Here is a 64,106-nt window from a genome sequence, read left to right on the forward strand (position 1 = left end):
CACACACACTCCACTGAGACACACACACACACTCCACTGAGACACACACACACACTCCACTGAGACACACACACACACTCCACTGAGACACACACACCACTGAGACACACACACCACTGAGACACACACACACACAGCACTGAGACACACAGCACTGAGACACACAGCACTGAGACACACACACATATACGTAGAATGTATGCACACATGACTGTAAGTCGCTTTGGATAAAAGCGTCTGCTAAATGGCATATATTATTATTATTATTATTAGATTTAGTTAGCAGCACCCTTGTCTTCTAAGAGTGTATTTTTAAGTGTGTTCTCAGAAGGAGAGTGACCTACAGCAAAAGGAACAGCACTCGTTTTAAGTAAACAACTCTAACATTCCTTTCTTTGTATTGTACACGTTCTTCTGGCCTACTTAAAGTCTTGTATCATCTTTACTTACAGATACTTGGTCTACGTCTGAAATGACATACTGTGGCCTATTTAGTGCATGGCGCAAAATACAATGGACTTAGAGTTACTGTTATGAAAGATAATCAAACTCATACCAGGAGGCATCTTGAACCCCCCCCCCCATTGCTTATTATGTCCCCTGCTGTTTTCATGTCTGCTCTAGTCTGCCAAATTAGAAGCCCCTTTCCTCTCATTTCCAGAGTAGTGTTGGGGGTTGGGGGTGCTGTTGATAGGAGGGAGGGGAGGGGGTTGGGGGTGCTGTTGATAGGAGGGAGGGGAGGGGTTTGGGTTTGGGTTTGAGGGGAGGGGTTTGGGGTGCTGTTGATAGGAGGGAGGGGAGGGGTGGAGGGTGCTGTTGATAGGAGGGAAGGGAGGGGTTGGGGGTGCTGTTGATAGGAGGAAGGGGAGGGGTTGGGGGTGCTGTTGATAGGAGGGAGGGGAGGGGTGGAGGGTGCTGTTGATAGGAGGGAGGGGAGGGGTGGAGGGTGCTGTTGATAGGAGGGAGGGGAGGGGTGGAGGGTGCTGTTGATAGGAGAGAGGGGAGGGTGGAGGGAGCTGTTGATAGGAGGGAGGGGAGGGGTGGAGGGTGCTGTTGATGGGAGGGGTGGTGGGTGCTGTTGATGGGAGGGGAGGGGGGTTGGGGGTGCTGTTGATGGGAGGGGGTTGGGGGTGCTGTTGATAGGAGGGAGGGGAGGGTTTGGGGGTGCTGTTGATAGGAGGGAGGGGAAGGGTGGAGGGTGCTGTTGATAGGAGGGAGGGGAGGGATGGAGGGTGCTGTTGATAGGAGGGAGGGGTGGAGGGTGCTGTTGATAGGAAGAGGGGAGGGATGGAGGGTGCTGTTGATAGGAGGGAGGGGAGGGATGGAGGGTGCTGTTGATAGGAGGGAGGGGTGGAGGGTGCTGTTGATAGGAAAGAGGGGAGGGATGGAGGGTGCTGTTGATAGGAGGGAGGGGAGGGGTGGAGGGTGCTGTTGATAGGGAGAGAGGGAGGGGGGTGGAGGGTGCTGTTGATAGGAGGGAGGGGAGGGGTGGAGGGTGCTGTTGATAGGAGAGAGGGGGGAGGGTGGAGGGAGCTGTTGATAGGAGGGAGGGGAGGGGTGGAGGGTGCTGTTGATAGGAGGGAGGGGAGGGGTGGTGGGTGCTGTTGATGGGAGGGGTTGGGGGTGCTGTTGATAGGAGGGAGTGGAGGGGTTGGGGGTGCTGTTGATAGGAGGGAGGGTGCTGGGGAGGGGTGGAGGGTGCTGTTGATAGGAGGGAGGGGAGGGGTGGAGGGTGCTGTTGATAGGAGAGAGGGGAGGGTGGAGGGAGCTGTTGATAGGAGGGAGGGGAGGGGTGGAGGGTGCTGTTGATAGGAGGGAGGGGAGGGGTGGTGGGTGCTGTTGATGGGAGGGGTTGGGGGTGCTGTTGATAGGAGGGAGGGGAGGGTTTGGGGGTGCTGTTGATAGGAGGGAGGGAAGGGTGGAGGGTGCTGTTGATAGGAGGGAGGAGGAGGGATGGAGGGTGCTGTTGATAGGAAAGAGGGGAGGGATGGAGGGTGCTGTTGATAGGAGGGAGGGGAGGGGTGGAGGGTGCTGTTGATAGGAGAGAGGGGAGGGGTGGAGGGTGCTGTTGATAGGAGGGAGGGGGGAGGGGTGGAGGGTGCTGTTGATAGGAGAGAGGGGAGGGTGGAGGGAGCTGTTGATAGGAGGGAGGGGAGGGGTGGAGGGTGCTGTTGATAGGAGGGAGGGGAGGGGTGGTGGGTGCTGTTGATGGGAGGGGTTGGGGGTGCTGTTGATAGGAGGGAGGGGAGGGTTTGGGGGTGCTGTTGATAGGAGGGAGAGGGTGGAGGGTGCTGTTGATAGGAGGGAGGGGAGGGATGGAGGGTGCTGTTGATAGGAGGGAGGAGTGGAGGGTGCTGTTGATAGGAAAGAGGGGAGGGATGGAGGGTGCTGTTGATAGGAGGGAGGGGAGGGGTGGAGGGTGCTGTTGATAGGAGAGAGGGGAGGGGTGGAGGGTGCTGTTGATGGGAGGGGTGGAGGGTGAGAGGAGTATTATCCAGAAATACAGGAGTAATGAAGTCCTAGTCCACTCCAATGTTTTATTTATTTAGCCCCCTCAGCACCCCTACTTCCCACAGCTATGTGTATATTAATTAGCCTTCTTACAGATGGATGAGAAACACAGGGGGAGATGGCTTAAGAGGGAGTAAAGAGCTCACATGGGGATTTAACCCTGGTCTCTAGGGTTGCAGGAATGCATAGAGCCAGGAAGGATCTGCACAGCATTTAGATTTTTTATGATATATGATGATGTAGTTGTTGTCAGTCATTGTTTGCAGACAACCATTTCAATCAAATAGATCCCCCAACCCATGAGTCAGTGACACATACATGGCCTAAGCCTGCCTCTCCTCTGTGTTGTTCTCTGACAGGAGAATGTTTAGAGGGGAAAAAGAGAAAAAAGACCTAAGGCTATAAAATGTTCTCCACGCAAACAATTCAAACCATCTGTTCTGTTCTCAGCTACTTGGCTTTACTAAAGATGTCTGTCACTGACCTACTCCCCAGTAGTTACACACACAGACACACAAACACACAACCAGCAATGACCAGTGCACTTCCACCTACATATTTCCAGTGTCACACACACCAATAACACGCACGCACGCACGCACGCACACACACACACACACACACACACACACACACACACACACACACACACACACACACACGTGAAGTCTCATCTTGTTCAACTTGCTGACGCAGGTTTATGTGGTGTATATTCTGTAAAGTACAGTAGGCTGTTCTTATACTGGATATTACTTGCAGTGATACATAGGAATAAAGAATCCTTGGGTAAACCCTAAGCACCATGGGTAAATAGATGGCTAAAACCTAATGCAAAAACACATCTATTGTAATAGACGGGTCAACCCTGTTACGACCTGGCTCTGTTATGCACTTGAGTGAGGACCCAAAAGCGGTTTAACAAAAACAGAGTCCTTTAATGTAAACACAGGGAAGACATAGATCCTCTTCAGATGTAGATAATGGAAAAATAGACAACCCGCAGAGAGGGCGACAAATGAAACAAAAAGTCCTTCTGATAATTACAAAAGAGCCCCCTTCTTAGCAGCAGAGGAGAATAGCTGGGTTAGCGGCGACAGGCTGCAGGTCTCTCTGGGTAGGCGCGGGTCGTAGAGGAACAGTGGTACCTGATCTCACGTAGCATCAGATGAACTGGACACAGTACAAACGATAAGACAGTTAGCTGAGTACAGGATGCACTTGCCAGGCAGATTCCAACAGGACGGGACAAGGATGAAGCAAACGAGACGATAGTTTGTTTCTGGCATGAGAAACTCAAACGAGAATCTGACAAAGAAAGAAGCAGGAACAGGGAGAGAAATAGAGACCTAATCAGAGGGAAAAAGGGAACAGGTGGGAAAAGGGTGAACGAGGTAGTTAGAGGAGATGAGGAACAGCTGGAGGAGGAGAGAAAGAGAAGGTAACCTAATACGACCAGCAGAGGGAGACAGAGTGAAGAGAAAGAACAGGAACAAGACATGACAGGCTCATTGTTCCTAACAACAAAGGGAGACCATGCATGACTTACATGTAAAAAGGAACACGTTTATTAAACTAAATATTAACAAATACAAAAATGTAACATAAACTGTGGACGTATGTAGGATCATTAGTGTACGCTGTGTGTGGATGAGTGGAGAGAGTGTTGTATGGTGAAAACAGACCAAAAAACCAAAAGATGGTGGAAGCCAGCCTGCCAGTCAGGGGAGAGAGAGAGTGTTGGCTGATGTGGCCACCCTTTATAGCTTGCAGGCCAAGCCTGCCCAGGTGCACCACATCAGCTGACGATCCTCCCAGCTCAGCCCACTGGTCTACAGCAACAAGCAGACCACCAAACAGGAGATCCCAGCAGACAAAGTGGGAGGGACGTCACAACCCTAATCATAGAATAAAAAGGAGGGTAAAAGTGACCTAAGTTCCCCCTCCTTCCACTATAGTGGTCATACTTGCAGTGGTGGTGACCACGTGGACGTTCACCTACTATACATACGCTACATGGCCGAAAGTATGTGGACACCCTTCAAATGAGTGGATTCGGCAATTTCAGCTGCACCCATTGCTGACAGGTGTGAAATCAAGCACACAGCCATGCAATCTCTATTGTCAAACAATAGCATTAGAATGGCCAGTACTGAAGAGCTCAGTGACTTTCAACGTGGCACTGTCATAGGATGCCACCTTTCCAATAAGTCAGTTTGTCAAATGTCCGCCCTACTAGAGCTCCCCCGGTCAATTGTAAGTGATGTTATTTTTAAGTGGAAACGTCTAGGAGCAACAACGGATCAGCCGTGAAGTGGTAGGCCACACAAGCTCATAGAACGGGACCACTGAGTGCTGAAGCGTGTAACACATGCAAATCGTCTGTCCTCGGTTGCAACACTCCCTACCGAGTACCGAGCAACGTCAGCACTATAACTATTTATCGGGAGCTTCTAGAATGGGTTTCCATGGCCGTGCAGCCGCACACAAGCCTAAGATCACCATGCACAATACCAAGCATCAGCTGGAGTGGTGTAAAGCTCACCGCCATTGGACTCTGGAGCAGTGGAACGTGTTATCTGGAGTGATAAATCATACTTCACCATCTGTTAGTCCGACTGACGAATCTGGGTTTGGTGGATGCCAGGAGAATGCTACCTTCCCCAATGCATAGTGCCAACTGTAAAGTTTGGTGGATGAATAATGGTCTGGGGCTGTTTTTCATGGTTCGGTTAGGCCCCTAAGTTTCAGTGAAGGGAAATCTTAATTCTATAGCATACAATGACATTCTAGACGATTCTGTGCTTCCAACTTTGTGGCAACAGTTTGGGGAAGGCCCTTTCCTGTTTCAGCATGACAATGCCTTGTGCACAAAGTGAGGTCCATACAGAAATGGTTTGTCAAGATAAGTGTGGAAGAACTTGGCTGGTCTGCACAGAGCCCTGACCTCAACCCCATCAAACAATTTTCGGATTAATTGGATTGCCGACTGCGAGCCAGGCCTAATCGCCCAACGTCAGTGCCCAACCTCACTAATGCTCTTGTGGCTGAATGGAAGTAAGTCCCTGCAGCAATGTTCCAACATATAGTGGAAAGCCTTCCCAGAAGTGTGGTGGCTGTTACAGCAGCAAAGGTAGGACCAACTCCATACTAATGCCCATGATTTTGGAATGAGATGTTCGACCAGCAAATGTCCACATACTTTTGGTCATGTAGTATACATAATCTATCTATCTGTCCAGTGACATAAAAACACCACTATATGACACAGCTCACACAGAGACAGGCGTGAAGGCAATTTCAACACACTGACACACATTTTTTTATGGCGTACATTCTGTAACAGACTGCCCCACTTATTATCATTGGCTTGCATGAGACATGGGCTGACTGAGCCATGGGCTGACTGAGACATGGGCTGACTGGCTTATATTTGCTGATTTACTGTATATTGCTGATTTACTGTATATTTCTGCTTTTTGGCATTGCAGTGTGGTGCTGTGTCTCTGTGTCTCCTTATGGTAAGAAAGTTATACTGTAAAAGGGGTGAAAGATCAAATGGTTATTACCATCATGAGTTGGCTATATACTGTATTTGATGTAGTTACTTTAGGTATTCACTGTGAGGTTATTACAGTTTTATGTAGAGGAGACCCGGACTTCAACCCTGGATTTTGAATCTTGGAAAAGTACCTGGAAAGCTCAACTGTATCACAAAGTTCAGTACCGAAGCACACACGGCTATATTTCTTAAGCTATTGTGGCACCTTGTGGCCAAAGTGATTATGCTTAAAGTACCATGTTAGTGCGTTGTTAACGCAGGGATTGATCCTTATGGACATGGTCCATTTGAAAGTAATAAACACATTGAAAAACATTATTTTCTATTTTTAAAGAGGAAAATAAGGATTATCCACATAGTCCCCAAACTCTCTCTCTTCTCTCTCTCTCTTCTCTTCTCTCTCTCTCCTCTCCCCTCTCTCTCTCTCTCTCTCTCTCTCTCTCTCTCTCTCTCTCTCTCTCTCTCTCTCTCTCTCTCTCTCTCTCTCTCTCTCTCTCTCTCTCTCTCTCTCTCTCTCTCTCTCTCTCTCTCTCTCTCTCTCTCTCTCTCTCTCTCTCTCTCTCTCTCTCTCTCTCTCTCTCTCACTCTCGTCTCTCTCTCTCTCTCTCTATCATTTACGTCTCTCTCTCTATCACTCTTGTCTCTCTCTCTATCACTCTTGTCTCTCTACTCTATCTCTCTTGTCACTCTTGTCTCTCTCTCTATCTCTCTTGTCTCTCTTCTCTCTCTCTCTCTCTCTCTATCTCTGTCTCTGTCTCAGGGTATTGATATCAGTGTCAAGGCTGCACAGGGAGTAATGCCCCTACTGGACAGAAGGTGTGCTCTACAGTGCTGCAGTGCTGCTGAGTCTCACTGCAGTGTGCAGTGGCGTGTGTGTGTTTACAAGATATGTGTGTCACCTCCGCGGCTGCTGCTGCCACTCTGTCGCGGGAAAGGGAGGGGAGAGGGAGAAAGGGAAAAGAAGAAAGAAAGAGGAGAGGGAAGGGGAAAGAGAAGGAGAGGAGAGGAGGGAGAGAGAGAGAGGGAAGGGGAAAGAGAAGGAGAGGAGAGGAGGGAGAGAGAGAGAGGGAAGGGGAAAGAGCAAGAGAGTCCGGGGCCACGCCAAATAAAGCCATGTGGGCCTGGGCTGGGACGGCATCCCATACACTATAAATACGCTGCGCTCCTGGAGGTTCGGGTTTGGTGGCTGGGGCTTGAGACCTACGAAGACCACAGCAACCTGGTGCCTCGGAAGAGCCTCCTCTGTGATCCTCCGTAACTCAGCCTCCGTTGTAGCAACCTCAGCAACTATGCCCCGCGTAGATGCAGACCTCAAACTGGACTTTAAGGATGTCCTATTCAGACCCAAGAGGAGCAGTCTGAAGAGCAGGTCAGAGGTAGGCCTGGAGGGGGCTGGGGAAGGTGGGACTGGGTGTAGGGGACTGTGGGTAGGGTACTGTGGGTAGGGTACTGTGGGTAGGGGACTGGAGGTAGGGGACTGGATGTATGGGACTGGGGGTAAGGGACTGGTAGGGGACTGGAGGTATGGGACTGGGGGTAGGGGACTGAATGTATAGAACTGGGGGTAGGGGACTGGGGGCTGGACTGGAGGTATGGGACTGGAGGTAGGGGACTGGAGGTAGGGGACTGGAGGTAGGGGGCTGGAGGTATGGAACTGGGGGTAGGGGACTGGAGGTAGGGGACTGGGGGTTGGTAGGGGACTGGAAGTAGGGGACTGGAGGTAGGGAACTGGAGGTAGGGAACTGGAGGTAGGGGACTGGAGGTAGGGGACTGGAGGTAGGGGACTAGGGGACTGGAGGTAGGGGACTGGGGGTTGGTAGGGGACTGGAAGTAGGGGACTGGAGGTAGGGAACTGGAGGTAGGGGACTGGAGGTAGGGGACTGGAGGTAGGGGACTGGAGGTATGGGACTGGAAGTATGGGACTGGAAGTAGGGGACTGGAGGTAGGGGACTGTGGGTAGGGGACTGGAGGTAGGGGACTGGGGGTAGGGGACTGGGGGTAAGGGGACTGTGGGTAGGGGACTAGGGGTGGGTAGGGGACTGGAGGTAGGGGACTGGCGGTAGGGGACAGGAGGTAGGGGAATTGGGAATGGGGATAAGGGACTGGGGATAAGGGACTGGGGGTAAGGGGATGGGGAATTGTAAGTTGTGTTCCTCTGGGTTTGCTGTGTGTTGTTTATGTCCTTGGCAGTATTACAGGGAACATCTTATTACCTATTTGTAGTGGCTGGTGTTGATGTTATTGATCTGTAACCACAATTCGTTACTGTATCTGAATAAGGAGGACATGTCAGACTACTTGATTAATTTGAGAGTAATTTAGATCAAGGGTACTCAGTATAAATATATGTATGAGTTGTGTATGTGTGCATGATAGAAATTCTGAACAAGAAGAGGGAGGGACTTAGGGGAGTCGGTGACCTTCTCTTGGGTGACAGAGACAATGGTTTGTTTTAGGCCTGCTGTGTAGAAGCATACAGTCATGTCAAGACATGAGCCAGAAGCCCAGTCTAGGCCTATGGCATGTCAGCTCTTACCTTGCTCTTGGATCTTAAACTAAACCCAGACACTAAACCATGTAGTTTCGCATCAGGGTTTACTGTGTGTCAATGTAGGGGGCAACATGAGACAGGAGGACGCTTCTTGGAAAATCTGTTTAAAAATAGTCCTGCAGAGCTCTATGTGCTAACTGTCAATGAGAGCATTTTCCACATGCAGAGGGCCTACTGGAATAACACAAAGAGATAAAACACACACACACACAGTCTTGTACAGCTAACCTTGTGGGGACACAATTCAGTCTCATTCAAAATCCTATTTCCCTAACCAGTACTCTAACCCTAACCTTAACCCAAAAAACCTATCCTTAACCTTAACCTTTACCCTAAACCTAACCCTAGCTTCTAACCCTAACACTAATTCTAACCTTAACATTAAACCCCCTAAAAATAACATTTGACATTGTGGGTACCAACACAATGTCCCCAGTTGGTCAAATGTTTGTTTGTTTACTATTCTTATGGGGACTTCTGGTCCCCGCAAGAATAGTTTAACACTTCCAGACACACACACACCATTTAATACACACATCCAAGGGTCAACAGGACACATGCATATCTGCTGTAGAGTACTAGACACACTGGAGTGTAACATGGGAGTACCCATTTTTTCCGCACATCTGTTCAGTGTTCATTCATTCAGTGCCTGCGGCCAGGCAGCTCTTCTATTCTCTGCTGAAGTATTCCACTGTCTCTCTGGACAGCCACCGGGTGAAACAGTTTCTACCGTATAACACATGGTTTACTCCTGAGATCCACAACACATCACATCTACAGTATTTTACATCATTATGCATAATAGCTTCCAATTTAACACTGAGACTTCAGTATTGAATGTATGATTGGACATATCATGTACATGTCATGATATGCAGCTAATCAGCCACGCCCTAGTACTATTGATTGGATAGCCTGCAGCGGAAGAGGAAGCGAAAAGACTGCAGTAGCAGTTGGGATCCATATTTAGATGTGAATGGAGATGGTAGCTATATCACGCAGCATGGTATAAGAGATGCTGAAGTGCAGACTCCCTCCCTACCTCTCTTTCCTTCTCTCTTTCCCTCTCTCCCTGAGCTTCACTGCAGCATGATGTCAGGGGGTGTGTGGGGACAACCTGACCTGAAAGACATAACATAGTAAACATAAATCTGTGACACTCAAAATAGTATGATGTTACGTTTGGTACGGTTACATAAGACAGAAACCTTAACCTCTAACATTTACCCCTAACCTTAACCCTAACCTTAATCCCTAGCTCCTAGCCGAGCTAATGTTAACCACCTAGCTAACGTTGGCTACAACACATTTAAATTCGTAACATATCATCCGAAAAGTAATTAGTAACATATCACACGAAATGGATGATGGACATCCACAAATTAATACATACCATACAAAACGTAACATATCATACTAAATGGAGGGAGACAGATTTACATTTAATATGTCACATCTACCCCTGAGTCCAGGTTGGTGTGCAGTGGGGAGGCCGGAGTTCCCCCGCTTTGTCAGGCTATTATTTAATGGGCCTGCAGTGATGGACTGACCTGCATTCCCAGCATCCCTGCTCCAACCCCTGCCCTCTAGCTCCCAGCTCCCATTTTCCAAGCCCCTCAGTCCTCCAGCCCAGCTCCCTGCCTCCCAGCCCTCCAGCCCATCTCCCTGCCTCCCAGCCCTCCAGCCCAGCTCCCTGCCTCCCAGCCCTCCAGCCCAGCTCCCTGCCTCCCAGCCCTCCAGCCCAGCTCCCTGCCTCCCAGCCCTCCAGCCCAGCTCCCTGCCTCCCAGCCCTCCAGCCCAGCTCCCTGCCTCCCAGCCCTCCAGCCCAGCTCCCTGCCTCCCAGCTCTCCAGCCCAGCTCCCTGCCTCCCAGCCCCCCAGCCCAGCTCCCTGCCTCCCAGCCCTCCAGCCCAGCTCCCTGCCTCCCAGCCCTCCAGCCCAGCTCCCTGCCTCCCAGCCCTCCAGCCCAGCCTCCAAGCACCCCGCCCTCCATCCCAGCCTCCAAGCCCCCCAGCCCTCCAGCCCAGCCTTCAAGCCCCCCAGCCCAGCTCCCAGCCTCCATGCCCCCAGCCCAGCTCCAAGCCTCCAAGCCCCCCAGCCCAGCTCCCAGCCTCCAAGCCCTCCAGCCCAGCTCCCTGCCTTCCAGCCCACAGCCTCCAAGCCCCCAGCCTAGCTCCCTGCCTCCAAGCCCCCAGCCCAGCTCCCAGCCTCCAAGCCCCCAGCCCAGCTCCCAGTCTCCAAGCCCCCCAGCCCAGCTCCCAGTCTCCAAGCCCCCCAGCCCAGCTCCCAGCCTCCAAGCCCTCCAGCCCAGCTCCCAGCCTCCAAGCCCCCAGCCCAGCTCCCAGCCTCCAAGCCCCCAGCCCAGCTCCCAGTCTCCAAGCCCCCAGCCCAGCTCCCAGTCTCCAAGCCCCCAGCCCAGCTCCCAGTCTCCAAGCCCCCAGCCCAGCTCCCAATCTCCAAGCCCCCAGCCCAGCTCCCAGTCTCCAAGCCCCCAGCCCAGCTCCCAGCCTCCCAGCCCCCAGCCCAGCTCCCTGCCTCCAAGCCCCGAGCCCAGCTCCCAGCCTCCAAGCCCCCCAGCCCAGCTCCCTGCCTCCAAGCCCCCAGCCCAGCTCCCAGCCTCCAAGCCCCCCAGCCCAGCTCCCTGCCTCCAAGCCCCAGCCCAGCTCTCTGCCTCCCAGCCCCCCAGCCCAGCTCCCTGCCTCCCAGCCCTCCAGCCCAGCTCCCTGCCTCCCAGCCCTCCAGCCCAGCTCCCTGCCTCCCAGCCCTCCAGCCCAGCCTCCAAGCACCCCGCCCTCCATCCCAGCCTCCAAGCCCCCCAGCCCTCCAGCCCAGCCTTCAAGCCCCCCAGCCCAGCTCCCAGCCTCCATGCCCCCCAGCCCAGCTCCAAGCCTCCAAGCCCCCAGCCCAGCTCCCAGCCTCCAAGCCCTCCAGCCCAGCTCCCTGCCTTCCAGCCCACAGCCTCCAAGCCCCCAGCCTAGCTCCCTGCCTCCAAGCCCCCCAGCCCAGCTCCCAGCCTCCAAGCCCCCAGCCCAGCTCCCAGTCTCCAAGCCCCCCAGCCCAGCTCCCAGTCTCCAAGCCCCCCAGCCCAGCTCCCAGCCTCCAAGCCCTCCAGCCCAGCTCCCAGCCTCCAAGCCCCCCAGCCCAGCTCCCAGCCTCCAAGCCCCCCAGCCCAGCTCCCAGTCTCCCCCCAGCCCAGCTCCCAGTCTCCAAGCCCCCAGCCCAGCTCCCAGTCTCCAAGCCCCCAGCCCAGCTCCCAGTCTCCAAGCCCCCAGCCCAGCTCCCAGTCTCCAAGCCCCCAGCCCAGCTCCCAGCCTCCCAGCCCCCAGCCCAGCTCCCTGCCTCCAAGCCCCCAGCCCAGCTCCCAGCCTCCCAAGCCCCCAGCCCAGCTCCCTGCCTCCAAGCCCCCAGCCCAGCTCCCAGCCTCCAAGCCCCCAGCCCAGCTCCCTGCCTCCAAGCCCCAGCCCAGCTCTCTGCCTCCCAGCCCCCCAGCCCAGATCCCAGCATCCCTGCTACAACCTCAACCCCCAGCCCCACTGCCTCCCAGCCCCCCAGCCCCCTGTCTCTCAACCCCTCTGCCTCCCAGCCCCACTGACTCCCAGCCTTCCAGCCCCCCTGCCTCCCAACCACTCTGCCACCCAGCATCCCTTCCTCCCAGCCCCCCTGCTTTCTAGCTTTAGTCCAGGTGATCTACAGCCATAGTCACTCCAGGGCTGAGACCACAGTGGGGCCAGCCACCTACCATTACTCCTCTCTCAGGGCTATCGATCTAGGAGAGGGAGAGGGAGAGGGAGAAGAAGAGGGAGAGAGAGAGAGAAGCGAAGGAGACACAGGCCACTGAAACCCCATTAAACAGAGAGACTCGTGGACGACCAGTCGCAGGTGGAGTTCACGGGAAACGCTCTGTGACTTATCGAGTTCCTGTTGGGAGGAATTCACAGCAACAGAGCAGAGGCAGAGGGAGTTTTTTGCTCTAACCGGAACATTGGTAATTCACACTCTCACCTCAGACAAACTGAATTGGTCCACTCACACTGACAGTGTCGTGAAGAAGGCGCAGCAGCGCCTATTCAACCTCAGGAGGCTGAAGAAATTCGGCTTGTCACCAAAAGCACTCACAAACTTCTACAGATGCACAATCGAGAGCATCCTGGCGGGCTGTATCACCGCCTGGTACGGCAACTGCTCCGTCCTCAACCATAAGGCTCTCCAGAGGGTAGTGAGGACTGCACAACGCATCACCGGGGGCAAACTACCTGCCCTCCAGGACACCTACACCACCCGTTTTTACAGGAAGGCCATAAAGATCATCAAGGACATCAACCACCCGAACCACTGCCTGTTCACCCCGCTATCATCCAGAAGGCGAGGTCAGTACAGGTGCATCAAAGCTGGGACCAAGAGACTGAAAAACAGCTTCTATCTCAAGGCCATCAGACTGTTAAACAGCCACCACTAACATTGAGTGGCTGCTGCCAACACACTGTCATTGACACTGACCCAACTCCAGCCATTTTAATAATGGGAATTGATGGGAAATTATGTAAATATATCACTAGCCACTTTAAACAATGCTACCTTATATAATGTTACTTACCCTACATTATTCATCTCATATGCATATGTATATACTGTACTCTACATCATCGACTGCATCCTTATGTAATACATGTATCACTAGCCACTTTAACTATGCCACTTTGTTTACTTTGTCTACACACTCATCTCATATGTATATACTGTACTCGATACCATCTACTGTATGCTGCTCTGTACCATCACTCATTCATATATCCTTATGTACATGTTCTTTATCCCCTTACACTGTGTATAAGACAGTAGTTTTGGAATTGTTAGTTAGATTACTTGTTGGTTATCACTGCATTGTCGGAACTAGAAGCACAAGCATTTCGCTACACTCGCATTTAACATCTGCTAACCATGTGTATGTGACAAATAAAATTTGATTTGATTTCATTTCATTTGTCCAGCCCCATGTCTCCTTGACTGGTCATGTAATACTGGCATAATGAAATGTGGGGCTATAGAATGTTGCTCCCCTCAAGGGAGTCATTTAATATGGAGATGAAACAGTAAGTGCTATCTGTGAAATGAACAGGAGGCGGGCAATTTCAGCAGAAATTATATTCACTTTTGGTGGGAGTTAAATAAATATTAGCTATTGATCAGCAAACACTTATTGGTGTGAAGCTATGAGTGATGTCCTTTTTAATGAGCCATGTTTAAACCAGTCAGTCACTCTCCAGCCAACTGAGCTCCTAGATAAGAACCAACCAAACAACCTGCCGCTGAGTAGACAGAGCTTTGAGCTGTGCAATACCTGATACCCTTGGCCTCTCTCTCTCTCTCTCTCTCTCTCTCTCTCTCTCTCTCTCTCTCTCTCTCTCTCTCTCTCTCTCTCTCTCTCTCTCTCTCTGTGTCTCTCTCTGTGTCTCTCTCTGAGATCACTAGGGGTCCGGTTACAGGCTGCCAGAGCTAATCTAAATGATTCAGCACATCCCCTTCAACACAGTGAAGTGTTTTCTGTCTCAGCAGCACAAACACATATTGTGAGTTGGATAAAGCCTGAAGCTTCACCCTCACGCTGGTGTACAGTATGTAACCCATCCTACTGTGTGTTTATCAAAGGCCTTGGCCTGTACTTTGGGTCAGGGAGATTAAGGTACAGTCGATTGGTATTAGGTGGAATCAGGGAGCTTTTACCTTTCAGCAAGTAATACGGATGTTTTAATAACTTGTGTTTTTTGCCTGCATGATGTGCTGTACTTAGACTTCCTCTAAAAATAGGTTATCCAGGCTGCGGTCAAAGATCCTTAATCATGAAGAACCCTGTGGAGGAGGTCCCCATTTAATCAGGTCCATCATTGTATTACATCCCTTATCCACCTCCTCTGTTCTGGGGGGTGATTAAATTGAGCTCCTGTCTTGGCCTCGGGCCCAAGCCTGGTTGTAACCGTAGCACTGAGCTGACTCATACTCCACTCAGTTGAACTCAAGCCCAGAAAGGCCTTCACATGACGACAGGATATCACTAACCCTAACCCTGGCTTGATGTCCACTTGTGTCTGCATGCAAAATCAACATATATCTCAATGCTTTCAGGTTGACCTGGCAAGGACGTTCACATTCCGTAACTCTAAGCAGACCTACCATGGCATCCCCATCATCGCTGCCAACATGGACACCACAGGGACCTTCGAGATGGCCCGGGTCCTCAGCAAGGTGAGAGTAACACACTGACATCCTTTCACTTTCATCCCACTCTGACTGGCTGACTGACTGACTGACTGACTGACTGACTGACTGACTGGCTGACTGGCTGACTGACTGGCTGACTGACTGACTGACTGGCTGACTGACTGACTGACTGGCTGACTGGCTGACTGACTGGCTGACTGGCTGACTGGCTGACACACTGACAGCCTTTCACTTTCATCCCACTCTGACTGACTGACGGACTGACTGACGGGCTGACGGACTGACTGACTGACTGGCTGACTGACTGACTGGCTGGCTGGCTGGCTGGCTGACTGACTGGCTGACTGGCTGGCTGGCTGACTGGCTGGCTGACTGACTGACTGACTAACTGACTGGCTGACTGACTGACTGGCTGACACACTGACAGCCTTTCACTTTCATCCCACTCTGACTGACTGACTGACTGACTGACTGACTGACTGACTGGACTGACTGACTGGCTGACTGACTGGCTGACTGACTGGCTGACGGACTGACTGGCTGACTGACTGGCTGACTGACTGGCTGACGGACTGACAGGCTGACTGGCTGGCTGACTGACTGACTGACTGGCTGACTGACTGGCTGACTGGCTGACTGGCTGACGGACTGACGGACTGACGGACTGACGGACTGACGGACTGACGGACTGACGGACTGACGGACTGACTGACAGACTGACTGACTCTCTCTCCATATCTCCCTCCAGCACACACTCTTCACGGCTATGCAGAAGCACTACTCTCTGGATGAGTGGAAGACCTTTGCAGTCAACCACCCAGAATGCTTAGAGGTAAAACAGGAAGTCCCCACAGATACTCTTTCATGTCCCCCATGGTGTGAACATCGTCTATGGTGTCTGAGGCTTGTAAAGTATTAAAGTAATTTCCCCTTGGGGATTAATGAAGTGTTTTGATTGAATGAATTGCTCATACTGCATTATTGTATTGTTGACCTCCAGCACATAGCAGCCAGCTCTGGCAGCGGTAAGGCTGATCTAGAGAGACTGTGTGAGATCTTGGAGGCTATCCCTGACATAAAATACATCTGTCTGGACGTTGCCAACGGTTACTCAGAGTACTTTGTGGAATTCGTGAAAACCGTCAGGGACAAGTTCCCCAAACACACCATCATGGTAAGATGAGAGTTCTCTGCATTTTAACTCTTCTTTATGGATTTTAGCTTAGTCAGCATACATTTTTTGGTGATCAAATGTTCTTTGTTTATTAATAATACATTTGAGCAAACATGAATACAGATATACAAAATATATATAGTTTAATCCAGGTTTATATGTATTATGTGTCCACATCATGATCTATCTTTAGCCGGCGGATGATCAGGAAATAGTTTGCCATTCAAGTCTTGAGCCCTTGATAGTTACCATTGCCTTGTTTATACCTGGTTCTAACATGCGTCCTTTTTTCCTGATCTTATCCACATTCATTGTGCCCACGTTGTAGCCATTGCATCTACACATGGCAAAGATGTCTCTTTGGCTGCGTTTACACAATAGATGGGCAAAAGCTGGGCCAATAGCTGGGCAAAATATCAGAATTGGGCTGCCTGTATAAACACAGCCTTAGTCAACCACAACAGTTTGTTTTATGTCTTCTGCTTGCTTCATGTATGTATGTATGTATAAAGAATTGAAATAGGTCATGAAAGGTGTGAGGTTGTTCCTTCTAAAAGGTCATGGAGGGTATGAGGTTGTACCTTCTAAAAGGTCATGGAGGGTGTGAGGTTGTACCTTCTAAAAGGTCATGGAGGGTGTGAGGTTGTACCTTCTAAAAGGTCATGGAGGGTGTGAGGTTGTACCTTCTAAAAGGTCATGGAGGGTATGAGGTTGTACCTTCTAAAAGGTCATGGAGGGTGTGAGGTTGTACCTTCTAAAAGGTCATGGAGGGTGTGAGGTTGTACCTTCTAAAAGGTCATGGAGGGTTTGAGGTTGTTCCTTAGTCTGTTTAACAAGACAGAAGTGTCCTAATAATTACTATTATCTAACCTGGAGCCCTGTGTCTCTTTATTTTCCCTGTGTGTGTGTGTGTGTGTGTGTGTGTGTGTGTGTGTGTGTGTGTGTGTGTGTGTGTGTGTGTGTGTGTGTGTGTGTGTGTGTGTGTGTGTGTGTGTGTGTGTGTGTGTGTGTGTGTGTGTGTGTGTGTGTGTGTGTGTGTGCGCAGGCTGGTAACGTGGTAACAGGGGAGATGGTGGAGGAGCTCATTCTCTCTGGCGCTGACATCATCAAAGTGGGCATCGGGCCAGGTGGGTGCGTCAGTCTAAGTGTTCCCCCTGGCAAGGTGGGTGCATAAATCTAAGTGTTCCCGGAGGCAAGGAGACTGTCCACATCTGTTCCATCTCTACACACACGCCAAGCTACCTAACTGCTTCGGGCAACAAACAATGACATTCAATAAATCCTCTAATGTAGCATAAAGGGATGTTGTAATGACCGGGGTGAGGAATTACAATAGACTATATTATGGTGTTGTATTAATGAACTTCTTTGATATGTAACAGTAATAATGAATAACGTCTCTATTGACAGGCTCAGTGTGCACCACCCGTATCAAGACCGGGGTGGGCTACCCTCAGCTCAGCGCTGTTATCGAGTGTGCAGACTCCGCCCACGGCCTCAAGGGACATATTATCTCAGTGAGACCCCCCCTTTGAATACACACACAAGACTGTAGATATGCTATCCAGTTGTTTGAGTCATCTCTCTATTAAGTTGTCTTGGGGTTGGCTCAGGGACTGACAAAGTATTGGATGACAGTTGTTTGAGTCATCTCTCTATTAAGTTGTCTTGGGGTTGGCTCAGGGACTGACAAAGTATTGGATGACAGTTGTTTGAGTCATCTCTCTATTAAGTTGTCTTGGGGTTGGCTCAGGGACTGACAAAGTATTGGATGACAGTTGTTTGAGTCATCTCTCTATTAAGTTGTCTTGGGGTTGGCTCAGGGACTGACAAAGTATTGGATGACAGTTGTGTGAGTCATCTCTCTATTAAGTTGTCTTGGGGTTGGCTCAGGGACTGACAAAGTATTGGATGACAGTTGTTTGAGTCATCTCTCTATTAAGTTGTCTTGGGGTTGGCTCAGGGACTGACAAAGTATTGGATGACAGTTGTGTGAGGCATCTCTCTATTTGTTAGTAATACAGAAGCAGCCATGACAAACACATTTTGGTGCGATCTCTGTAGCAACGTGTTACCTCTAGAGGGCAGTATTAGTCTTTCAAATGGAGTCAGCTAAGAACAAATTCTTAGTTACAATGACGGCCTAGGAACAGTGGGTTAACTGCCCTGTTCAGGGCATAATGACAGATATTTACCTTTTCAGCACGGGGATTAATTCTAGCAACCTTTCGGTTACTGGCCCAACGCTCTTAACCATTATTGAAATTGCAAAGGGATGGCCACATTAAAATCTAAAAGCTAGACAACACCAACAATGTCTTTCTCTTCCACAGGATGGTGGCTGCAGTTGCCCAGGCGACGTGGCTAAAGCTTTCGGTATGTGGACCCCCTAACACACGTGTCAAACACATTCCACCAGAGGGCCGAGTGTCTGCAGGTTTTCGCTCATCCCTTGTACTTGATTGATGAATTAAGGTCACTGATTAGTAAGGAACTCCCCTCACCTGGTTGTCTAGGTCTTAATTGGAAGGAAAAAACAAAAACCAGCAGACACTATCCTAACAGAACCACCTGACTTCATAACTGTCGTTAGTACATCGAGCGTGAATGGTCGTTAGACTATATTAAAACTTCTTAGGGCTGCAATCCCGTTAATGGGATCGATATGACAACAGCCAGTGAAAGTGTAGGGCGCCAAATTCAAAACAACAGAAATCTCATAATTAAAATTCCTCAAACATACATGTATTTTATACCGTTTTAAAGGTAATCTTGTTGTTAATCCCACCACAGTGTCCGATTTCATATAGGCTTTACAGCGAAAGCACCACAAATGATTATGTTAGGTCACCACCAACTCACAGAAAAACACAGCCATTTTTCCAGCCAAAGAGAGAAGTCACAAAAAGCACAAATAGAGGTAAAATTCATCACTAACCTTTGATGATCTTCATCAGATGACACTCCTAGGACTTCATGTTACACAATACATGTATGTTTTGTTTGATAAAGTTCATATTTATATTAAAAAATCTCAGTATACATTGGTGCGTTATGTTCACTAGTTGCAAAAAATCTGGTGATATTGCAGAGCCATATCATTTTACAGAAATACTCATGATAAATGTAGATGAAAATACAATTGTTAGACATGGAAATATAGATATACCTCTCCTTAATGCAACCGCTGTGTCAGATTTTTTTTTAGATTACGGAAAAAGCAAACCATGCAATAATCTGAGACGGCGCTCAGAAAAAAAAAATATATATCCGCCATGTTGGAGTCAACAGAAATCAGAAATAACATTATAAATATTCCCTTACCTTTGATGATATTCATCGGAATGCACTCCCAGGAATCCTAGTTCCACAATAAATGTTTGTTTTGTTTGATAATGTCCATTATTTATGTCCAAGTAGCTACTTTTGTTAGGGCGTTTAGTACACCTATCCAAACGCTCATGCAGGTCCAGCCGAACGTCGGACGAAAACTTAAAAAAGTTATATTACAGGTCTTAGAAACATTTCAAACTAAGTATAGAATCAATCTTTAGGATGTTGTTATCATAAATCTTCAATAACATTCCAACCAGAGAATTCCATTGTCTGTAGAAAATCCATGGAATGCAGGTCGCTATCATGTGAAATGCACATGACCAGGACCTGGCTCTCTGCCAGCCCACTGACTCAAACAGCTTCCATCCTGCCCCACATCACAGTAGAAGCCTCATTCAAGTTTCTAAAGACGGTTGACATCTAGTGGAAGCCTTAAGAAGTGCAACATAACCAATTTCCCACTGTGTATTCAATAGGGGCTGGGTTCAAAATCGACCAACCTCAGATATCCCACTTCCTGTTTGGATTTCTTCTCAGGTTTTTGCCTGTCATATGAGTTCTGTTATACTCACAGACATCATTCAAACAGATCCAAACAGATTTAGAAACTTCAGAGTGTTTTATATCCAATACTAATAATAATATGCATATATTAGCAACTGAGACTGAGGAGCAGGCCGTTTACTCTGGGCACCTTTCATCCAAGCTACTCAATACTGCCCCTGCAGCCATAAGAAGTTACAGCAGGGCCTTGTTCAACGAGGAGACACCATTTTGAACTACCTGATCTTGTCCATGGCTGGTTGCTGATTGGCTTCCATCTTCATCCACAGGTGCAGGGGCTGACTTTGTGATGATGGGGGGCATGCTGGCGGGACACGACCAGTGTCTGGGTGAGGTCGTCCAGAAGGATGGCAAGAAGGTCAAGCTGTTCTACGGGATGAGCTCAGACACCGCCATGAAGAAATACGTAGGGGGAGTGGCCGAGTACAGGTGAGATACAGTCACCTACCAACCACTATCTGTCAATATGGGCAAGAGCAGGCTAAATGACCTGTTGAATGTTACTGTGAAGAGGCCTGCTAAATGATCTATTGAATGTAACTGTGAGGGGGCTTGCTAAATGATCTATTGAATGTTACTATGAGTGGGCCTGCTAAAAGACCTGTTGAATGTAACTGTGAGGGGGCCTGCTAAATGACCTGTTGAATGTAACTGTGAGGGGGCCTGCTAAATGACCTGTTGAATGTTACTGTGAGGGGGCCTGCTAATGATCTATGGCATGTTAATGTGAGGGGGCCTGCTAAATGACCCGTTGAATGTTACTCTGAGGGGGCCTGCTAAATGACCTGTTGAATGTTACTGTGAGGGGGCCTGCTAAATGACATGTTGGATGTTACTGTGAAGAGGCCTGCAAAATGACCTGTTGGATGTTACTGTGAGGGGGCCTGCAAATTATCTATTGAATGTTACGGTGAGGGGCCTGCTAAATTACCTGTTGAATGTTACTGTGAGGGGGCCTGCTAAATTACATGTTGGATGTAACTGTGAGGGGGCCTGCTAAATTACATGTTGGATGTAACTGTGAGGGGGCCTGCAAATTATCTATTGAATGTTACGGTGAGGGGGCCTGCTAAATGACCTGTTGAATGTTACTGTGAGGGGGCCTGCTAAATGACCTGTTGAATGTAACTGTGAGGGGGCCTGCTAAATGATCTATTGAATGTAACTGTGAGGGGGCCTGCTAAATGATCTATTGAATGTTACGGTGAGGGGCCTGCTAAATGACATGTTGGATGTAACTTTGAGGGGGCCTGCTAAATGACCTGTTGAATGTAACTGTGAGGGGGCCTGCTAAATGACCTGTTGAATGTAACTGTGAGGGGGCCTGCTAAATGACCTGTTGAATGTAACTGTGAGGGGGCCTGCTAAATGACCCGTTGGATGTTACTGTGAGGGGGCCTGCTAAATGACCTGTTGAATGTAACTGTGAGGGGGCCTGCTAAATGATCTATTGAATGTAACTGTGAGGGGGCCTGCTAAATGATCTATTGAATGTTACTGTGAGGGGGCCTGCTAAATGATCTATTGAATGTTACTGTGAGGGGGCCTGCTAAATGATCTATTGAATGTTACTGTGAGGGGGCCTGCTAGATGACCTGTTGAATGTTACTGTGAGGGGGCCTGCTAAATGATCTATTGCATGTTACTGTGAGGGGGCCTGCTAAATGACCTGTTGAATGTAACTGTGAGGGGCCTGCTGAATGACCTGTTGAATGCAACTGTGAGGGGGGCTGCTAAATGACCTGTTGAATGCAACTGTGAGGGGGCCTGCTAAATGATCTATTGCATGTTAATGTGAGGGGGCCTGCTAAATGACCCGTTGAATGTTACTGTGAGGGTGCCTGCTAAATGATCTATTGAATGTTACTGTGAGGGGGCCCCTAAATGACCTGTTGAATGTTACTGTGAGGGGGCCTGCTAAATTACCTGTTGGATGTAACTGTGAGGGGGCCTGCTAAATGACCTGTTGAATGTTACTGTGAGTGGGCCTGCTAAATGACCTGTTGGATGTAACTGTGAGGGGGCCTGCTAAATTTCCTGTTGAATGTTACTGTGAGGGGGCCTGCTAAATGACCTGCTTGATGTAACTGTGAGGGGGCCTGCTAAATGACCTGTTGGTTGTTATTGTGATGGCGCCTGCTAAATGACCTATTGGATGTTACTGTGAGGGGGCCTGCTAAATGACCTGTTGAATGTTACTGTGAGGGGGCCTGCTAAATGACCTATTGGATGTTACTGTGAGGGGGCCTGCTAAATGACCTGTTGAATGTTACTGTGAGGGGGCCTGCTAAATGACCTGTTGGATGTTATTGTGATGGGGCCTGCTAAATGACCTGTTGAATGTTACTGTGAGGGGGCCTGCTAAATGACCTGTTGGATGTTATTGTGATGGGGCCTGCTAAATGACCTGTTGGATGTTACTGTGAGGGGGCCTGCTAAATGACCTGTTGAATGTTACTGTGAGGGGGCCTGCTAAATGACCTGTTGGATGTTACTGTGAGGGGGCAGATGGAGAATTAGTCCTTAGAAGATTGAACTTGTTGATGTGAAGTTGCATGGTATCTTCATTTTTTTGTTGTATATAATACCCCGTGAAATACATTTATTTTACCCACCTTTGTTATTCAAAATCCAACTGCTGCTACCAATGTCATGTAAAAGGAAAAGTTTAAGTGTCCTCTGAATAAAAATTATTTGTAATCGTGATCAGTAACATCACCATGATGTTGCTTGAACATTGTCTCAGCGTTATCAGATATACTGAGTTGGTGCTGATGTTCTCCTCTCCCTCTGCAGGGCGTCAGAGGGAAGGACTGTGGAAGTTCCTTACAGAGGAGATGTTGAGAACACCATCAGAGATATCCTAGGGGGCCTCCGCTCCACCTGTACCTATGTAGGAGCTGCCAAACTGAAGGAGCTTAGTCGCAGAACCACCTTTATCAGAGTCACACAGCAGGCCAGCACCATGTTCCACTAATCACACACGAACAAGAAAACACACTACCGCCATCACTACAAATGTGTTTCTCTCTGGACCTCTGTTGTAACATGCTCTGCATATTTGGTTATTATGTAAAATTGTGAGTAATATTATCAGAACATGATTTAAAACATTCAGTCTGCTCTGCAGAAATAAAATATGCAAGAGCCTGTTAGGGTTGCTTGAAACCTTACTACTCTGTCCATACTCAGTGTATATTACTTAGATATTGCAATAATGCATGCTGGTTTTGAATGCTTTCCATGGCGTTTCCTCTCTAGACTGATAATATTAAAGGTCCAATGCAGACGTTTTTATCTCAATATCAAATCATTTCTGGGTAACAATGAAGTTCCTCACTGTGATTGTTTTAAATGAAAGTGGTAAAAAATAAACAAAATAGCTTCTTATAGCATACAATAGCATACAATAGCATACAATAGCATACAATAGCATACAATAGCATACATTAGCATACAATAGCATACATTTTTTGCTAGGACTGTCTGGGAGTGGTCTGAGTAGGTAGGTGAAAACTGAAAACTAGCTGTTATTGGCAGACAGGCTTGTAAACTCTCTTTCTTATCGGTCTATTAAGTAATTTACTGCCTGGTGATAGGCTGGCCAAAACTCTATGCCACCAGAATAGGTGGTCTTTTCAGGTGGTCTTTTCAGGTGGTCTTTTCAGGCATTATCATAATTGTCACAATCTCACAGTATTATTCCTATCTCATAGTGTGGAAAAATATATAAAACACAGGAAACTGACATTTTTTTGATTGCACTTGGCCTTTAACTTTATGAAGCCATTGCTGAATGTAATGTTAGGATGTGTTGTACTTTATAGTAGCTCTTAATGTGTCTGACTAAATAAGATCAGGCTTCAGCACAGTGAGAGGGTTAATACAGTGTGGTAGTCGCTGCTTTTCTCTGCTTTCTGTGTGACTGTGAAAGTGCTCTGGGTGTGGCGGGAAGAGAAGGGAAGCACCATCAGGGCAGTGGAATGTCAGGAATGTTGGGTTAACTAACTGCGGGACTGTGGACTCACTCACTGTATTACACTGCTGTTGGGTTAACTAACTGCGGGACTGTGGACTCACTCACTGTATTACACTGCTGTTGGGTTAACTAACTGCGGGACTGTGGACTCACTCACTGTACTACACTGCTGTTGGGTTAACTAACTGCGGGACTGTGGACTCACTCACTGTACTACACTGCTGTTGGGTTAACTAACTGCGGGACTGTGGACTCACTCACTGTATTACACTGCTGTTGGGTTAACTAACTGCGGGACTGTGGACTCACTCACTGTACTACACTGCTGTTGGGTTAACTAACTGCGGGACTGTGGACTCACTCACTGTACTACACTGCTGTTGGGTTAACTAACTGCGGGACTGTGGACTCACTCACTGTATTACACTGCTGTTGGGTTAACTAACTGCGGGACTGTGGACTCACTCACTGTACTACACTGCTGTTGGGTTAACTAACTGCGGGACTGTGGACTCACTCACTGCACTACACTGCTGTTGGGTTAACTTACTACATCGCTGTATTATACTGCTGTTGGGTGAACTTACTACATCGCTGTATTATACTGCTGTTGGGTTAACTCACTACATCGCTGTATTATACTGCTGTTGGGTTAAGTTACTACATCGCTGTATTATACTGCTGTTGGGTTAACTCACTACATCGCTGTATTATACTGCTGTTGGGTTAACTTACTACATCGCTGTATTATACTGCTGTTGGGTTAACTCACTACATTGCTGTATTATACTGCTGTTGGGTTAACTTACTACATCGCTGTATTATACTGCTGTTGGGTTTAACTGCTGTATTATACTGCTACACTACATCGCTGTATTATATTGCTGTTGGGTTAACTTACTGCGGGGCTGTGGACTCACTCACTGTACTACACTGCTGTTGGGTTAACTTACTACATCGCTGTATTATATTGCTGTTGGGTTAACTTACTACATCGCTGTATTATATTGCTGTTGGGTTAACTTACTGCGGGGCTGTGGACTCACTCACTGTACTACACTGCTGTTGGGTTAACTTACTACATCGCTGTATTATACTGCTGTTGGGTTAACTTACTGCGGGGCTGTGGACTCACTCACTGTACTACACTGCTGTTGGGTTAACTTACTACATCGCTGTGTTATACTGCTGTTGGGTTAACTTACTACATCGCTGTATTATACTGCTGTTGGGTTAACTTACTGCGGGGCTGTGGACTCACTCACTGTACTACACTGCTGTTGGGTTAACTTACTACATCGCTGTATTATACTGCTGTTGGGTTAACTTACTACATCGCTGTATTATACTGCTGTTGGGTTAACTCACTACATCGCTGTATTATACTGCTGTTGGGTTAAGTTACTACATCGCTGTATTATACTGCTGTTGGGTTAAGTTACTACATCGCTGTATTATACTGCTGTTGGGTTAAGTTACTACATCGCTGTATTATACTGCTGTTGGGTTAAGTTACTACATCGCTGTATTATACTGCTGTTGGGTTAAGTTACTACATCGCTGTATTATACTGCTGTTGGGTTAACTTACTACATCGCTGTATTATACTGCTGTTGGGTTAACTTACTACATCGCTGTATTATACTGCTGTTGGGTTAACTCACTACATCGCTGTATTATACTGCTGTTGGGTTAACTTACTACATCGCTGTATTATACTGCTGTTGGGGGTTAACTGCTACTACATCGCTGTATTATACTGCTGTTGGGTTAACTTACTACATCGCTGTATTATACTGCTGTTGGGTTAACTTACTACATCGCTGTATTATACTGCTGTTGGGTTAACTCACTACATCGCTGTATTATACTGCTGTTGGGTTAACTTACTCGCTGTATTACACTGCTGTTGGGTTAATCGCTGTATTATACTGCTGTTGGGTTAACTTACTACATCGCTGTATTATACTGCTGTTGGGTTAACTCACTACATCGCTGTATTATACTGCTGTTGGGTTAACTTACTATATCGCTGTATTATACTGCTGTTGGGTTAACTTACTACATCGCTGTATTATACTGCTGTTGGGTTAACTTACTGCAGGGCTGTGGACTCACTCACTATAATACACTGCTGTTGGGTTAACTTACTACATCGCTGTACTACACTGCTGTTGGGTTAACTCACTACATCGCTGTATTATACTGCTGTTGGGTTGAGTTACTACATCGCTGTATTATACTGCTGTTGGGTTAACTCACTACATTGCTGTATTATACTGCTGTTGGGTTAACTTACTACATCGCTGTACTACACTGCTGTTGGGTTAACTCACTACATCGCTGTATTATACTGCTGTTGGGTTAACTTACTACATCGCTGTATTATACTGCTGTTGGGTTAACTTACTACATCGCTGTATTATACTGCTGTTGGGTTAACTTACTGCAGGGCTGTGGACTCACTCACTATAATACACTGCTGTTGGGTTAACTTACTACATCGCTGTACTACACTGCTGTTGGGTTAACTCACTACATCGCTGTATTATACTGCTGTTGGGTTAAGTTACTACATCGCTGTATTATACTGCTGTTGGGTTAAGTTACTACATCGCTGTATTATACTGCTGTTGGGTTAACTCACTACATCGCTGTATTATACTGCTGTTGGGTTAACTTACTACATCGCTGTATTATACTGCTGTTGGGTTAACTTACTACTGCTGGGGCTGTGGACTCACTCACTGTACTACACTGCTGTTGGGTTAACTTACTACATCGCTGTATTATACTGCTGTTGGGTTAACTTACTGCGGGGCTGTGGACTCACTCACTGTACTACACTGCTGTTGGGTTAACTTACTACATCGCTGTGTTATACTGCTGTTGGGTTAACTTACTACATCGCTGTATTATACTGCTGTTGGGTTAACTCACTACATCGCTGTATTATACTGCTGTTGGGTTAACTCACTACATCGCTGTATTATACTGCTGTTGGGTGGGTTAACTCACTACATCGCTGTATTATACTGCTGTTGGGTTAACTTACTACATCGCTGTATTATACTGCTGTTGGGGGTTAACTCACTACGCTGTATTATACTGCTGTTGGGTTAACTTACTACATCGCTGTATTATACTGCTGTTGGGTTAACTTACTACATCGCTGTATTATACTGCTGTTGGGTTAACTCACTACATCGGTGTGTTATACTGCTGTTGGGTTAACTTACTACATCGCTGTATTATACTGCTGTTGGGTTAACTCACTACATCGCTGTATTATACTGCTGTTGGGTTAACTCACTACATCGCTGTATTATACTGCTGTTGGGTTAACTTACTACATCGCTGTATTATACTGCTGTTGGGTTAACTCACTACATCGCTGTATTATACTGCTGTTGGGTTAACTTACTACATCGCTGTATTATACTGCTGTTGGGTTAACTTACTACATCGCTGTATTATACTGCTGTTGGGTTAACTCACTACATCGGTGTGTTATACTGCTGTTGGGTTAACTTACTACATCGCTGTATTATACTGCTGTTGGGTTAACTTACTACATCGCTGTATTATACTGCTGTTGGGTTAACTCACTACATCGCTGTATTATACTGCTGTTGGGTTAACTTACTATATCGCTGTATTATACTGCTGTTGGGTTAACTTACTACATCGCTGTATTATACTGCTTTTGGGTTAACTTACTGCGGGGCTGTGGACTCACTCACTGTACTACACTGCTGTTGGGTTAACTTACTACATCGCTGTATTATACTGCTGTTGGGTTAACTTACTACATCGCTGTATTATACTGCTGTTGGGTTAACTTACTGCAGGGCTGTGGACTCACTCACTATAATACACTGCTGTTGGGTTAACTTACTACATCGCTGTATTATACTGCTGTTGGGTTAACTCACTACATCGCTGTATTATACTGCTGTTGGGTTAAGTTACTACATCGCTGTATTATACTGCTGTTGGGTTAACTCACTACATCGCTGTATTATACTGCTGTTGGGTTAACTTACTACATCGCTGTACTACACTGCTGTTGGGTTGCTGTATTATGCTGTTGGTTATACTCACTACATCGCTGTATTATACTGCTGTTGGGTTAACTTACTACATCGCTGTATTATACTGCTGTTGGGTTAACTTACTACATCGCTGTATTATACTGCTGTTGGGTTAACTCACTACATCGCTGTATTATACTGCTGTTGGGTTAACTCACTACATCGCTGTATTATACTGCTGTTGGGTTAACTTACTACATCGCTGTATTTACTGCTGTTGGGGGCTGTGGACTCTGTTGGGTTAACTCACTATACTACACTGCTGTTGGGTTAACATACTACATCGCTGTATTATACTGCTGTTGGGTTAACTGCGGGGCTGTGGACTCACTACATACACTGCTGTATTATACTGCTGTTGGCTGTTAACTTACTACATCGCTGTATTATACTGCTGTTGGGTTAACTTACTACATCGCTGTACTACACTGCTGTTGGGTTAACTTACTACATCGCTGTATTATACTGCTGTTGGGTTAACTTACTACATCGCTGTATTATACTGCTGTTGGGTTAACTTACTGCGGGGCTGTGGACTCACTCACTATACTACACTGCTGTTGGGTTAACATACTACATCGCTGTATTATACTGCTGTTGGGTTAACTTACTACATCGCTGTATTATACTGCTGTTGGGTTAAGTTACTACATCGCTGTATTATACTGCTGTTGGGTTAACTCACTACATCGCTGTATTATACTGCTGTTGGGTTAACTTACTACATCGCTGTACTACACTGCTGTTGGGTTAACTCACTACATCGCTGTATTATACTGCTGTTGGGTTAACTTACTACATACTGCTGTATTATACTGCTGTTGGGTTAACTCACTACATCGCTGTATTATACTGCTGTTGGGTTAACTCACTACATCGCTGTATTATACTGCTGTTGGGTTAACTTACTGCGGGGCTGTGGACTCACTCACTATACTACACTGCTGTTGGGTTAACATACTACATCGCTGTATTATACTGCTGTTGGGTTAACTCAATACATCGCTGTATTATACTGCTGTTGGGTTAACTTACTACATCGCTGTATTATACTGCTGTTGGGTTAACTTACTACATCGCTGTACTACACTGCTGTTGGGTTAACTTACTACATCGCTGTATTATACTGCTGTTGGGTTAACTTACTACATCGCTGTATTATACTGCTGTTGGGTTAACTTACTGCGGGGCTGTGGACTCACTCACTATACTACACTGCTGTTGGGTTAACATACTACATCGCTGTATTATACTGCTGTTGGGTTAAGTTACTACATCGCTGTATTATACTGCTGTTGGGTTAACTCACTACATCGCTGTATTATACTGCTGTTGGGTTAACTTACTACATCGCTGTATTATACTGCTGTTGGGTTAACTCACTACATCGCTGTACTACACTGCTGTTGGGTTAACTTACTACATCGCTGTATTATACTGCTGTTGGGTTAACTCACTACATCGCTGTATTATACTGCTGTTGGGTTAACTCACTATATCGCTGTATTATACTGCTGTTGGGTTAACTCACTACATCGCTGTATTATACTGCTGTTGGGTTAACTCACTACATTGCTGTATTATACTGCTGTTGGGTTATACTGCTGTTGGGTTAACTTACTACATACTGCTGTTATTATACTGCTGTTGGGTTAACTCACTACATCGCTGTATTATACTGCTGTTGGGTTAACTCACTACATGCTGTATTATACTGCTGTTGGGTTAACTTACTACATCGCTGTATTATACTGCTGTTGGGTTAACTTACTACATCGCTGTATTATACTGCTGTTGGGTTAACTTACTACATCGCTGTATTATACTGCTGTTGGGTTACTACTCGCTGTATTATACTGCTGTTGGGTTAACTACTATCGCTGTATTATACTGCTGTTGGGTTAACTTACTACATCGCTGTATTATACTGCTGTTGGGTTAAGTTACTACATCGCTGTATTATACTGCTGTTGGGTTAATTTACTACATCGCTGTATTATACTGCTGTTGGGTTAACTCACTACATCGCTGTATTATACTGCTGTTGGGTTAAGTTACTACATCGCTGTATTATACTGCTGTTGGGTTAACTCACTACATCGCTGTATTATACTGCTGTTGGGTTAACTTACTGCGGGGCTGTGGACTCACTCACTGTTGGGTTAACTACTACACTGTATTATACTGCTGTTGGGTTAACTGTATTATACTGCTGTTGGGTTAACATCGCTGTATTATACTGCTGTTGGGTTAACTACTACTACATACTGCTGTATTATACTGCTGTTGGGTTAACTTACTGCGGGGCTGTGGACTCACTCACTATACTACACTGCTGTTGGGTTAACATACTACATCGCTGTATTATACTGCTGTTGGGTTAAACTCACTACATACTGCTGTATTATACTGCTGTTGGGTTAACTTACTACATCGCTGTATTATACTGCTGTTGGGTTAACTTACTACATCGCTGTACTACACTGCTGTTGGGTTAACTTACTACATCGCTGTATTATACTGCTGTTGGGTTAACTTACTACATCGCTGTATTATACTGCTGTTGGGTTAACTGTTGGGTTACTCGCTGGGCTGTGGACTCACTCACTGTATTATACTGCTGTTGGGTTAACTACACTGCTGTTAGGTTAACATACTACATCGCTGTATTATACTGCTGTTGGGTTAACTCTGTATTATACTGCTGTTGGGTTAACACTACATCGCTGTATTATACTGCTGTTGGGTTAACTTACTACATCGCTGTATTATACTGCTGTTGGGTTAACTTACTACATCGCTGTACTACACTGCTGTTGGGTTAACTGCTGTTGGGTTTACTACATCGCTGTATTATACTGCTGTTGGGTTAACTCACTACATCGCTGTATTATACTGCTGTTGGGTTAACTGCTTACTACATCGCTGTATTATACTGCTGTTGGGTTAACTTACTACATCGCTGTATTATACTGCTGTTGGGTTAACTTACTACATCGCTGTATTATACTGCTGTTGGGTTAACTTACTACATCGCTGTTGTACTACTGCTGTTGGGTTAACTTACTACATCGCTGTATTATACTGCTGTTGGGTTAACTTACTACATCGCTGTATTATACTGCTGTTGGGTTAAGTTACTACATCGCTGTATTATACTGCTGTTGGGTTAACTCACTACATCGCTGTATTATACTGCTGTTGGGTTAAGTTACTACATCGTTAAGTTACTACTGTATTATACTGCTGTTGGGTTAACTCACTACATCACTGTATTATACTGCTGTTGGGTTAACTTACTACATCGCTGTATTATACTGCTGTTGGGTTAACTTACTACATCGCTGTATTATACTGCTGTTGGGTTAACTCACTACATGCGCTGTATTATACTGCTGTTGGGTTAACTCACTACATCGCTGTATTATACTGCTGTTGGGTTAACTTACTACATCGCTGTATTATACTGCTGTTGGGTTAACTCACTACATCTGCTGTATTATACTGCTGTTGGGTTAAAGTTACTACATCGCTGTATTATACTGCTGTTGGGTTAACTACTACTACATACGCTGTTGTTAACTACTACTGCTGTTGGGTTAACTTACTACATCGCTGTATTATACTGCTGTTGGGTTAAGTTACTACATCTGCTGTTGGGTTATTATACTGTATTATACTGCTGTTGGGTTAACTCACTACACGCTGTATTATACTGCTGTTATTATACTGCTGTTGGGTTAACTTACTACATCGCTGTATTATACTGCTGTTGGGTTAACTTACTACATCGCTGTATTATACTGCTGTTGGGTTAACTCACTACATCGCTGTATTATACTGCTGTTGGGTTAACTTACTACATCGCTGTATTATACTGCTGTTGGGTTAACTTACTACATCGCTGTATTATACTGCTGTTGGGTTAACTTACTACATCGCTGTATTATACTGCTGTTGGGTTAACTTACTACATCGCTGTATTATACTGCTGTTGGGTTAACTTACTACATCGCTGTATTATACTGCTGTTGGGTTAACTCACTATATCGCTGTATTATACTGCTGTTGGGTTAACTCACTACATCGCTGTATTATACTGCTGTTGGGTTAACTCACTACATCGCTGTATTATACTGCTGTTGGGTTAACTGTTGGGTTTACTACATCGCTGTATTATACTGCTGTTGGGTTAACTTACTACATCGCTGTATTATACTGCTGTTGGGTTAACTCACTACATCGCTGTATTATACTGCTGTTGGGTTAACTTACTACTGCTGTTGGGTATTATACTGCTGTTGGGTTTACTACATCGCTGTATATACTAACTTACTACATCGCTGTATTATACTGCTGTTGGGTTAACTCACTACATACGCTGTATTATACTGCTGTTGGGTTAACTTACTACATCGCTGTATTATACTGCTGTTGGGTTAACTTACTACATCGCTGTATTATACTGCTGTTGGGTTAACTTACTACATCGCTGTATTATACTGCTGTTGGGTTAACTTACTACATCTCTGTATTATACTGCTGTTGGGTTAACTCACTACATCGCTGTATTATACTGCTGTTGGGTTAACTCACTACATCGCTGTATTATACTGCTGTTGGGTTAATCGCTGTATTTACTACATCGCTGTATTATACTGCTGTTGGGTTAACTTACTACATCGCTGTATTATACTGCTGTTGGGTTAACTCACTACATCGCTGTATTATACTGCTGTTGGGTTAACTTACTACATCGCTGTATTATACTGCTGTTGGGTTAACTTACTACATCGCTGTATTATACTGCTGTTGGGTTAACTTACTACATCGCTGTATTATACTGCTGTTGGGTTAACTTACTACATCGCTGTATTATACTGCTGTTGGGTTAACTTACTACATCGCTGTATTATACTGCTGTTGGGTTAACTCACTACATCGCTGTATTATACTGCTGTTGGGTTAACTTACTACATCGCTGTATTATACTGCTGTTGGGTTAACTCACTACATCGCTGTATTATACTGCTGTTGGGTTAACTTACTACATCTCTGTATTATACTGCTGTTGGGTTAACTCACTACATCGCTGTATTATACTGCTGTTGGGTTAACTCACTACATATACTGCTGTATTATACTGCTGTTGGGTTAATTTACTACACTCGCTGTATTATACTGCTGTTGGGTTAACTTACTACATCGCTGTATTATACTGCTGTTGGGTTAACTCACTACATCGCTGTATTATACTGCTGTTGGGTTAACTTACTACATACTGCTGTATTATACTGCTGTTGTTAACTTACTACATCGCTGTATTATACTGCTGTTGGGTTAACTTACTACATCGCTGTATTATACTGCTGTTGGGTTAACTTACTACATCGCTGTATTATACTGCTGTTGGGTTAACTGTATTATACTGCTGTTGGGTTAACTACATCTCTGTATTATACTGCTGTTGGGTTAACTCACTACATCGCTGTATTATACTGCTGTTGGGTTAACTCACTACATCGCTGTATTATACTGCTGTTGGGTTAACTTACTACTACATCTGCTGTTATTATACTGCTGTTGGGTTAACTTACTACATCGCTGTATTATACTGCTGTTGGGTTAACTTACTACATCGCTGTATTATACTGCTGTTGGGTTAACTTACTATTATACTGCTGTATTATACTGCTGTTGGGTTAACTGTATTATACTGCTGTTGGGTTAACTTACTGTCGCTTATATACTGCTGTTGGGTTAACTTACTACATCGCTGTATTATACTGCTGTTGGGTTAACTCTGCTGTTGGGTTAACACTACATCGCTGTATTATACTGCTGTTGGGTTAACTTACTACATCTCTGTATTATACTGCTGTTGGGTTAACTCACTACATCTCTGTATTATACTGCTGTTGGGTTAACTCACTACATCGCTGTATTATACTGCTGTTGGGTTAACTTACTACATCGCTGTATTATACTGCTGTTGGGTTAACTTACTACATCGCTGTATTATACTGCTGTTGGGTTAACTCACTACTACATCGCTGTATTATACTGCTGTTGGGTTAACTTACTACATCGCTGTATTATACTGCTGTTGGGTTAACTTACTACATCGCTGTATTATACTGCTGTTGGGTTAACTTACTACATCGCTGTATTATACTGCTGTTGGGTTAACTCACTACATCGCTGTATTATACTGCTGTTGGGTTAACTTACTACATCTCTGTATTATACTGCTGTTGGGTTAACTCACTACATCGCTGTATTATACTGCTGTTGGGTTAACTCACTACATCGCTGTATTATACTGCTGTTGGGTTAACTTACTACATCGCTGTATTATACTGCTGTTGGGTTAACTTACTACATCGCTGTATTATACTGCTGTTGGGTTAACTCACTACATCGCTGTATTATACTGCTGTTGGGTTAACTTACTACATCGCTGTATTATACTGCTGTTGGGTTAAGTTACTACATCGCTGTACTACACTGCTGTTGGGTTAACTTACTACACTGCTATATTACTGTACTGGAACGTTGAAGGATTAAACATTACTCTAAAACAAACAGCCTTCCTGCAGTAATCCTAATCTTTGTGGTGAGTAAATATCTGGATTAAGATCTGTTGTGTTTGTTCAGCTGTTGAAACTGTGGAACACTGCAGGCAGGTAATACGCATTGATATGTGCAGGAGTCAATGTCTTCATTTTTCATATTGAGGATAGAAGCCACAGAAGAATGTTGTTTGTGATAGATTCAGACTCAGTGCAATTGCAAGCATGTACAAGTGCACAGGGTCTCAATATGTATCCATATGAACACACTACTTACAATGCAAGCCCAATACGGTGCTACATTCTAAGTAGTAGTCTATGCTAGTGGATATAGTGGAACACAGCCAGCCATGAATGGCAAGTCTGGCCTGGTTGTAGTCAGCAGATGTAGTAACAGCCCTGATCTGTTTTCAGTGCATTCCTCTACACTGACACTAACTCAAATGAATGAGCCCAGATCTAATGCATAATGATACTCCAGACAGCCACGTCTGTCCGTCTGCTTACACCCACAGCCCATTAACGAGCTACTTTACAGTACACAGTGTACCTAGGACTCTCTGGGAGAACATACCTGTACACGTACAGAGAACATGCAGTGAGTGGATGTGTAGATATTTGCCTGTGCGTATGTGTGTGACGGGTGGATCTGTGTGTATGTGTATGTGTGCCTGTGTCAGGTAAGTGTGTGTGTGTGTGCGCATGTATGTGCCTGGCGCATGGGTGTGTGTGTTAGTATAATTACAATGAGTCAGCCAAGGTTACACAGTTTGAATGTGAAATGGAAGGCCCTCTTTTGATGAGAAACATCTAGCTACGTGTTTGTTGGATGGAGCGGATATTGGTAATTACATGTTTGCTGGCAGTAGAGAGCTATTTCCACAGAACCTCTGCAGACAAAACAGGCCACAGATGTGTTGTCTACTGTACTGTAGATTCCTCTCATAGTTACTGAAGAATGCATCTGGAAACGAGCGCCACAGAATTAGTTTTGGTTAGCAAACACGCTAAATGCTAATTGTAATCAAAAGGCTCGAACTTGCATTGGCACTGTTATTTTATTAGTTTGTGTATACTGAAACAATACACTGGAACTGGTATACAGACATTTTATTTTTTAACAAATTTGTTCACAAATGTTGCTTTATTATTCGTAATAATAATGAAATTAATTCTAACTAGAAAACCTGCAAGCACCATCAAAGAAATTAACCATAACATCCAAGAAACTTGAGACTTGAGTGTATCCTACAAATAGACACACCACAATTAGAAAATAGAATTTCAATTGTAACCTTTTTTAAATTCGTTTTTTTTTATATAAAAAGCTAGTGCAAATACAATATTTGACACAAATTACAGAGTATGCACGCATATGGTAACAAAACAAAAGAAGAACGTTTTTATCTTTTCCCCGATACCAGCTCCTAACTATCTAAAGCCTGTATGCACTTCGTGTGGTTTCATATTTTATTGAGTAAGGTACAAACCATTTCCCCCTCTCCAAAGACCTCCACTTGATACAGGCCAGAATCCTCCGTGTCCACATCATGGACATACAATACCTAGATTTGGCTCAACATACTTTCACATTGACACTTTCTAACATGGCTCCTGCAATATTTCACATACAATTTACAATACTCTCTAAAAAATACCTTGATTTAAACATTATCATTGGGGCCCTGAGTTTCTCCTGAATATGTGATCTGACCAGAGTTTTTCCTTTTCAAAGTCACATGGTCAGGGAGAACTCAAACCCCTAGTCATCCTGTCTGACTCTTAGTGAGTGCAATATGAACATACAGTTCACATATACAGTACCAGTCAACAGTTTGGACACACCTACTCATTCAAGGGTTTTTCGTTATTGATACTAGTTTCTACATTGTAGAATAATAGTTAAGACATCAAAACTATGAAATAACACACGGAATCATGTAGTAACCAAAAAAGTGCTATATTTTATATCTGAGATTCTTCAAAGTAGCCACCCTTTGCCTTGATGACAACTTTGCACACTCTTGGCATAGAAAATAGTAAACATAAAGAAAAACCCTTCAATGAGTAGGTGTGTCCAAACTTTTGACTGGTACTGTAGGTCCAACCATTATTATCACACTGTGTCCAATCTAGAGTTTCTTCATCTATGCCTTTTTCTGCCCAGTATCAAGTGAGAAAAAAATAAAAAAACATCCTCCACGTCCTCCTCAATGGAGGACGTAATCTCATTATGACAACATCCTCAACACCTGTATACTAGGCCCTGGGACTAGAGCACCTGTATACTAGGCCCTGGGACTAGAGCACCTGTATACTAGGCCCTGGGACTAGAGCTCTGTCCAACATCCCCACTAGCACACGATTTAGAATGAAGCAAAGTATTGGGCATGTATCCTTAGTGGTATGCTAGTATTGACATGGGAACAAAGCCTAGCTACTACTGCAATGTCTTAACATACATTAGCCCACTCCTTCCATTGGAATGACCTCTGTCTTCTTCCTAGCCCAAAGGCCAGCAGATGGAGACATTGAGTCATTTTCATCTTACCGTCCAAACGCATTGTATACAGCCGGAAATACATTAGTATCCCTCGTTGACCGGTTCGTACCTGAAACACTCTCCATTCAGGCTGCAGAGGCTTCGGTATCCTCTTTAACTTTATTTAATGGTGGGAAAAAGGGGGTAAATATGCATAACATTTTCAACCACAATGCTTGAGTGGCTAAATGCTAATCCCGGATGTTGTGTCGTGTTCAGCCAATCAAGTTGAAACTATCAAAACAGGGTGCATCGCATTAGTGGAAATCAAGACTGTTCTCAGGGCAGACTTGGTTGTAGCTAGATGTGTTTGAGTCGAGTCAGGGACAATTTTTCCATTTTAGCTAACCCTAACCCTTTTCCTAACCTTAACTCAATTATCCTAACCTGCCACGTTAATTCTCCTAACCTGCTACCAATAGTAACTTCTGCTAGTCAAAACCACTAATGCGATAAAGTGCTGCGTAATGTTAGGGAGGGGGGGGGGATTGCTTCCTGCAACCTGATTGGCTGAACGGCATACACAACATCCGGGACTAGTGTTTAGTCACTCTAGTGGTGTAAAATGGTCCGCATATTTCCCCATTCTTGTATTAGGTACGAACCAGTCCACAAGGGATATTAATGTATTGTCGGCTGCATACAACGCGTTTGTACAGTAAGATGAAAATGACTCAATGTCGCCATCTGCCGGTCTTCTTCCCATATCCTCGTACAATACAATCTGTTTACCTGTTTTGATTCGATCAACAAAATGAACTGGGGGAAAATACACACGAAAAACAACAACAGCAAAAAGAACCAGGAGGTTGGAAATGCGTGCGTAACAAGTTGTAATGAACACCCATTGTTTTCTCTCCCCCTCAACACCAGTTAAAAGATGACACTGTCCAACAGGGGAGTAGTGTGGTGTCATGTCACTGTGCAGACACTAGGTGGAGCTCCTGTTTCTACCATTACAGAACTCACCGATACAAACTCACCTCTGTTTTTATTTTAGCCCCTTTTATCAAACATTGTCAGTTAGGTTGAGGAGTGGGGACGTAGGGGCTTTGTCTTTTTGTGTGAAATATTATATTACAGAAGTACAATATCTTGTAGAGCATTCATTGGCAGCATTTAAAAAAACCCTAGGACATTTATTTGCCCATTTCTTTAAGAGATTTCAAGTCTTATGTTCTTACAGATCTCAAATACATACACTGACAGTTTGGATTGCTATAGAGGTCTGTGACAGACACGGGTTGGTGGTGATGGAGTACATCATCTATATAACATGAGTTGGTTGTTGGTTGGTTCTGATTGGCTCCGTCTCTCATGTCCAACTTTGTCTTTGCCCACCTTGCCAGTCCTTGTGTTGTGTCTCAGCTCTCTGTGTGACTTGCAGCCTGCAATGAGGATGCCACTCTCGGCTTACGTCTACACATATGTCCAGGTTGACCAGCAGCCAAACCAAAGGTCGACGGAGAGAGTCCAACTCCCAGACATGTCTTTAGCCACAAGGCCGTGCGTTCTGACCAGTAGACAACATTTACTGGACCCCAGCTGACAGAAGACCCTTTTCTGGACTTCAGCGTGTGTAGGGGTCAAAGGTGAGAAGTCAGAGAGCACAGAACAGGCCGCATCTCTGAGTGAGTGAGTGTCTGTCAGCTGGTCGTTATAGATAGAGTGGGATAAAGATAGATGTGCTGAATGATGGCCCTTCACTGCAGGACAAGGACAACCGGTGCCTTCTCACTAAACGTCCACACTAAGAGCACATAGCCATCTTCAGCATATAACAGTACAATAAGAATCCTAATCATAATAATCCATGTAATAAATTATATTTATATATTTATTATATAAATATAATAACTAATTATAGTAATAACCCATATCGAACAGCCCACCAACATTAAATCGGGGGGGGGGCGATGGTGACTTAACCATTCTGGTTAATGGGCGTGTTGAAGTTTTCTATGCCTGAGTTGGTTTTCCAGCGGTACGGACATTTATTGACAAGACGTCAAACAACAGTCAAGTTTCAACAAAGGAATCCTGATTGAATTCTGTTCAGTTTAAACACAAAAAGGTGCCAAAACCATTCTCTTTTTTTTTGCCAAAAAATAAACAAAAATAAAACAACATGTCAATAAACAATAAAAACAACAACACATGCCTTTTCTTTTCAAAATGCTGAAGCTCACACCAACATTCATTATATTTGTCATTTGTGCAAGAAGTAAATAAGCAATTCTTAAAAAAGACAACAAGGTCGCTGTGTGTGCTCCTCCAATGAGGAGGCTTGTCACAAAGTCACATGAAACATTCCCCAAACAGACGTCCAATCACGTCTCCTGACAGAGTCGAGTGCTACAAAGGAGACTATAAGACAAGGAAAAGGTCCTATTCCGAAAAGGTAGGTAAATAAAGAAAGCAAAAGTCTTTTATACAATAGGACCAAACTGAACACAAAAAAAAGAGGGTGCGTCCATGAGAAAAGGTACTTCCTGGTTATAATGTGGAACCAGGAAACCCGCCTAGTGTCTTAGCTCGTTGGACCCAAGAACGTGCCGGACGCTAGGCGGAATGGAGCCAATAGAGGAAACACTACTGTTTACAACACGGCCATGTGCAAAAAACTGAATCCAAACAGTCTCCCCATTGTGTGTTTGTCTCTCTCTCTCTCTCTCTCTCTCTCTCTCTCTCTCTCTCTCTCTCTCTCTCTCTCTCTCTCTCTCTCTCTCTCTCTCTCTCTCTATATATATATATATATATATATATAGAAAATGAATGTTATACCTCTGGAAAGGCCTTGGTCTGAGATGAGGGTTTAGACACTAGACCTTTCTCTGGGTTTAGAAAGTGCTGAAACAGTATCAAGTCTACGCCGTTAGTCGGCTACTTTAAATGTGCATCTTTATTGGTTGGTTTTACAAAAGTGGTCCCCACTAATATATTAGGTTATAATAACTCTGTCAACTGTCTTATCTCTCTGGACCTTATTGAGGGTTAGGGCTAGTGATCTCAATGTCCATAGGAGAACACCACACACACGCACGCACACGCAGGCACACACACGCAGGCACACACGCAGGCACACACGCAGGCACACACGCAGGCACACACACACACACACACACACACACACACACACACACACACACACACACACACACACACACACACACACACACACACACACACACACACACACACACACACACACACACACACACACACACACACACACACACACACACACAGAAAATAAACAATATCATTATGAAAGGCTGGTGGGGACAACCTATCTCAAGTTTAAACAAAAACGGGTCCACACATATTTCCACATACCTGTATGCAACTAGCCTTAGGCAAACATGTCTCTCCACACGCTCACACAGCCGTTGACATGATGCAGATGAACAACACACAGTAGAAACTGGACAGAGGCCAAGAGTACTAACACAGAGCACACAAGTCTTTCTATGGGAACAGGAATGTCCCCTTACTTCACCAGAGGCTGATAAACATTGTAAATCCACCTGAAAGCCAACAGCTCCCAGGGCAGGGAGACTTTCTATGTCAACACTTCATACATACCTCTTCCACTGACATCATGGTACTGCCATGTCACCTGTCCTTCACCTCTCCCTCACAACAACACAAACATACCAAGAATGGCTCTCCAATGACAAGCACAGTACACCTCTCCCTAGCCAGGCGCATGTCTCTGTCTTTCGATATCACTCATTATTTATTTTTCTTTATCTCTATCTTACATCACTCTCTCTGACTGACAACTTTCCTGGACTGCAGAATGGATAATCGTTTAGTGTCTCCAGACTCTTGACAGTCAGACTGTAAATGAACTTCTAGCTGGAGCGTTGATTGACAAAGCAATCCGTTTACTGAGGTCAAAGACATACTGCTACATACCGGTAGGCGTGCGTATGCTGCCAGCTTGACACACCAACACACAGGTAATACGCTCACTCACTCTCCATTCTTATCCACCCACTCTGCACTAAACCTTCCTGAGTTAAAGAAATCTGTCTAGTGTGAGGCAAATGAAATTGAAGACATTTTAGGGGCACAGTAAAGGGGTACAGTACATTAGCCTGTACAGGGGTACAGTACATGGCTAACAAACATCAGACAGGGACAATGCTACATACACTTGGCACAACAATGGGAGAGAAAAAGTATAAACAAAGACAACTATTGCACAATACAGTATGATTCCAAGGGCAACGGGAATCATTATCCTGATAGATAAGAACTGGGACTACCTGAACTACAAATAAAAAACACAAAATAACATTTAAATAACAATGTGTAATTGCCACAAGCTCTGCTGTCCCCTCCATCTAAATACTACTTTATTTAAACCTCACACAATTTTAGTACAACTTGAATACAACCTTATAACAAGCCACTACATTGTATTATACATTAGGCTAAATCTCCTGACTGCATTCCCCTTACTTTTAGTTCTGGCCTCTAACATCTACCTGTCCTGCCCACTATGCCTCTCACCTCTCCAACTAACCTGACACACTGCTTTGATTGTAAAGCTGACCTAAGCAGACATTGCAGATCGGGTGAACGTGGCTTCCTGTATGTGTGTATGTGTGTGTGTTTATTTTGTTTACTCCTAAAACAAGAAAAACAAACTGTGGTGAATCTCTGGGTTCACTTAACACTCATCTCAACATGCAAGCATCCCCACTGGAGCGTGAACACGGTTACTTAATATGTCTCTAACAGAAAATAAAAAGTGAGTGTGTGTGTGGGAACTAGAGAGCAGAAGGAAACTGTGCTAGGGGGAAGAAAAAGGCAGTTGCACATGTAAGGCCAGGCCATTGATAGAAGGTAGCTAGCGGTTGCTGAGTGTAAACTAACTAACTGGTTGCTGAGGTTCTAGAGAGGGTATGACAGAGGCTGGCTGGGCATGGATACCTGAACAAGTAGTCAGAGGTTAGAGGTCACTAGTGGGTGTAGCATCATGGGTACTTTAGTCCTTACTGGACAGTCTGTCACTGCATATGTGAAAATCTCCCTGAATTTTTTGAATGGCAGGCTGTGCAACTGCAACAACTTAATAGGAATTGAAAGTTGCTGAAATGACTAGGCTGGTATGTTAAAGGGGGTATGTGAGCCTGTGTGTGTGTGTGTGTGTGTGTGTGTGTGTGTGTGTGTGTGTGTGTGTGTGTGTGTGTGTGTGTGTGTGTGTGTGTGTGTGTGTGTGTGTGTGTGTGTGTGTGTGTGTAAGCAGCTCTTTATTTTGGTTCTAACATTGAGGGAGAAGGTTTTTATTGCAGAGAGCTTCTAGAAGGAACGATTGACATGTTATAGCTAGCCAGCCAGAGAGAGATGGGAGGAAAGGCTTTTAACTAGTGCGCTCTCTAGAGACACAGCTTCACCCCCCCATCTGTGGCTGGCCATAAAAGGGAGGTATGAGAGGAGGAGCACTCTAATGGGTTATAATGTATGCTTGTTGTCTGACTATTGCTATTGGAAAGCAGCCCACACACAACTGCCATGATGCTATGCATTTGCACTAGAAAACATTACCTGAAAGGGTTTGAGTGGTGTGTGTGTCATTGTTTTGCTGTATTTTCCCATAATGAGAGTTTAGGAGGGGTAAGTCAGTCAGAACAATACTTAACTCAACCAGGGTCTCATTTTGGTTCAATGTGTATGAATGCAAAACCATACACTGATTCCGTATCTTAATTTGAGCCAGTTTCACAGAGCAGGAAAATAATCCTGCAGCAAAGTATAATTTTTATGTAGATTATAATGAATAGATTGTTTTGTAGGGGTTGATACATTTTTCATCAGGGAAAATCAAGTCTGAAATTTGAAAGTGTAAATTACAAACGTAAGAAGCATTTTTAAAAACCTTAAATACACTACAAGTTTGAATTTCTTGCTGTGCAGGGGTACTCCTGCAACAACAAGACGATCAAATTAAGATACGGCATCTGTATCTAATGGTTAAAATACCTGCTATTTTACCCAGTTTGGTGAAGTTCTAGAAGGAACAGTCATTAATATACCCATCCTGCCCTTACAAAAAGACAAAAAGATTCTCACAAAAACACATACATATACACACATACATATACACACATACATATATATACACACATACATGCACATATTCAAAAACTACCTTTAGAAGACATAATAAAACAATGTTATAAAAGAACAAATGAAGATGCACTGCCGTGGTGTTGATCTGAGAAACCCTGTTTTATTATAAAAAATAAAGCATTTTCCAACCTATACGTGGTGTCTACTCTCTCACCATCACCCATCTGTCTTCATCCATCCATCCAAGTCACACATCCATCCGTCCATCACTACGCCGATCACCCGCATCCATCCTCCTATTTCACCACAGTCCACGTAGGAGTTGTTCTTAACCACAGATCTAGGATCAGATTAGCCTACACCAAAGGAGGCTGGTGGGAGGAGATATAGGAGGACGGGCTCATTTGAATGGATGGAATGAAATATATGGAACAGTATCAAACATGGAAACCACATGTTTGACTCGTTCCAATATTCCAGCAATTACAATGAATCGGTCCTCCTATAGCTCATCCCACCAGCCTCCTCTGGCCTGCACCCACTCCTAACACTAACCATTAGCAGGATGAACTAAACATTTGAACCTAGAGCAGTAGTTAGAAGCAACTTCTACATACTTCTAGTTCTCTGCCACATCTTCTACCACCTAAACACACCTGAAAAACGCGGCCAATCAGAGAGCTCAACAGGTGTACCTGCTGGTGGCCCCGCCCCCGGCTCCACAATGTCTCTCAACCAAACACGCAACAAGTGGGCGGGACTTGGACATGCCACAGGTGTGGTCCAATGAGGAGCAGAGCAGAGAGCATTGGAGACAATCAGCATGGATCACACTTGTTAAATAACTGCTACAATTCAGTAAAATGGGGTTTCAGTTCGGTGTGTATGTGCAACCTAGCTGAAAACATAGTTCTGTCTGAAATGGCATCCTATTCCCTATATAGTGCACTACTTTTGGCCAGTGCACTGTATAGAGAAAAGTATATTTTGAACACAGTCAAAAAGTAATGTCACCCAACTGACTACCTCTCCAGATGTGCAAATTGCAAGATTCTCTTAAGTAGAACTCCAAAAACAGAAACACTGGACATTTTACATTGGATATATCATATTAAGTTATATGATATTTCTATACACATATACAAACACACGTACACACACACACGCCAACAAACACACACTGCACAGAGCACTGAGACTAACTATCATCTTCGTCTGCTACTCAAATATCTTGGCTTTTCTACATCATCAAGGGGAAATATCTATGCCACAAAAGTATTTGTATACATACTAAACGTATATCAACAAGTATGAAATACATACAATCCTCTCCTTTAGGAAAGTGCCTGTCTGTGTGGGTACTGTATTCCGTGTGTGTGTCTGTGTGAGTGTGTGTGCTCTTGTGAGTGTGTGTGCACTAACACATACCTGCATTCATGCACACTCGCATACATACATTATGTATATGACGCCCTTCACAAATTCTGTGGCCAGAACGTCTATAACTGTCTCTCAATCTCGTCCACAACATACCTGGACATTCCCACAATTATTCCCATTCTTTACCCATTCTTCTTTTGGATTTCATTGACTTTTGATATCCTTGACAAGGCAGTTATGTGTCAAAAGGTACATTTTTTGACCGCACGCATATTTTGAAAAGCATGTTTTGATTTGAGTAAAGTGCCTCAACAAAAAGCACTCTCTGATATTATACCTTCTTCCATATTCCTCTTCTCTCTTTCCCTCCCTCCCCTAACTGGCACTCACTCCATCACCTGTCACATTCATCCCTTTCAAAGGTAGTGTGACCCCAAGACACCAAGACATCAACATGACCCCCTTCATCGTTCAAAAGTGCTGCTGCCACAGAGTTCTACTTCTTCCTTAAGTCAAAATAACAAAAACATACAGTACTGTGTTAATGAAGAGATCAATAATAATAATAATAATAATAATAATAGTTGTGATATCATCAGTTGGTGAGTGTGACAGGTGTGCAAATGAAAGTGTTTCAACACAACATCCTGTCCCTCTCCTCTCTAAAGACTCAACACTGACTTTCTGACAGAGTCCCAAATGGCACCCTATTCCTTACATAGTGCACTATTTTTGATCCGGGCCCATAGAGATAGGGCCTTGGTCAAAAGTCGTGCACTATGTTGAAATAGGGTGCCACTTTCTTTCTGCCTCTCTCTCCATAAGAATACAAATCAAAAGGTTTTGCACCAAGTAAAAGGATGGAGTATAATCATCTTCCTATTTTCATAGTTCATTTCAACCCAGTGTGACTGCAAATGTATGCATCGTTAGGGTATAAAGGAATAACATAGACATTTAACTTTACCACCTTGGTTCAAACTATACGTACATACATGTGACCCCTGATCTCAAAGTTCTAGACAATCATCAAATATATCATTATCAACTCACTGGGCAAGATAGGATGAAAGGTCAAAATTGACAAGCAAAACTCAATTAAAAAGTTAAAATAAAAATGTTTCAAAAACAAAAATAATAACATAAAGAGATCAGTGTCAGCAAAGCATAACAAAGGAAGGAAGAGTTCCCTCTTTCTAGAGGCACACTGGCGCCGCTGGATGACATCACCTGGCTGGACTGGCCTGCTGGATGACATCACCTGGCTGGACTGGCCTGCTGGATGACATCACCTGGCTGGACTGGCCTGCTGGATGACATCACCTGGCTGGACTGGCCTGCTGGATGACATCACCTGGCTGGACTGGCCTGCTGGATGACATCACCTGGCTGGACTGGCCTGCTGGATGACATCACCTGGCTGGACTGGCCTGCTGGATGACATCACCTGGCTGGACTGGCCTGCTGGATGACATCACCTGGCTGGACTGGCCTGCTGGACTGGCCTGCTGGATGACATCACCTGGCTGGACTGGCCTGCTGGATGACATCACCTGGCTGGACTGGCCTGCTGGATGACATCACCTGGCTGGACTGGCCTGCTGGATGACATCACCTGGCTGGACTGGCCTGCTGGATGACATCACCTGGCTGGACTGGCCTGCTGGATGACATCACCTGGCTGGACTGGCCTGCTGGATGACATCACCTGGCTGGACTGGCCTGCTGGATGACATCACCTGGCTGGACTGGCCTGCTGGATGACATCACCTGGCTGGACTGGCCTGCTGGATGACATCACCTGGCTGGACTGGCCTGCTGGATGACATCACCTGGCTGGACTGGCCTGCTGGATGACATCACCTGGCTGGACTGGCCTGCTGGATGACATCACCTGGCTGGACTGGCCTGCTGGATGACATCACCTGGCTGGACTGGCCTGCTGGATGACATCACCTGGCTGGACTGGCCTGCTGGATGACATCACCTGGCTGGACTGGCCTGCTGGATGACATCACCTGGCTGGACTGGCCTGCTGGATGACATCACCTGACATCACCTGGCTGGACTGGCCTGCTGGATGACATCACCTGGCTGGACTGGCCTGCTGGATGACATCACCTGGCTGGACTGGCCTGCTGGATGACATCACCTGGCTGGACTGGCCTGCTGGATGACATCACCTGGCTGGACTGGCCTGCTGGATGACATCACCTGGCTGGACTGGCCTGCTGGATGACATCACCTGGCTGGACTGGCCTGCTGGATGACATCACCTGGCCTGGCCTGCTGGATGACATCACCTGGCTGGACTGGCCTGCTGGATGACATCACCTGGCTGGACTGGCCTGCTGGATGACATCACCTGGCTGGACTGGCCTGCTGGATGACATCACCTGGCTGGACTGGCCTGCTGGATGACATCACCTAGCTGGACTGGCCTGCTGGATGACATCACCTGGCTGGACTGGCCTGCTGGATGACATCACCTGGCTGGACTGGCCTGCTGGATGACATCACCTGGCTGGACTGGCCTGCTGGATGACATCACCTGGCTGGACTGGCCTGCTGGATGACATCACCTGGCTGGACTGGCCTGCTGGATGACATCACCTGGCTGGACTGGCCTGCTGGATGACATCACCTGGCTGGACTGGCCTGCTGGATGACATCACCTGGCTGGACTGGCCTGCTGGATGACATCACCTGGCTGGACTGGCCTGCTGGATGACATCACCTGGCTGGACTGGCCTGCTGGATGACATCACCTGGCTGGACTGGCCTGCTGGATGACATCACCTGGCTGGACTGGCCTGCTGGATGACATCACCTGGCTGGACTGGCCTGCTGGATGACATCACCTGGCTGGACTGGCCTGCTGGATGACATCACCTGGCTGGACTGGCCTGCTGGATGACATCACCTGGCTGGACTGGCCTGCTGGATGACATCACCTGGCTGGACTGGGCTGATGATCACCTGGCTGGCCTGCTGGATGACATCACCTGGCTGGACTGGCCTGCTGGATGACATCACCTGGCTGGACTGGCCTGCTGGATGACATCACCTGGCTGGACTGGCCTGCTGGATGACATCACCTGGCTGGACTGGCCTGCTGGATGACATCACCTGGCTGGACTGGCCTGCTGGATGACATCACCTGGCTGGACTGGCCTGCTGGATGACATCACCTGGCTGGACTGGCCTGCTGGATGACATCACCTGGCTGGACTGGCCTGCTGGATGACATCACCTGGCTGGACTGGCCTGCTGGATGACATCACCTGGCTGGACTGGCCTGCTGGATGACATCACCTGGCTGGACTGGCCTGCTGGATGACATCACCTGGCTGGACTGGCCTGCTGGATGACATCACCTGGCTGGACTGGCCTGCTGGATGACATCACCTGGCTGGACTGGCCTGCTGGATGACATCACCTGGCTGGACTGGCCTGCTGGATGACATCACCTGGCTGGACCTGGCTGGCCTGCTGGATGACCTCACCTAGCTGGACTGGCCTGCTGGATGACATCACCTGGCTGGACTGGCCTGCTGGATGACATCACCTGGCTGGACTGGCCTGCTGGATGACATCACCTGGCTGGACTGGCCTGCTGGATGACATCACCTGGCTGGACTGGCCTGCTGGATGACATCACCTGGCTGGACTGGCCTGCTGGATGACATCACCTGGCTGGACTGGCCTGCTGGATGACATCACCTGGCTGGACTGGCCTGCTGGCCTGCTGGATGACATCACCTAGCTGGACTGGCCTGCTGGATGACATCACCTGGCTGGACTGGCCTGCTGGATGACATCACCTGGCTGGACTGGCCTGCTGGATGACATCACCTGGCTGGACTGGCCTGCTGGATGACCTCACCTGGCTGGACTGGCCTGCTGGATGACATCACCTAGCTAAGTGGTCTAGATGGATGAGTGTCGAGGCTTCCGGTGACCCCTTGTTTTTGATTAGATGTGTTGTCATGAGGGTTTAAAATGGTTACAGACGCTTTTTGAACTGTCTTATCTAAAGACGTCTTGAGTCACTTGGGATAAATGACATCATATCAACACTCAGTCTGCCACCATGGCAACTGTGTGGCATCGAGAGTGATTAAGTCCAGACCCCCTGAACACTCTCGTCAGTAGTGCCTGTATCAGGAAGTGAGATCACAAAGGAAGTGACATCACTCACGGGTCTACATTACACCCGTTTAGTCATGCCCCTAGCCGCGATTGGAAAGCTAACTACATGTTTTATTCATTTTATGTATTTGTCCACCTGCAGCCGTCCCATGACCAGAGAGGTATCACGCAGTGCTCTTGTGTGCCACAAAACCACCAATAAAACATCTACAAAACTTCACAAAACCCCTCGCCCAGAGATTTGTGGGAAAAAAAAACTAAACAATTGCACCGGTTGCTTGTTTACCTAATACCGAACGCATCTATTACAATGTTATTACTAACTTAACTTAATGTAAGGTGATAACATGTAAGTACTGGGTAAAATTTTGCCTACAGTACAGAAATCCGGGTAGAAAATAAAAACAAGAAAACAATCTAAAATTAACATTTCATGTGGGCTTTTTTTTTCTTTCTTTCTTTCTTTCTTTCTTTCTTTCTTTCTTTCTTTCTTTCTTTCTTTCTTTCTTTCTTTCTTTCTTTCTTTTTCTTTCTTTCTTTTTCTGTTTTGAATCACCATCCAATCCCATATTTGAATGAACAGTCTTGTTTAAATCTCCTGCCTTCACTACTTGCCTATATTTGACCTGCCTTCACTACTTGCCTATATTTGACCTGCCTTCACTACTTGCCTATATTTGACCTGCCTTCGATGCTGATCTTTACCTCCTGAGTGATAAAGGAAGGTTTGGGCAGAGTCAACGGGGGCTCCTTCTCGCTCCTCTCCACCTTACGGCCCTCGGGGGCCGACCATCTCCTCTTGCGGCTCACCGGCTTGGCGGCAGCACCACTAGATTCTGAATCTCCAGGCTGGCCTCCTTTTGAGTTGGCATCTCCCCCGGCGCCGAACCTCAGTTCCCCATTCTCTGAGGCGATCTGAACACCTCCACCTACTCCAACCACCACTCTCCCACATCCACTCCTGGAGCCTCTCTGGCCCACCCCGTTCTCCTGCTCCCCGTGCCTGGCTGACCTGGAGGATTTGAGGGGGCCGTGGATGGAGCCCATATTGCAGCTGGTAGTGATCTCAGTAGCCTGGTTCTGGGTCTGCTGCGTCTTCTTCAGGGAGCCGTTCCTCAGGTTCTTCAGGGTGAGGGAGATGCAGACGTCCCCCACAGAGAGCTTTGTGCAGGGTAGTTCTAACAGCTGAGTGGTCCGGTCCGGGCAGCACGATGACCAGCCCTGGCCGAATACGAAGAAGGGATACTCCACCAGCACCTCCACACTCACCTGGAGGATTGAGGAGATGAGAGAATGAGAGATTGAGAGAGAGAACAGACAGTAGAAAAACAAGTTAAACATCAGACATCATATACATGAACTCAGAGAAGAAACTACCTCAAAAGAAAGAATCTGAAAGTCTTTGATACAGTAATGCTCTGAGGCTGTCCATGTTTCAGAGACAGAGAATGGGGGGAGATAGACAGAAGCTGGTTTGAGGGGTTGGCTGAACCGGAGAACAGACATGAAAAAGATGAGATTTTAACAGACCCCCTGAGAGAGAGAGACAGAGGGAGAAAGAAATTGAGAGAGAGAAAGAAAGAATAAAAGAAAGAACAAAAAGATAGATAGATAGATAGAGAGAGAGAGAGAGAGAGAGAGAGAGAGAGAGAGAGAGAGAGAGAGAGAGAGAGAGAGAGAGAGAGAGAGAGAGAGAGAGAGAGAGAGAGAGAGAGAGAGAGAGAGAGAGAGAGAGAGAGAGAGAGAGAGAGAGAGAGAGAGAGAGAGAGAGAGAGAGAGAGAGAGAGAGAGAGAGAGAGAGAGAGAGAGAGAGAGAGAGAGAGAGAGAGAGAGAGAGAGAGGTGGAGAGGGGGAGAGACACTGTGTATATATATATATAATATGACATTTGTAATGTCTTTATTGTTTTGAAACTTCTATGTGTGTAATGTTTACTGTTAATTTTTATTGGTTATTTCTACCTCACTTGTTTTGGCAATGTTATCACATGTTTCCCATGCCAGTAAAGCCCCTTGAATTGAATTGAATTGAATTGAGAGAGAGAGAGAGAGAGAGAGAGAGAGAGAGAGAGAGAGAGAGAGAGAGAGAGAGAGAGAGAGAAGAGAGAGAGAAGAGGGAGAGAGAGAGAGAGAGAGAGAGAGAGAGAGAGAGAGAGAGAGAGAGAGAGAGAGAGAGAGAGAGAGAGAGAGAGAGAGAGAGAGAGAGAGAGAGAGAGAGAGAGAGAGAGAGAAGAGAGAGAGAGAGAGAGAGAGAGAGAGAGAGAGAGAGAGAGAGAGAGAGAGAGAGAGAGAGAGAGAGAGAGAGAGAGAGAGAGAGAGAGAGAGAGAGAGAGAGAGAGAGAGAGAAAAAAGAGATTTGAAAAACAGATCCATGACAATCCCATGTGGTCATATATACAGCCAGCTGAGTAGCTCACATTCTAGTCCTTCATCTTTAAACTCCTACACATGTCATGATTCATCATCATCTTCACACACTGAGAAGGTGTGTGGGAAAAGTCTTATGTTGTTGGAGCCTTGCGGTGGCGTGTAACATGGATATATGGATGGAGATATAGGTGTCCTATGTAATAGACAGTAGAGAGAGGAGATGGTTTTAGAAGTGTTCTGAGAACTCTGAGAAGTTTTCCAACCAGAGGCTATGAGGCATGTAGGATCCTCATGGGTGGCAAACAAGAGGGAAAATGACTATAGAACACCATTATAGTCTATGGAGTAAATGTGATGTAAATACTATGATTGCCAAGTGTTCTTGATGTAACATTTCATGTCATTCTAAGCATGGACATTAAGGACCCAGTCTGTCCCTTACCTGTGATAATAAATGTTATCAATGTGCCTATTGTTGAGCATGCTCAGTGTTTGTTTGGAAAAATGTTTGCCTTCATAAGTACGTGTTCTCCTACCTGAGCGCGGTGCTCGCCCACGGAGAATTGTACGATGGCGAAGTTGGACGTGTGGCTGCCATCGATGCGTTCCACGGTGGACGAGTCTATCTTCAGCTCGCTGCTGATTTCAGCGCTCTGGATGAAGTCCTCCGTCTTCAGGTCCTCCACGCGCTTCAGCTCCCCGTCTGCCAGCTGGATGATAGAGCCCTTGATGAAGTAGGGAGGCAGTGACGGGGCCGAGGAGGGGGCTGAGGAGGGGGTCGTGGGAGCTGGGACCACCGGGAGGTGTAGCTGGGCCTGGACCACAGTGCCTCCAACCCCGGCAGGGTGGGAGAGAGGGGGGTAGGGCGCCGGGACCTCAAATAGATGCTCATCTTTAGGGTTGGGGTTAGGGTTGGTGAAGTAAGTGTGGGGTAGTGTGGTGGGGAAGGACTGTGGTTGGGTTGTAGTGGCTATGTGGGCAGCATGGCCAGCCTCCAGGCTGGTGACCCCGGCCCCACTGACGGGGATGATGATAGGTTGAGACCCTGGGGCCCCTGGGATGAGCAGGTGCTGGGGCAGACTGGTGTGGTACCGCTGCCCTCCTGCACTCCCAGCCAGGTAGCCGATGATGGGCTGCCCGCCGGGGCCAGCCTGGTAGAAGTTGGTATTGGTGGAGAGTTGGCCCAGGGAGAGGGGCGAAGCCTCGCTGGCGCTGTGTGTGGTCTGGATGACTGTGTGGGTGTGAGGGGACAGGGAGCTGACGGCCGCCTTAAGACTCTCCACACTGAGCGGAGGGGGGAAGGTGAACGTGGAGGAGGAGGAGGGGGTGCAGGACACAGGTTTACCCAGAAGGAGGCTGCCTTTCTCTGTGTGCGAGGCGGCGGATGGCCGTAGTTTGTCGGGGCTGTGGTTGTCTGATCCTCCGCGGCTGTTGGGCACTAGCATTAGAGAGGTCCGTTGCCCTGATGCATCATGGGAGGTGTAGGCCTCATAGTGATGCTGCGCGCTCTGCTGCTGGTGGAGTTGGTGGTACTGAGAGGAAGAGGAGGAAGAAGAGGAGGGGGGTCCTTTGCTTTCCTTTCTCTCATAGCGGCCCCTCTGATCTCCGTTGTGCAACTCCCTGGGCCGGCCATCCTCTCTCTTAGTCAGGGGTCCCTCAGGGCCGGGGCCTGTGTACTGGACCAGCACCTGGGAGCCCCCGCTGAGGGCCAGGGTGTGGTGGGGGTGGGAGTGCAGGTGGAGGGGCAGGTGGTGGGTCCCACCGTGTGGCGAGGGAGCAGTCTGGGGGGCCACGCTCAGAGAGGAACCAGAGATCTGGGACTGGGAGGTGATGGTGGTGTTGGGGTATGGGTCAGGGTGGGAGCGTTGGGATGTGGAGGTGGGTGGAGGGGGAGAGAGGAGCTGGGAGGAGATGTAGCCAGCGTAGGGGCCTGTGTAAGGGGAACTGATGAACTGGACGTTGGGGGGCAGCTGGGTGTACTGGATCGTCCCCCCTGGTTGGGACAAAGCAGAAGTGTACATGGCAGGGAGGGATGTGGTCACAACTCTGGACTGATGTGATGAAGAGGAGGAGGAGGAGATGGAACAGATAGAGGAAGGGACCAGGAAGTCTGTGTGTGTTGTGATGGTGGAGCATAGCGGTTTGTACTGTGGCCCGTCAGACTCAATGGGAGTGCTGATACGCTGCCCACCTCTACTGCCATCGAGGCCACCTCCACCACTGTCTCTATCGTGCCCACTGTTGTGCCCGCTGGCCACGCTGGCCAGCCATGCCAGGTTCTCTCCGCGCTGGCTCTCACTAGCAGGCGCCATCACCAGGGGCCTCTCGTCCACAGTGCTAGCTGGGAAATCTCTCTTCTTGGGGGGCAGACACTCGTTGCTGCGCTCCTGGTTGGACTTCATACTGTTATCTTTTCTCTATCAACTTCCTGTTACATACACTAGCCTTGGCTCGTCTCTCTCACACTATCACTTTAGAACTCTCTTTCTGTTCCTATCTCGGTCTCTCCCTCGTTCGCTCTCTATTTCACTCCTGTCTTTGGCTGTCTCCCTCACTCTCTCTCTCTCTTGGCTTTTCCTCGTTGACAGAATAGGCCCTCCTGCTGGTTGTGTGGGTGGCTGGGGTCAGAGGACTGGAAGGTTGGAGGGGGTAAGTTAGAGGGGGTAGGGGGTAAGTTAGAGGGGGTAGGGTGGAGGCAGTAGAGAAGGACGGAGGGGGTCTGTCCTGTCCTTTAGCTCAGCGTCTGTCGGACGCCTGGCTCTGGCTCAGCGAGAAGCAGAGAGGGGCACACCTGCCGTTTCCGTGGAGAGAGGAAGAGAGCCGTCCGCCAACTTCATGCGGAATCATTTCCCTCTGAGAGCGAGCCTCCTGGATGGCAGCGGGAACCTGGGGACAAGAAGAACACACATTAGGCTCTCCAACACACACACACACACACACACACACACACACACACACACACACACACACACACACACACACACACACACACACACACACACACACACACACACACACACACACACACACACACACACACACACACACACACACACACACACACACACACACACACACACACACACACACACATTAGGCTCTCCAACACACACACACACACACACATTAGAAACTCAACGCACACACACAAGCACATACAAATCAAATCAAATTGTATTTGTCACATGCGCCGAATACAACAGCTATAGATAGACCTTACTACAAGCCCTTAACCAACAATGCAGTTCAAGAAATAGAGTTAAGAAAATATTTACTATTTACACAATAAAATAACGATATCCAGGGGGTACCAGTACCGAGTCAATGTGCAGGGGTACAGGTTAGTGGAGGTCATTTATACATGTAGGTAGGGGTAAAGTGACTATGCATAGATAATAAACAGCGAGAAGCAGCAGTTTAGAAACAAAGGGGGTGGGGGGGTGTCAATGTAAATAGTCTGGATGGCCATTTAATTAATTGTTCAGCATTGTTATTTTTTAAAAACATTTTACCTTTATTTAACTAGGCAAGTCAGTTAAGAACAAATTCTTATTTTCAATGACGGCCTTGGAACAGTGGATTAACTGCCTGTTCAGGGTAGAACAAAAGACGTGCACCTTGTCAGCTCAGGGGTTTGAACTTGCAACCTTCCAGTTATTAGTCCAACGCTCTAACCACAAGGCTACCCTGCCACCCCAGGCTTGGGGGTAGAAGCTGTTAACTTTTTAAGGTATAGGGGGCAGCATTTTTACTTTTGGATAAATAGCGTGCCCAATTGCAACTTCCTGTTACTCATGCCAAGAATATAAGATACGCATATTATTAGTAGATTTGAATAGAAAACACAAGTTTCTAAAAAGAATAACCACAATGGAAGAGCATACTAACCACACTGGAAGAGAATACTAACCCCAATAACCACACTGGAGGAGAATACTAACCACACTGGAAGAGAATACTAACCACACTGGAAGAGAATATTAACCACACTGGAAGAGAATACTAACCACACTGGAAGAGAATACTAACCACACTGGAAGAGAACACTAACCACACTGGAAGAGAACACTAACCACACTGGAAGAGAACACTAACCACACTGGAAGAGAATACTAACCACACTGGAAGAGAACACTAACCACACTGGAAGAGAATACTAACCACACTGGAAGAGAATACTAACCACACTGGAAGAGAATACTAACCACACTGGAAGAGAATACTAACCACTGGAAGAGAATACTAACCACACTGGAAGAGTATACTAACCACACTGGAAGAGTATACTAACCACACTGGAAGAGAATACTAACCACACTGGAAGAGAATACTAACCACACAACTCCTTCACACATTATATCTAGAGAAGAGATTATTGGGGTTAAATGGCACGCCAATGCCCATCCTAGGTGAGACGCGTGTGTGTGACGCGTGTGTGGGCATCGATTTTTGCAATCTGTGAGCACTGTGAGTGCTGCGTCAGTGAGAGGACCTCCCGTTGAGGGAGAGGGAACACTCCGTGTGAAGCTCATTAATAATGTACAGGCAGCTCCACACAAAATATGTGTGTGGTTGAGTGTGTGCACGCACATGCAGCATCCACCAAAGCTGCGAATGTGTGTCTGTGTGTTTGGAAGGTATGCACTCTGCCTTCCGTCCCCTGGTGCTGTGGCACTGCGACACCTCATAGATCACGGGCCCCTGTTTGAAATGCAAAACGAGACACACACACACACTCTTTCTCTGCCCTTGCTAACACATGCTTGCACAGAAACCCAACTACCTCTGGATTTCTGACACATATTCAACTTCTCTCTGCAAACACATTCTAAAATGATATGAACATTGACAAGAGACAGGTTAGACAGGCACTACTAAGACACAGGCTGAGCATATCAACACAGCTAACTGTTAACTCAGTCCAAACCTAAATAGGCAGTGTTTGTGTGTGTGTGTGTTTGTGTGTGTGTGTGTGTGTTTTGTGTGTGTGTGTGTGTGTGTGTGTGTGTGTGTGTTTGTGTGTGTGTGTGTTTGTGTGTGTGTGTGTGTGCAGCCATTAAGCTTTTATTTATTGCTTACGTACACAACCTTGTTTGAAGGCAGATACTGCAGCCAGCTAAACCATATCAACAGCTGAACAGGCACCAAAACTTTAGTGTGTGTGTGTGTGTGTGTGTGTGTGTGTGTGTGTGTGTGTGTGTGTGTGTGTGTGTGTGTGTGTGTGTGTGTGTGTGTGTGTGTGTGTGTGTGTGTGTGTGTGTGTGTGTGTGTGTGTGTGTGTGTTCTATAGCTTTATCGCCTATCCACCCACTGGTAAAGACAACTGGCAGCAAACGACACGGACAAAGACCCCATGTTTTATCCTGTTATGGCTGGTTTGATATTCCCCTATATTGATTGCAACCCCCTGTGTATGTTTGTGTGTGCGTGTGTGTATGTTTTTTTTTTACGTTTCAAACAGGAGCCCATAATCTATGAGTTTTCACAGTGCTACAACACCAGGGGTCATCAAATGGAGTGCACACACACACACACACACACACACACACACACACACACACACACACACACACACACACACACACACACACACACACACACACACACACACACACACATTTTCTTCTTCTGCGCTGCATAGTGCTGAGTGATTAGAGCTTTTTGAAGTCAGTTCGGTTTTCGGTTCGATTCTAAAAAAATAATCAAGGTTTTCAATTTCCGTTTCGAATTATAATTTTTTTCATTAAATGCACTATGCATTATGTGGGTTGAATGCTGTAATAACACAGAATAAAAAATTAATAAAAGTCCCATGGTGGTAGTGACTGCCCATTATTGCTTATCACTTATTAACCATCATTTAGTCACAATACTTTACTTTAATAAAACATTCAAGTTTATGTGTATATTAGAGGTCGACAGATTAATCAAAATGGCCGTTTAATTAGGGCCGATTTCAAGTTTTCATAACAATCGGAAATCGGTATTTTTGGACGCCGATTTGGCCGATTTAAAAATATATATTTATATTTTTTATACCATTATTTAACTAGGCAAGTCAGTTAAGAACACATTCTTATTTTCAATGACGGGCTAGGAATGGTGGGTTAACTGCCTTGTTCAGGGGCAGAACGACAGATTTTTACCTTGTCAGCTCAGGGATTCATTCTTGCAACCTTCTGGTTAACTAGTCCAACGCTCTAACCACCTGCCTCTCATTGCACTCCACGAGGAGCCTGCCTGTTACGAATGCAGTAAGAAGCCAAGGTAAGTTGCTAGCTAGCATGAAACTTATCTTATAAAAAACAATCAATCAATCAATCATAATCACTAGTTAACTACACATGGTTGATGATATTACTAGTTTATCTAGCGTGTCCTGCGTTGTATATAATCGCTGCGGTGCGCATTCGCAAAAAAGGACTGTAGTTGCTCCAACGTGTACCTAACCATAAACATCAATGCCTTTCTTAGCATATTTAGCTAAAAGAAATCCAGTTCGAATCCCAGAGCTGACAAGGTACAAATCTTTCGTTCTGCCTCTGAACAAGGCAGTTAAACCACTGTTCCTAGGCCGTCATTGAAAATAAGTATTTGTTCTTAACTGACTTGCCTAGTTAAATAAAGGTAAAATAAAAAATACAATTAACCAGGTGAAATTGTGTCACTTCTCTTGCGTTCATTGCACGTAGAGTCAAGGTATATGCAAGAGTTTGGGCCGCCTGGCTCGTTGCAAACTAATTTGCCAAAATGTTACGTAATTATGACATAACATTGAAGGTTGTGAAATGTAACAAGAATATTTAGACTTAGGGATGCCATCCGTTAGATAAAATACAGAACGGTTCCATATTTCACTGAAAGAATAAACGTTTTGTTTTCGAGATGATAGTTTACGGATTCAACCATATTAATGACCTAAGGTTCGTATTTCTGTGTGTTATTATGTTATAATTAATTCTATGATTTGATAGAGCAGTCTGACTGAGCGATGGTAGGCACCTGCAGGCTCGTAAGCATTCATTCAAACAGCATTTTTGTGCATTTGCCAGCAGCTCTTCGCAATGCTTCAAGCAATGAGCTGTTTATGACTTCAAGCCTATAACCTTCCGAGATTAGGCTGGTGTAACCGATGTATATGTATAGTAGTATATGCCATTTAGCAGACGCTTTTATCCAAAGCAACTTACAGTCATGTGTGCATACATTCTACGTATGGGTGGTCCCGGGGATCGAACCCACTGCCCTGGCGTTACAAGCGCCATGCTCTACCAACTGAGCTACATGTGAAATGGCTAGGTAGTTAGCGGGGTGTGCGCTAATAGGTTTCAAACGTCACTCGCTCCGAGACTTGGAGTAGATGGCTTTTGTGGAGCGATGGGTAACGCTGCTTTGAGGGAGGCTGTTGTCGATGTGTTCCTGGTTCGAGCCCAGGGAGGAGCAAGGAGACGCACCGAAGCTATACTGTTATACTGGCAATACTAAAGTGCCTATAAGAACATCCAATAGTCAAAGGTATATGAAATACAAATCGTATAGAGAGAAATAGTCCTTTAATTCCTACAATAACTACAACCTAAAACATCTTACCTGGGAATATTGAAGACTCATGTTAAAAGGAACTACCAGCTTTCATATGTTCTCATGTTCTGAGCAAGGAACTGAAACGTTAGCTTTCTTACATGGCACATATTGCACTTTTACTTTCTTCTCCAACACTTTGTTCTTGCATTATTTAAACCAAATTGAACATATTTCATGATTTATTTGTGGCTAAATTGATTTTATTGATGTATTATACTAAGTTAAAATAAGTGTTCATTCAGTATTGTTGTAATTGTCATTATTACAAATACATTTTAAAAAATCGACCAATTAATCGGTATCGGCCTTTTTTGGTCCTCCAATAATCGGTATCGGTGTTGAAAAATCATAATCTAGTGTATATTACATTTGTTTTATTTGTTGACTTTAATATTTCATTCCAAGTCATCATCTCATCTCTGCTACCTATGCTGCCTGGTAAAATCACTATTTTAGTAGTTCTTCAATGTAAATAAGGCATACTTTTATAACTGCTGAATACCATCTATCAATCACTTAGACCATGTATTTTCAGGTGTGAAGCAACTGCTCTCTATACCTCTCCATCGCTCATTTCTCTCTCTTCTCTCCTTCTCCGTGTCTGCTCCACATAGTAGCCGCGCAATAGATTATGGTCATTGTATTTAATGACCACGTTTTCTGCATTAAACCAGTTGTTCCCAAACTGATTTTTTTAAAGGAACTCAAGTCTGGCTTTGAACTTACTCTTGAAAGTTGTAATAGTAGAATGCACAAGGTGCAATTTAGAAATTGGGCAGTGCATCATAAGTTCCTCATCATGTTAGTCATTGAATACCTTAGAGAGCTATTTATAACTTGTCAGAAATGTCCAGATCAACTTGTATTTTTTAAAACTTATTTTCCACCATAGTTTGCAAATAAATTCATTCAAAATCCTACAATGTGATTTTCTGGATTTTTTTTTCTCATTTTGTCCGTCATAGTTGAAGTGTACCTATGATGAAAATTACAGGCCTCTCTCATCTTTTTAAGTGGGAGAACTTGCACAATAGGTGGCTGACTAAATACTTTTTTGCCCCACTGTATATACAGTGTGTGCAAATGGCGTGAGTGTAACGGCGTTCTTCGTTTGTCGAAAGAGAGTCGGACCGAAATGCAGCGGGGTGGTTATTCATGTCTTTAATGAAACAATCGCGATACATGAAATAACTTATACAAATACAAAACAACAAAACGGAACGTGAAAACCTAATTACAGCCTATCTGGTGAACACTACACAGAGACAGGAACAATCACCCACGAAATACAGAGTGAAACCCAGGCTACCTAAATACGGTTCCCCATCAGAGACAACAAGAATCACCTGACTCTGATTGAGAACGGCCTCAGGCAGCCAAGCCTATACTAGACACACCCCTAATCAACCACAATCCCAATGCCTACAAAAAAAAACAATACGACAATACAATAACACCATGTCACACCCTGGCCTGAACAAATAATTAAAGAAAACACAAAATACTAAGACCAAGGCGTGACAGTGAGGAGGTAAGGCAATAAATAGGCCATAGTAGCGAAGTATTTACAATTTAGCAAATGAACACTGGGGTGATAGATGAGCAGATGGTGATGTGCAAGTAGAAATAGTGGTGTGCAAAAGAGCAGAAAAGTAAATAAAAACAATATGGGGGATGAGGTAGGTAGATAGCCTAGTGGTTAGAGCATTGGGCTAGTAACCGAAAAGTTGCAAGTTCAAATCCCCGAACTGACAAGGTACAAAATCTGTCGTTCTGCCCCTGAAAGGCAGTTTACCCACTGTTCCTGGCCGTCATTGAAAATAAGAATTTGTTCTTAACTGACTTGCCTAGTAAAAAAATAAAAAGATTGGGTGGGCTATGTACAGTTGCAGCGATTGGTAAGCTGCTCAGATAGCTGATGTTTAAAGTTAGTGAGGGAAATATAAGTCTCCAGCTTCAGAGATTTTTGCAATTAGTTCCAGTCATTGGCAGCAGAGAACTGGGAGGAAAGGTGACGAAAAGAGGTGTTGGCTTTGGGGATGACCAGTGAGATATACCTGCTGGAGCGTGTGCTACGGGTGGGTGTTGTTATCGTGACCAATGAGCTGAGATAAGGTGGAGCTTTACCTAGCATAGACTTATTGATGACCTGGAGCCTGTGGGTCTGGCGACGAAGATGTAGCGAGGGCCAGCTGACTAGAACATACAGGTCGCAGTGGTGGATAAGGAGGAGCTTTACCTAGCATAGACTTATTGATGACCTGGAGCCTGTGGGTCTGGCGACGAAGATGTAGCGAGGGCCAGCCGACTAGAACATACAGGTCGCAGTGGTGGATAAGGGGCTTTGGTGACAAATTGAACCAACATCGGTAAAAAACAAAAAATCCCCGAAATGTCACTGTGAGACCCTGGCTCTGTGTGGCTCTGGCTCTGTGTGGCTCTGGCTGTGTGACTCTGGCTCTGTGTGGCTCTGGCTCTGTGTGGCTCTGTGTGACCCTGGCTCTGTGTGGCTCTGGCTCTGTGTGGCTCTGGCTCTGTGTGACCCTGGCTCTGTGTGGCTCTGGCTCTGTGTGGCTCTGGCTCTGTGTGGCTCTGGCTTTGTGTGATCCTGGCTCTGTGTGGCTCTGGCTCTGTGTGGCTCTGGCTCTGTGTGACCCTGGCTCTGTGCGGCTCTGGCTCTGTGTGACCCTGGCTCTGTGTGACCCTGGGTCTGTGTGGCTCTAGCTCTGTGTGGCTCTGGCTCTGTGTGACTCTGGCTCTGTGTGACCCTGGCTCTGTGTGACCCTGGCTCTGTGTGGCTCTGGCTCTGTGTGGCTCTGGCTCTGTGTGACCCTGGCTCTGTGTGGCTCTGGCTCTGTGTGACCCTGGCTCTGTGTGGCTCTGGCTCTGTGCGACCCTGGCTCTGTGTGGCTCTGGCTCTGTGTGACCCTGGCTCTGTGTGGCTCTGGCTCTGTGTGACCCTGGCTCTGTGTGGCTCTGGCTCTGTGTGGCTCTGGCTCTGTGTGGCTCTGGCTTTGTGTGATCCTGGCTCTGTGTGGCTCTGGCTCTGTGTGGCTCTGGCTCTGTGTGACCCTGGCTCTGTGCGGCTCTGGCTCTGTGTGACCCTGGCTCTGTGTGACCCTGGGTCTGTGTGGCTCTAGCTCTGTGTGGCTCTGGCTCTGTGTGACTCTGGCTCTGTGTGACCCTGGCTCTGTGTGACCCTGGCTCTGTGTGGCTCTGGCTCTGTGTGGCTCTGGCTCTGTGTGACCCTGGCTCTGTGTGGCTCTGGCTCTGTGTGACCCTGGCTCTGTGTGGCTCTGGCTCTGTGCGACCCTGGCTCTGTGTGGCTCTGGCTCTGTGTGACCCTGGCTCTGTGTGGCTCTGGCTCTGTGTGACCCTGGCTCTGTGTGGCTCTGGCTCTGTGCGACCCTGGCTCTGTGTGGCTCTAGCTCTGTGTGACCCTGGCTCTGTGTGGCTCTGGCTCTGTGTGACCCTGGCTCTATGTGGCTCTGGCTCTGTGCGATCCTGGCTCTGTGCGACCCTGTCTCTGTGCGACCCTGGCGGTGTACGGCCCTGACTCTGTGCGACCCTGGCTCTGTGCGACCCTGGCGGTGTACGGCCCTGACTCTGTGTGACCCTGACCCTGTGCGACCCTGGCTCTGTGCGACCCTGACCCTGTGCGACCCTGGCTCTGTGCGACCCTGGCTCTGTGCGACCCTGGCGGTGTATGGCCCTGACTCTGTGCGACCCTGCCTCTGTGCGACCCTGGCGGTGTACGGCCCTGACTCCTTGCGACCCTGGGCGACCCTGGCTCTGTGCGACCCTAGCTCTGTGCGACCCTGGCTCTGTGCGACCCTGGCGGTGTACGGCCCTGGCTCTGTGCGACCCTGGCGGTGTACGGCCCTGGCTCTGTGCGACCCTGGCTCTGTGCGACCCTGGCTATGTGCGGCTCTGGCTCTGTGTGGCTCTGGCTCTGTGCGACCCTGGCTCTGTGCGACCCTGACTCTGTGCGACCCTGGCTCTGTGCGACTCTGGCGGTGTACGGCCCTGACTCTGTGCGACCCTGGCTATGTGCGACCCTGGCTCTGTGCGACCCTGGCTATGTGCGGCTCTGGCTCTGTGTGGCTCTGGCTCTGTGCGACCCTGGCTCTGTGCGACCCTGTCTCTGTGCGACCCTGGAGGTGTACGGCCCTGACTCTGTGCGACCCTGGCTCTGTGCGACCCTGGCGGTGTACGGCCCTGACTCTGTGTGACCCTGGCCCTGTGCGACCCTGGCGGTGTACGGCCCTGACTCTGTGCGACCCTGGCTATGTGCGACCCTGGCTCTGTGCGACCCTGGCTACGGCCCTGACTCTGTGCGACCCTGCCTCTGTGCGACCCTGGCGGTGTACGGCCCTGACTCCTTGCGACCCTGGGCGACCCTGGCTCTGTGCGACCCTAGCTCTGTGCGACCCTGGCTCTGTGCGACCCTGGCGGTGTACGGCCCTGGCTCTGTGCGACCCTGGCGGTGTACGGCCCTGGCTCTGTGCGACCCTGGCTCTGTGCGACCCTGGCTATGTGCGGCTCTGGCTCTGTGTGGCTCTGGCTCTGTGCGACCCTGGCTCTGTGCGACCCTGACTCTGTGCGACCCTGGCTCTGTGCGACTCTGGCGGTGTACGGCCCTGACTCTGTGCGACCCTGGCTATGTGCGACCCTGGCTCTGTGCGACCCTGGCTATGTGCGGCTCTGGCTCTGTGTGGCTCTGGCTCTGTGCGACCCTGGCTCTGTGCGACCCTGTCTCTGTGCGACCCTGGAGGTGTACGGCCCTGACTCTGTGCGACCCTGGCTCTGTGCGACCCTGGCGGTGTACGGCCCTGACTCTGTGTGACCCTGACCCTGTGCGACCCTGGCTCTGTGCGACCCTGACCCTGTGCGACCCTGGCTCTGTGCGACCCTGGCTCTGTGCGACCCTGGCGGTGTACGGCCCTGACTCTGTGCGACCCTGCCTCTGTGCGACCCTGGCGGTGTACGGCCCTGACTCCTTGCGACCCTGGGCGACCCTGGCTCTGTGCGACCCTAGCTCTGTGCGACCCTGGCTCTGTGCGACCCTGGCGGTGTACGGCCCTGGCTCTGTGCGACCCTGGCGGTGTACGGCCCTGGCTCTGTGCGACCCTGGCTCTGTGCGACCCTGGCTATGTGCGGCTCTGGCTCTGTGTGGCTCTGGCTCTGTGCGACCCTGGCTCTGTGCGACCCTGGCTCTGTGCGACCCTGACTCTGTGCGACCCTGGCTCTGTGCGACTCTGGCGGTGTACGGCCCTGACTCTGTGCGACCCTGGCTATGTGCGACCCTGGCTCTGTGCGACCCTGGCTATGTGCGGCTCTGGCTCTGTGTGGCTCTGGCTCTGTGCGACCCTGGCTCTGTGCGACCCTGTCTCTGTGCGACCCTGGCGGTGTACGGCCCTGACTCTGTCGACCCTGG

At 46.8% G+C, this 64,106-nt stretch overlaps 2 protein-coding genes and 1 long non-coding RNA gene across 10 annotated transcripts in view; 1 reads left to right on the forward strand and 2 right to left on the reverse strand.

The window, feature by feature from the left end:
• The first annotated feature begins 7,012 nt into the window (after positions 1–7,012).
• gmpr (guanosine monophosphate reductase) lies at positions 7,013–23,206 on the forward strand. Its single transcript, XM_046325258.1, has 9 exons — positions 7,013–7,446; positions 14,744–14,863; positions 15,588–15,671; positions 15,840–16,013; positions 17,059–17,140; positions 17,424–17,530; positions 18,347–18,389; positions 20,183–20,342; positions 22,710–23,206. The coding sequence occupies exons 1-9, from the start codon at positions 7,360–7,362 to the stop codon at positions 22,888–22,890; spliced, it is 1,038 nt and encodes a 345-aa protein (XP_046181214.1). The 5' UTR covers positions 7,013–7,359; the 3' UTR covers positions 22,891–23,206.
• A 20,847-nt stretch (positions 23,207–44,053) lies between these two features.
• On the reverse strand, positions 44,054–46,840 carry LOC124012518. 2 transcript variants are annotated; one of them, XR_006834735.1, is made up of 3 exons: positions 46,655–46,840; positions 46,087–46,613; positions 44,054–46,042 (listed from the first exon to the last, which is right to left on the reverse strand). It is a non-coding gene; the product is annotated as an uncharacterized LOC124012518 (long non-coding RNA). The 2 variants fall into 2 exon arrangements; XR_006834736.1 differs by having other exon boundaries at positions 46,087–46,582; positions 46,624–46,840.
• A 30-nt stretch (positions 46,841–46,870) lies between these two features.
• atxn1a (ataxin 1a) overlaps positions 46,871–64,106 on the reverse strand; it is a 108,802-nt gene continuing 91,566 nt past the window's right edge. For 3 of the 7 annotated variants that reach the window (XM_046326230.1, XM_046326231.1, XM_046326232.1), the window contains 4 exons: positions 51,622–53,971; positions 48,337–49,985; positions 47,570–48,044; positions 46,871–47,518 (listed from right to left, as the gene is read on the reverse strand). In XM_046326230.1, the coding sequence (XP_046182186.1) occupies positions 49,380–49,985; positions 51,622–53,487 (2,472 nt within the window). In that variant the 5' untranslated portion in view covers positions 53,488–53,971 and the 3' untranslated portion in view covers positions 46,871–47,518; positions 47,570–48,044; positions 48,337–49,379. Of the gene's footprint in view, positions 47,519–47,569; positions 48,045–48,132; positions 48,288–48,326; positions 49,986–51,621; positions 53,972–64,106 lie in introns of all 7 variants that reach the window. The other 4 variants (XM_046326236.1, XM_046326235.1, XM_046326234.1 and 1 more) reach the window with 4 other exon arrangements.

Source organism: Oncorhynchus gorbuscha, linkage group LG24 (assembly GCF_021184085.1).
Source record: "Oncorhynchus gorbuscha isolate QuinsamMale2020 ecotype Even-year linkage group LG24, OgorEven_v1.0, whole genome shotgun sequence".
Lineage (NCBI taxonomy): Eukaryota > Metazoa > Chordata > Actinopteri > Salmoniformes > Salmonidae > Oncorhynchus > Oncorhynchus gorbuscha.

Excerpts from the sequence above, each read along its gene's own strand:
- gmpr (XM_046325258.1), top strand. The coding sequence starts at position 7,360 with ATGCCCCGCGTAGATGCAGACCTCAAACTGGACTTTAAGGATGTCCTA. Across the intron at positions 18,390-20,182 it reads CGACGTGGCTAAAGCTTTCG|GTGCAGGGGCTGACTTTGTG; the intron begins GTATGTGGACCC and ends CTTCATCCACAG. Across the intron at positions 20,343-22,709 it reads GGGGGAGTGGCCGAGTACAG|GGCGTCAGAGGGAAGGACTG; the intron begins GTGAGATACAGT and ends CTCCCTCTGCAG.